This window comes from Anopheles cruzii, chromosome X (genome assembly GCF_943734635.1).
Source record: "Anopheles cruzii chromosome X, idAnoCruzAS_RS32_06, whole genome shotgun sequence".
NCBI classification, from domain to species: domain Eukaryota; kingdom Metazoa; phylum Arthropoda; class Insecta; order Diptera; family Culicidae; genus Anopheles; species Anopheles cruzii.
The window spans coordinates 5,116,500-5,185,205 of record NC_069143.1 but is presented as its reverse complement, the minus strand read 5'-3'; the positions used below and the strand labels follow the sequence as shown (position 1 = coordinate 5,185,205).

Genomic DNA, 68,706 nt, shown 5'->3' with positions numbered 1-68,706 from the left:
GAGAAATACATCCGGCAAACAAATGATACAACAGGGGAAAAACGAATCCTAAAAGGTAAAAATGCAAAAAAAAAAGTCGTCACAACAAAAAAAATAGTATCAACATAACACTGAAGTAAGAACGTAAATATAGCGGTATGGCTATTAAAAATCAAAATTCAAAAACGAAATTTAATTGGAGAGTCTAAAGCATCTAAGTCTAAAAACCACACAAAAAATAATTTATAAAACTAAAAAAAAAACTAAATCTAGAAAAGAGAAGATCTCATCCTGCAATCGCTTTCGTGAAAGGGTAGCGTTATTCGGAACAAAGGATACACAGTTTAGTATAATGAAATTAAGAGCTAGTAAAAGGATGAAACATTCAAATGAACAAACACGAAAAGAAAATGCCGTAAACGTTATTCTAAAATCCTTGTACATATTTATAATTAACAAAAGAGCGAAACGAAAACAAAAATTTACAGCTAAGCAAAAATATTGATAATATTGAGAAACCAAACGCAAAAAATGCCAAAAATAAGTGAGCGAAATACTGCTTAACACCGAGTGAATAACTGTAGAATATAGAAAGATGCGCGCGGAATTCTAGGCAGCTGGTGGGAGCGAAACACCTACACCCTAACTGATAGATCAAGGCACACACCGCGCTGCATTTTACCTAAGACGGCATCATTCAACCGTATCACTATTATAAACAGATCCAGATGAATAAGTTCACACCAGGAATTGTGTAGTTGTGGTGAGTTTAAAGGCACTTGTGTGCGTATGTAAAATGAGTATTTATAACTATCTTACTTATTTCATTGGTCTTTCTATTACGCATCACATAAAAGTTAACTTTATATTCAAACAATAATAATAATTTCTTAATCAAACGTATTTTTTATACATATACTATTATTATTTGTTTGATAGATAATTAAATTAAATTGGATAATTAAATGTAAATTGAAATAGTATGGTATTTATAAATCTTAATCTATGAGATCTACGTAAACGTTATTAGTCATCAATGTCATTTAAAATCGTGTTTTATTGAGTAATTTTCAAACACACATGTGCAAAACAACACTGACAAATTTTCGAGTTGCCCGTGAGCACCACATTCATTATAATCTTGAAACTACCAGACGAATTATAAACTAATAATGCATTATTATAAATCCATGAATATGCGCATTGCGTATACATGGCATATGGTAAGCATCCTTTAACGTGCATTTCAAAACTTCATTTTATAAAATTTGAATGGTCCGATTTACGTCAAATATCTAACCAGGTTTAACCCTATGAAAGGAGATTTTTTTTTCACTGAAACAAATTGCATTGAAATGAATCTTTCTTTTGGCGCTACAACCGCTGAGCAGTCTTGGCCTGCACCAGAGACAATGTTAATCTCTGATGCTCTTTTTCTGTAACATTTTAATTTTTACGGACGGGATTGTTAGCCCCGCGCCAACCCCCCTGTCACGCCGGTATTGGGAATCGAAACCATGGCCGGTTGAGTAACAACCGATTCGGGGATTCGAACCCAGGCGAGCTGCGCTGACAGCGAAGAGCGTTACCGACTGCTCTATCAACGGGGGTAGCATTGAAATGAATAACTCTATTTTATTCAAAGTATGTGCCATCGGTAGCTATACATTTCTCCCATCTCTCTGGTAATTCATGGATCCCATACCAAAAACATTGTTCGTTTTTTGAAGCAAACCAATTAGCCAACCAATATTCGACTTCCTCGTAGGAATCGAAGTGCTATTAAGTCAATGCCCATTGATGAAGTGGTAAAGTCTGGTGAACACAGCGGATGGGGTAGCAGCTCCCAGCCAAGTGCTTTGATTGTATTTTGAACCACTCTTGATTCGTGCCCAGACGCAATGTCATGGAGCCAAGTTATCGCACTGTGTCTTCTGGCACATTTTGGTCGTTTTTCGATCAATGTATGGTTCAAATTGATCGTTTGTTGTCAGAAGTGATCTAATCAAATCAATCAGGGTGGTCCACGAGATAGTTTTTTCTTTTGTTAGTGATAAAAACACGGCTTAATATTTTTCTATGGTTGAATATTTATTCGAAGGGTTCATTTACGACATTTTTGTATGAAATACAATTTTTGTTGCAAAAAATTGAGAAATATGAAAAACTTATTTCCAAAGATGTAGGTCTTCAACTCAAACGGTACGATATTTGAAAAGCTCATTTCATGTAAGCTCATTGCTTCCTCGGTGGTTATGTTAAGAAGCAGAGTTGTCATTTTTGGAGTTCGGAAAACCCACACGTCGTGCAAGAAAAGCCAATACACCCAAAACGACTGACTGTTTGGTGCGGATTTCTGTCTGGCGACATGAACGGCCGCCGTATGCATGAATGAAGAAGAAGCCGCCCTAACCGTCGATGGCGTACGCTACCGAGCAATGTTGGCTGATTGGTTCTTTGACGAAATTGAAGCTGAGAACTTGGATGACATGTGGTTTCAACAGGACTGCGCTATCTACCATACAGAGACAATCGATAGCCACATCTTCGGAAATCGAATAATCTGCAGAAATGGTTGTGTGAATTGGCCTCCAAGAAGCTGCAATTTGACACCATTGAACTGTTATCTTTGCGGATCAGTGAAAGACAATTGTTACGCGAACAAACCAGCAGCCATTCACGACCTCAAGGCCAGAAACAAAACTGCAAAACTGATGAAACCCTCTTCATCGAGTCACTCTCTTGAGAAGAATGAAGACCCAAGCTCAAAGTCTCTACAATAATAATGTTAACCTCTTAGTCGCGTAATAATTTTTGGCCACGTCTGTGCGGAGAGATAGTGGAAGAGCCGTTGCAACAGTCAAATGTATGCAATTTTTAACACCCTTACTGTCGTGCAGCGTGTACACCTCGCATTGCTCAGATGGTTTTGTTATGAGAATAGTAGACGACGAACCAACACGCAATGTTTTAAAAAGCCCTCCAGAAGATGGGGTGTGACTTTCCTTCTCGGACCACTGAGCGGATGTAGCAGATTTTTTTTTATCTTAGAAGAACGGACAGGCCGTATTTATGAATGCATCAATATACGTCGTTCGACTGCTGTTTTTATTTAAGATCGGAGGTGCGATATGTTAACGCGATGTCGATCGTAAGCGTGCGTTAGAAGTGCCCACGGCGGACACACGTCCGCACACGATGACTGGTCGCCGGAGAAGAGACAGAATAGGCTTCTGATCTCGGGCAGCTGCCAAATTCGCCATCGCTTGATTCACGCATACACAGACGGATCGAGTTGTTGTGTCACGTACGCATATACGGACGGATCGAGTGCTGGAATCATGTATACATTCTCAGCACATTTAGGTCGCTACGGATGTAATTATGAGAAACTATTTCCTGCATTTTTTTAGATTCATCGATATAATACATGGATGGAATGCATTAATGAACCGGTATAACAACGTTCTTTAGATTATATTTTCTAGAAAATTTCAGGCATTCCAGACATTCCTTTTTTTAATAAACATTCTACTGCTTCTTCTCCAACCAAGAGGTGGTAAAGAGGTCGAAATGGTGGTCTAGAATATCGCAAGCATGCACCACTTCAAGTACTGATGCTGTAATTTTATACTAGATGTGTGCATCACAGTAAGTATGAGCCTTTTTTTCATTACAATGTTCCAATACTACTTCAAAACTACTTACTTATTGCCGTCATTAATAAATTTATTTGCATTAAATCCTGTCATTGATAAAGATTTTAATCCTTTACATTAATTTCGAACCACAGACTAAAAGTCTATGCTGTGGTTGCTGCCACATACAACATTAGCACTTTTTTGTGATATTCTTTCTTATTCACTTTTCGAATTTTCTTCTTATTTTTCACAATTTTGAAAGTACTGCTGTGGCCAAAAACGAACGTGAATTTCCTAATACCCTAAATCTTTTTAGTTATTCTTCATGTGTAGCAACATCGAAAAAATCCAAACCCGAAAACCGGATATACGTAGCCCGTGGAAATTCCAATGTCGCCAAAATTTTTGAACAGTCCTCGTATATCTCTTCTATAGTTTCAAAAAGGTGTCCACGGAGCGGCTCTTTTAATTTAGCGAATAGTCAGAAGTCAAATGATGCAAGTCAGGTGAATACGATGGTTGCGAAAGGATCTGACTCGAATTTGCAGAATTTATCACGAAATTATCATGAAAATACAGGGTGGTCCACTTAAGATATTTTATTTTCAGTTGGTTATAAAACAAAAACGGCTTAATAGGGTTGAACATTTATTCGAAACACCTTGGTGTTTCGCTCCAACTCCAACACCTTGGTGCACTGGATTTCCATTGAATTATGTTCCATCGCGGTCGCAGACATACCTAAAACGTAATCTAAAAGTCGTATCGGAGGGTTACGTTCGACTCTCACCGGCCTTGTAGTTGTCCTTTGAAGTGATTGTATGTCGACTTGCTTCATTAGACGCCTCGTTTTTTATAACTTCGTCATCGTTGTAGCTTACTTCTGATTTCGCGTTCTCGAAAGTATCACTTAATTTCACTTCTTCGTTGGAATGCCGGAACGCATCTAACACATCCACCGACGTCCGTTTCCCCCTTGCGATTACCGAAGAAGCTGGGGACACTTGCTCGTCCCTCTGACCGGAGTCGTTCACCTGCTCCGTCTCGAGCGCACTACTCGCCTCATCCAGGTTGACGCTATTTGCATCCTTCAGCTCCGACTGGATCTTCTGGTCCTCATCCTGCTGCTCCATGAGCGCCTGCTTCTCGGACCCGATCTTACGCAGCTTCGAGCTGAGGGCCAGCCTCTGGAGCGTTTTCTCCTCCAGCAGCCACTGCAATTCAGTCAGTTGGCTCTCTAGATTGCTAGCACGCTTGATGGCCGCCGAAGCCTTCAGTTCGACATCATCCAAACGCTGCGTGACGTCCTGCATCATTGTCCTGCAGCTCCACGCGCACCCGTATGTCGTCTACCATCACCCTATTGTTCGCTTCGAGTGTTACCTCCTTATCCTTGAGGTCATCCTCGAGCTTCTGCTTTGCGGCCACTGCCGCCACCCGCTGTTTACGCTCTTCGTCCAGCACGGCTTCCGGATTGCGCAGTTCGTTCACCAAATGTCCACGCCGTTTCTGTTCCGTCTGTTCCATCGCTAACAGCGCTGTCGACGCTCGAAGCTTCTCACTCGACTCGGCGTTTCCAGATGAATAGTTTTCTGCGACTCACGTCCTAGTTGACGGGTCGTTCCCAACCAAGCTCCCGGACTTTCTGACGAGTCACTAAAGACGTGTGTGACATTTCGTTGTCCTCATGGAACACAACGCCTTTTCTTCTGGTCGATACTGGCCGTTTCTGATCAATCACTAGATTCATACAGTGCAGTTTCTGATAGTGGAGATCCGAATTTAATGTTTGTCCACACGGTAACAATCTACATATATAAAAATGATTGTTTGTCTGTCTGTACAGCATTTTCTCCAAAACTACCAACCAATCCAAACTACTGAACCAAAATTTTGCACAGCGTAGTTTTGTGACCCCGGATTGTGAATAGGAAAGTTTGACGGAATAGGAAAGTAGTAACGTACCGTAACGTCCTATACGTAACGTCCCATACGTAACGCCATATACGTAACGTCCCATAAAAACGTTTTCGAGCAAATCGAACCAAATTCGGCAGATGGGAGTTTTGGGGAAAGGGAAATGTTCTGGTGAATGTTTGAAACCCCTCCACTCTTCACAAAGGGGGTTCCAATACAAAATATGGGTTAAAGTCCGCAAAACTCTGATAATTTTCAAGCGATTTGAGCCAAATTCAGCTGGTGCGAGTTTTAACATGTATCCAACGGGAAGCGGGAAGCGGGAAGGAAACCCGATCGCATACATCACCGGGAAATGGAGGAGTAACGTAAGGTGGGAAGGGAAACTGAACGAATACGTCACCGGGAAGTCCGATCGTCTGAAAAGTAGGAGTAACGGGACGTGAAAAGGGAAGCTGATCGGACACGTCACCAAGAAGTCCTCTGAAACGCCTCCCAATCGAAAAAAAAGAATTAAATGAGGCGCAGCGACGCGCGCCGGGAACAGCTAGTTCATAATAAAGTATTTCGTTCAAGTCCCACCCAGTAGAACCTTCCTGGCCGTTAGTTCTGGTTCTGCCACCCGTTTAGTTGCTTCACCACGCTTAGACCATGATCGTTTTCTCACAGCATTGTCGTACGTATCCCATTTCACATTCCCAGTACGTATCCATTTAACAAATGGGACTATTCCATTTCGGTTCGCCAAAACTTCACACACGGAAGTTCGATTCATCACGTTTTTTGTGTTAATTGGTGTGGCACCCAAACATCGAGCTTCTTTTTTAATCCAGCTTTGCGCAAATGGCTTAAAACTGTGTGATGGTTAATCTTTAGCTCCTGGCCGATGCTTCGATTACTAAAATGCTGGTCAACTTTAATTATTTCTGTGATTATCGACATTTTTGACGGCGGGTCTGCCTGTGCTAAGTGCAACTTAAACATAAAAAAAACCTTTCTTTCATGTAATGTAATTGGCAACCACTTAAAACTTCAAATTTTTAACGGTTTCAATGATCATTTTGTTTTACATAGTTTCTTGTTCTCAAATTTTATCACCTTTTTATGCGATACAAGATGAGGTACGTTAGCATCATAATAACTATAATAATTACCTAGATTGATAATATTTCAAGAATTATTTTTTTGTTTATTCTTTTTATTGAGTTGAATTTGTTTAATTCAATGTCTTTTAACCTTTGTTTACATACAAATCGTAAATAACTTATGATCATATAACGACGCATTGACGCCGAGATGATGCATGAAACGGCATTTCAATATGATTCTGTTCTGTTTATAGCCATACTATATGATAATAGTAAAGATCATGAAGAAACACTCGAATCGTTAATCTTTTTACATTTCAATATTTTCAAATCCCCTATTTTTTTATTTTATTCCATGTTCCATATCGTCCAAATTTTCTTTCTATCTTCCATGTTGAGTAGCCTTCTATATTTTTTCGACCATATTCAATCATTCATCTTACCATCTATTTGTTTTGAAATCTACCACTCATTGTAGTTCTTTATGATGTTCTACACTGAAATCTGAGCTAGTTGTTCTAGTAACAAACGTTTGCAAATAAATACCAGTTCAAATGTAAACACGCAATGCAATCTAACACTTTCAAGATAATTTTATAAATTCTGTACTCCTTACTTGTGCTCTGAAATTCAGTACCCAAAACATACGTCCAGTAAACAGCATACACAAAGTATGTAAAAATCCATCTCGAAGAACAAAATCACTAATTTAAGTTTTAATCGCCTTTAAATACCCTAAATTCATTTCGATGTACAATCGTATTTTGTATTCCTGCAATATATCATGGTTTGTTCAGGATGCATTCAAAGACGATACTTTTCCCAATTAAATCTGTACCACTCATTATTGTTAATGAATTAAACAAAAAAAAACTTCACGTTACTTTCTTTCTATAACATCTATGATTAAATATTATATTGAAGCAAACAGTAAAACTCTTTCGCATTATCATCAACGTTCACAATAGCCATAACAAAAATGCAAGGGCCGATCAAACATTTTCGCGACATTTGAATTTCCGAGGGGTACGTATATCCGATTTTCGATTTTTTTTTGTGACGTTATGTTTGTGTGAAAAACGAAATTAAGAACGAGCACGCAACGAAATGTTGACAACGAACGCGATTCGAAATGTTGACTTTGGCATTAGCTATTAAGACCAAAAGCAACGCTTGTCGGTGGTTCCCTTTTTTTTCAGAGGGCCGAGAAAATGTGAACGTCGAAAAGCCAAGTTTGGTCGAATCTGAACAGTTTTGCTTACAGTTTTGCTTACAGTTTTCTTCGATTGCAGGGTCGTGATGCATCATGAGTTGCTGCCAAAAGATACAACGGTCAATAACGAATGTTACCTGCAAGTTCTGCGCAATTCGCCGGCAGCAATCCGTCACAAACGTACGGATTTGTGGGAAAACCAAAATTGGTTGTCGCGACCCTGGTCGTGGCCCACACATCGTGGTTTCTGCGCGATTTTTTTACCAAAACACCACACTAATGATGCCAAAGGCACCGTGTTCTCCAGATCTGGCCCCATGTGACTTTTTCTTTTTCCGGAAATTGAAGGGGAGCATGAAAGAACGACGATACGCAACGATGAACCAAGGCACGACCAAGCTAAACAGCTATCAAAAATTGTCTGATCACTCAAAATGGTCGAACTTTTCACCATAAGCCACTGACATGTGTAGCAACATCGAGAAAATCGGATATACGTAGCCCGCAGAAATTCAAATGTCGCGAAAAATTTTGATCAGACCTCGCATAGCACCGCTTGTGTGATCGACTAAATGAAAATAAGTGTTGTCGGTTCAGGTCAAATCATCTGGCTACGCTCTGCCGATTTATCGACGCTTTACATAGGTGCCGAAAGCTACAGTTCGAACTCTGAAAGTGCATCAAATTAAATGCAAAAGTTGCTGAATACGGCTCTGTCGGTTCTAACAGTTGAAAATAAAAATGCGAATTAGAAAATAAGTACTTTCCATGTATTTTATTTTTGAAATATAAATTCAATTATGTGCGATCAACGCAAATGCAGCATACAAAATTAAAACAATAAAAAATGTAATACAAAGAAACAGAAATAAAAAAAATAAGAATCCTTTCATCGAAGGGGTTACTATTTCTGGTGACGGTTTGATTTGTTAGCCCTCGACACTATTTCCTCCTGTTTTAGCTTAGCCTCGAATTCAGACATTAGATTTTTCATCATTATAATTTCCATATTTTCCGCAAGCAAGGTAAAAAGTTCCTTCCCACGTTTTCCATAAGCTGCAGCATTGCATAAAGAGAAGATTTGAATTATTAGAACTGCATTGTGCAAAAGAAACCGAAATGTGTAACTATATGCTTACCATGTTGATCATAGTCTACAGTATTAGTTAGATTTAGGAGTTCCCTGGATTCGTTGAAGCATTTCTCAAGCAACTCGTGTATCCGCTGATGACTGTCCACAACCTCCTCTTCCTTTTGCTGTAACTCCGATATGGCCGTATGGTGGTTATACATTTCCACTGACATTTCATGTTCCTTCAAATCGAAATAAATATCTGTGTTTGTATAGTGGCGAAAAGCGAGTATATAAGCCGAAAAATCACCGCCGCTATACTCACGTTCAGCGCCCGTACTAGTGCTAGATCATTCCGGTTCGTCAAACCACCACCATTCATATGTTCGTCGTTCTCGCTTAATTCGACACCCTCTGGACAGTTGGACGGATCGAGTGCCACAAGTTCCTTGGCACGGTGTGCATACCGAAGCGTATTTAGCGTATGTTCGCAGGAAGTCATCCCAGGCGCGATCATCGCTATCATGCATGTTTTAGTGTTCTCACCGACAAATGAATCACGCAGTACAAGCGTTAGGGTGCTACCACGGAATGGTAAGTGACTCTGACGACCTAGCGCCCGGATACACTCCTTTAGAGCGAGCAGAGATTTGTTAATGTCGGAACTCTCCGAGCGGGTCCGCGGGTCCTCGGACGAGGTGTCTGCGCCCCGCTCGTTGCCCGCCAGATCGATGAAAGAAAACTTGCCGTCGGTCTTAGTAGAACCGCGGGCACGTAACGTCAGCGAGAAAATGGCATGCGAACGGGAAGAATTCGCATTGGCCGCCGTTTGGCCAGACGTTCGTACACTGTTCCCTGCGCTAATAACAGCGAGAACATCGTCCACCGAATGTACTTCCTTTTCCATTAAACCGATTAGTTGAACTTGCCGTTTGCCATCTTCCAGAACACGAATTTTGCGTTTGTTCGACAGTAAATCAAAAACCTTTTTCAATGAAGAAGTGAAACGCAAAACAAAATGAAATCAAATGTACCTAAACATAAGCCCACTGTCCAGAGAAAAATACTTACCTTCCCACTGTAAATCTCGAAAAAGCTAGCCGAAACTGCTAAATTTTTGTGACTATACTGTGGGCTGTGCAAATATTCAAAAACGTCCTTCGCTGCCAGAGCATAGATGCCACTCTTGCTATCCTGCGTCTTGCCAGTGAAATTTCCACCCATGGTGTGCGTCTTTCCGGAACCTGTCTGACCATAAGCGAAACAGGTGGCCATACCCCCTTCAAACACGGACTGCACCAAAGGCTTGGCCGTGTAGCTGGCAATCAAGACAGGCGAGAAGAAAAAGAGAGAACGAGACAGAGATCGAAAGAGAATAGTTTACATAAAACACGTTTTACAATTCACAATTAATTATTAAATAATTGTTTAATACTGCTATCAAACTGTGAACTTTTGAACGAATGAGCTGAACGAATGAGTCATCGCTCACTTATCACTTACTTGTAAACCATTTCGTTGGCGCATGTTTCATCAAAAATGTAATCGAATCGGTACTTCTGATTATCGAGATACTTAGTCAAATCGACTTTTGTTTTGGGTTCGTGTACAATTAATGTGTTTTGGTTCGGCACGCAAATCACGTCGATTTCTTTGCGCGCCAGCTCCTTCTGACTTAGCGGACGCTTTCGGACGCACACCGTAATCTGATGATTCTCTACCGGTTGTCCGTCCGTTAGAGGTCGAAAGTCAAGCGTGTTTTGGTACTCGCGAATCATGTTCGCAAATTCCCAATTAGGATTACCACCGTCCTGGTTCATCAAAGCATTTTTCTTCTCACGCAACACCTTGAATTTGTCACGCTGTTTGATACGATTCTCCTCCATCAAGCCGACAGTCACTACGCACGATGATCGTCTAGGAATTGATCCGGCAACAGTCGTATTCAAGGCAACATTATTTTGCGCAGGAGCCTGTTGCTGTTGTTGCACCGCCACCTGCATGACACGTGCGTTAGTCTACAGAAAGAATTGACAAGAAACGGTCGAATTAAATAAACACTCATCTTATTGCTATCGCATTAAAAGGAACACACTAGTGTGTTTCCATTACCTTTACGCCTACCTTTGATTGTGTCTTACTCTCAATAGGCGGTTCTGTTTCTTTTTTACCATGTACAATCGTCAGTCGATCATTTCGATGAATATCTACGAAAAGGGTTAAACATCACACAGAAATCAGAATTCTGGAAGTAGTTGTTACAAAAATTGTTCCCAAAGCAATCATTTTTTTAACTAACTGATCAATTTTAGTACCGTTTAACAAAGTATTTCATAAACCCAGCAACAAGCTGCTATTTTTCTGGTTTAGAAAACATCTAACGAAATCAAAATTATGATGAATCAATCTTGTGATGAATCTGTCTTCTTCTTCTTCTTCTTCTTCTTCTTCTTCTTCTTCTTCTTATCCGGCTACAACCGCCGAGCGATCTTGGCCTGCGTCATGGAATACCTCCACGGCCCAATCTTTAGATGTCAACACAGTCAACCAACCCAACTTTACAGAAGTAGTAGAAAAAGTCGAATATTTTCAATATCTTGGAAGTCAAATAGCGTCGGCCGACAGAACTAAGATCGACTTAGGTGCACGGAACAAGAAGGCGAGGGCTGCCTATGCTAGTTTAAGAAATATCTGGCAATCAAAGCGCATCATCGGCCGTAGCAAGATCAGAGTTTTCAATACCAACGTGAAGTGTGTACTGTTATACGCCAGAGGAACATAATGCGTATCGGCGTAGAATGAAGCTGCAGGTATTGCTCAAACTATCTCTACGATACATAATCCGCACCTGATGATCCCATAGCTGGGTCTCGAACGCCGAACTCCACCGATGATGCCTTCAGAAATACAACCAAACCAAAGCACCAAACTGGACGTGCGGTAATGCCCGTAAATGATTTCAACTGCCTTCATGAATCGAGAAAATTACGAGAGAGTTCAACAACGTAAAGCAAACATGTCTACCCCCCTTGCCACTTTCGCTCTGTAGTACATACATCTGTTATCATTCGGGAGGCGTGTCTCTTCGTATGTGATGCCACAATCATTGAACAATGATCGCCAAGGGATCGTTTCTTGCGCGTCCGGAACCAATAACTGATTTAGTGGATATTTTCATTACATGAAATTACACTTTCGCGGCAGAGCAAAGACGAATTTTATAAAGCTTAAACGAAACTTACGCATGGCAATGTAAAACCTTAATTATCTTATCATCTTTACATCGATCGATACATCGATACAAAGACATGATACATATTTTTTGAATATTTGCTATCAACAATCAAAGTCGCTTAAACTCTATTTTAAGTTAAGTCTACTTCGTGAACACAGTTCCAAGAACTACTTCGCGATATAAACAAATGCTTCTGCCATCATTAACATTACTGTATGACCGTTGCTGATAGCCATCACCATCATATCAACTCCATAAAAAATAAATTGAACCGCATACCCATACTGGGTGGCCACACGATCCGTAAAATATAAAACGTAAAAAATTTTGTGACGTGAAATCGATCAGCTTGTGCCAAAACCTTTGTGCCTCAGCGGACTCTGTGAGACATAAAACGTAAAACGTAAAACCACCAGCGTTTGTAAACAAACACTCGGTTTTACGTTTTACGTTCAATGTTTCACAGAGTCCGCTGAAGCACAAAGGTTTGTACACAAGCTGATCGATTTCACGTCACAATTTTTTTACGTTTTATATTTTACGGATCGTGTAGCCCCACAGATATATGCATGTAAAATTTGTTTTTTTTATTTGGTTATTTAAAAAACGGGCTAAACGGCCATTGACACTTGAACTTTTATTTGAAAGGTTCATTCAACACATTTTTTACGAAATGTGAAATGTGTCAAATGTGCACCACAATTGGCTTGGCAGTAGCCCATTCGGTCGCCCTAATTTTGAATACATTTTCGATTGTATCTGGTCGGTAATAGCAATTTGCCTAACTCGGCAATCCTTCCTCGGCGACTCCTTCTTTACTTTCAAAAAACAAATGGACCGATGGTAGACCGTCGGCCAAAATTGTCACTCGTTGTGGGTACATTTGCTTCTTGCGTTGTGGGTACATTGGCTTACATGACATATGGGTTTTCCGAAACCCAAACACGACAATTCTGCTTATTAACAAACTCACCGAGGTAGAAATGAGCTCAAATGAAAAAAGGTTTTCAAATTTCGTACAGTTTGAGTTGACGACTCACCATTTGAAAATAAGTTTTTCATATTTCCCCATTTTCTGCACCCAAAACTGTATTTTATACGTAAATGTCTTGTTTAACCATCGAAAAATATTCATCTGTTTTTTTATAACCAAATGAAAACAAGAAACCTTAGATGGCCCACCCATTGATGGTTTAGATGTTTGCTAGCAGCCTTCTATGCACTTCTCCAATTTGATATATACGTATATAATATTTTATATATTACGTATATAATTTGATACATTCGTTCCGAACAAAGTGCATTCGCGGAATTCGTCACTTTTACTTTTGCATTTGAAGGAAAAGCGGTCCAAGCACATCGTTTGCTTGTGTAAGCTTGATGCACCGCACCGATGTAACCACGAACGATAGATGTAAGAGATGGTTTCTGCAATTCAAAAGAGATGATTTTGATCTGAAGGACGATCTTGGTGTAGTGAAAAGGTTTGAAAACGGGAAATTGCAAGACACAAAACAATATTATTGAGTACAACAAATATTGAGCAACAAAGAATGTATCCCAAATAGCAATTTATCATCATTTGGAAACCACGGGAAAGATCCAGAAGCTCGGAAAATCTCGGTGCAAAATAAATTTAGCGAAAGGCAAAAAAACCATTTATGAAACCTTTCTTCAATAGCACCAAAAGAAGCCGGTTTTGCCACGGATTAACACTGGGGATGAAAAATGAGTGTATAGGGTGGGATGAGAAGGGGATGATGTACCATGAACTACTATTAATAAAAACCGGGTCAAACGCCAAATACAGATTGTTACCGATAAGAAATGATAAATTTAAATTTGACATTGGTGGAAAAAACTGGAATGGTTCCGAAGACGCAGTAAAGTGATTTTACAGCAAGACAGCGCTCCGGCGCACATGTCCTCAGCACATTTACTTCCAGCCTCCTCCGAACTTTTTAAATTATTATATAATTTATTTACCGTTGCGGCTAGCGACAGGACCTACTCCTTGTACGTCCGCTCGACTGCTGATGTGACTAATCGTTGCTCGGTTTGTGTTATGCTGCTGCACGTTGTTCGATGCCATGCTAGCCTTTAGGTTCTGAAAACGGATCACAGCTTGCGTAGAGTTCTAATGGAGTGGTGAGAAACAGATCCAGAGTTGAACGCAGCAGTTTTCGGGGTTCGCAAATAATCGATGTGTGGTTGATTGTGAGGAAACGTATTGAACATCAAGATACAATAATTATTATTGCGGAACAGTTGAGGAAAAAAGCAAATAACTAAGCGAAAACGAAGTGAAATGTTTATTATAAAACAAAAAATAAAATAAAAATAATACATGTACCATAGGAATAGAAAAGTATATGAAAATATTCAATAAGTTTTCAAATATATGCGATTTCTGAAAAATTGTAGAATGTATAATCGTCTTAAATGATGAACTCGTCATACTGTTTTAGTTGGTTAATAATAGGCTCGGGTGTGCTTAAAAAGACACCCATGCAAGTAAACAATACACATGGTAAAATCTAGTAAACGTAGCTGTTGTACAAAACAAGTCTCCCAACTATTTTTTGTTCATTGTTAAGATGATTATTTCTTAAAGAAAGTCGATTAAATTACACAAACACCATAAATAAAACGAAATCAATCCGACAGAAAAATACCATTCTGATAGACAGTGCGCATGCATAGCTGTGAATGCGTAATAGTTTTGGTACAGGAAAATACTTTTCAATACTTCATAATACTTCAAAATACTTCATAACTAATAATAACGTAAAACAACACCTTTTTATCAGTCAACCTTTTAACCATTCATCCTAAATCAAACCAATCACCGATAAACTTTCAATCATGTATAATGCAACCAAGAAGTGTATTGGAAGGAAAATGACAGGGTGCATGCCATTGGCGAACAACGATGCAAATCATAGTCAAACATATTGTGTTAAAGCCTACCGTTTGCTCGGGCTGTATATCCTCTTCTTCTTCAAATGAACTTGATTGCTAGCAGGAGTTTAAATTACAAACGCGTTTTTATTTGCTCATTTTTTATGTTAGCGTTGAAATATTATATGAATGAAAAATTTAAAAAAAGAAGAGACGCAGGAAAAGATATGTTAATATTTGTAGCAAAAGATAAGATATGAGAATGTATTATTTTTTTAGAATAAGCCTAGGTTCTTTTTAGTATTTAGGTTTTTTTTGCATTACTGAAAGTACTATTCTTTTTTAATCCTTTTTCGCTTGTATCCCTAAACAAATAAGGTGCTGTTGCCAATAGTAAACATAAACATGTTATTTCTAGTAACGTTGGCCTACTCCGTATTGCACAATTCTTGTTTGCAAGTCTCAAGTGCAAGTCTAAGGATGTCTTTAAGGATGCCCTTTCCGACGCAACGAGTGAAAGCTGCTTTGGTCACCGTCATCTCTTCATCAATCATTATTTTAAATGACATTGTGCTTGGAATACGGTCAACATATTGATGGGCCAGACTTCTTAACGAAATTGATTTGAAAATACATAGGAAACTTATGTGTTCAACAATGCCACCGTGCCCCTGCTGAAAACAACGGATTAGAGACAATATAAATAAATTTAAGCTTTTCTCAGCAAGATATGCAAAAAATTGCACGGATACCAAAGGCTCAGTGATTCCAAATCAATATAACGATACTGATTAAAGACTTAAAGACGTTACCGCCTAGCAACAACCTTTCCATGTTTATCCGAAGGAACAACAGTGTAGTTGTTCCTTCATGTCAGTCCGCCATCAAATAGAACGAACTTAACTGTCACAGGCATAGTTTTTCAGCAGTTACCCACATAACTGCACGCGTTTCCGCAATGCCAGACAAAAAAAATGCATGCCAGTTGCTTTGGATTTTATTATAGTTTGTTATCTAATTAGCAGAACACGCTTACATACAGACATACATACATACATGAATGCATAGATCGAAAATAACAAAGACATAATACTAATTAAACGCAAAGAAAGTACTCTTTCGTCTTCCATCAAACTTTAGAAGAAAGAGGATACAAGGACTACGAATAAGTGGAAGAACTACCAACAAAACCACATTTCAACCACGGAAAGCCCATGCCCTTCTGTGTATTGAAGGAAATAACACGAAATGAATTGGCAATTGCAAAACAAAACGCTGTTAATTTTTGGCACATATGGACGAACTTCAATCATTCCTTCTACAGCGCGTTTTCCAGGTCTAGTGTTTCATTTTTAAAATCAACGAATGCGTTTCATGTTTGATGATTACTCCTGTCAAATCATCTTCCTTTAATGGGGTGTGTTCTGTCAACCTATTAACTATTATCTTCAGCTCTACCCGCCACTAATGGTTAAGCACTGGACCTGGACGACAGATAATCCATCGCCTGAAAAAAATACACTTTGATTCGGTGGTTCGCCCTTTCATCAATCAATCAGGTCCGGTCAAATCAACAGGATCGGAATGCAAATCAACTAAATTATGATGCAATAATTAATTAGCCGACGCTTCCGACTGGTGACGTTTGTCAATTGCCCTTCCATGAAGATATTTAGTATGATCTTTCTTGTGTCTTCACGACTTTCATGCTTTTCAATCTACGTTTACAGACTTAAATTCGATTTTCCTATTAGATGACAACCAGAAACAGGATTTTTAGCACCTTTCTCCAATTGATGCACATGTTTGCCCTTCTGAATATTGCCGTGCAACAAGAATTTTCTCTAACTATTCCAGATTTCAGTATCTGTTATAGCCATAATCGGAGTCGAGTATTCTGTTGCAAATGGCGAGTTATTCTAATGCAAACCGAAAAGTGAGTACTAGCATCACCACAATCACCTCCAAGGATCAACCCAAACGCCTCAACTTGCCATTTTAAATACTTACACGTGCTACCGGACCGGGCGTAGGCTGCTCTTTTGGCATTACCTTCTTGCCATCAATTGGTGCTGCTGATGGTGCTGCAGATACATCTGACTGGGTTGAGTGCATGGTCTGGTTTAGTTCCAGCAACGTCTCGAAATCGATTTCTTTGCCCTTGGTTTCGCCGCGCTCGTACCATTCAACAGTGACGGAACGAGTGCTCTCATGCACTCGGGAAACCATCGCTGAATGAACCCGCCCTGTTGTGAAAAAAATAACAATTACAAACTAACTTCAGAAGCAATCAATAATTTTGATTATGAAAGGATCACAGGAAAATTAAATCTATTTGGGGGGCCAGACGAAGTTTAAAAAAACGATATGACATTATTCTTTAACGTCAAATCGTTTATGAATCCGCGAATTCATACTGGAGGGCCAGACGAAGCGTAAAAAAACTATTTGACATTAATCAAATCGTTTATGAATGTGCGGATTCATATACGATTTGACATATGCGGGATCGATTTGACATTTTTACGCTCAGATTTACGGTTCGTCTGGCCCCCCAGTATGTTGAAAATAGAATAATAGGAGACAAAATCACGAATGGTAAGTTACAAAATTATTGTCAATGAATTTGACTTTGAATTAGCTTACCATTCGTGACAAGCATCACAACCACCGCAAATTTCTCGCATGCACTTTCTCTCATCGACCTAGTCAAACCAAATGCACACATGCTAGGCTGTTCAAAAAGGCTGTCTGAAATACACTTTATTATTCAGTATGGCGTTCCTGAACATCAATACACTTGTTCCTACGAGATTCCAATTTAGAAAATCCATCCCTCAAACGAGAATCTGGAAGGGGTGCAAAATACGCTTCCACAGCTGTTATGACGTCATCATTTGATGAAAAACGCTTTTCACGCATGATATTTTTAGGAAAGGAAACAGATGGAAGTCACCAAGGGCCAAATCTAGTGAATACGGCGGATGCACCAACAATTCGAACTTTAGTTCATGGATTTTTGCCATTTCCAAAATACTCTTGTAACCGATATAATGACCTAGAGAATGATACCATCTCCTGCTCAGTCAATCTTCGAAATCAATCAATCAAAGCATATTCTGCAGAATGCAAGTACATAATCATCCCAATTATAGAAAAAATCACAACCATCGACATCCATCATATCCTTTTGAACACTATTGGCAACTTTGAACTATCATCCAGCTGTGGAATTCCTAATAAGAACTTTCCAGGACTATTTCCCCTAACGTATGTAAATCGTCAGTTACAGGGTGTTCCATTACGATCCAATGGTTGAAATGTCAAATAACTCCGCCATTTTTAGTCGACTTTGACAAATCAGTCAAATTTTGAAACGTCAAAATATGCCATTTTATTCATAGATCAATATAAGGTAAAACAGCGGACTGAAATTGTAGCGCTCCGCATTGAAAATAATCATTTTATTGGGACAACTGTGATAACTGTGGGTGCTTTTTGTTGCCGAATTTCTTCTGACTTCTTTCAGTAGGGCTATTTGAAGGGTAAGGTTTATGCCAGCCAACCGAAGTCCATTGAAGAACTGAAAGCTAGCACCACAGCGGAAATTGCTGCTATTACGTTGTCTATTACCGAAATGTTGTCAAAAACAATGAAAAATGCCCAAAAAGATTGCTTTTTGTGTGTCTGATAGAGGCTGTCATTTGATCGATATTGTATTTTGGGGGAATTGCTAATAAACGGCATTCTAAACAAGTCTTGTTTATTTGTCAAAATCGATTTACAAATAGCGGAGTTATTCAACATTTAAATAACTGGATCGTGATGGAACACCATGTATATGTGAGCAAACCGCTAATATCAGACGAAATACAACATTTTCCAGTAAATCTAATTTCCCTACAATTGGATGGAGTACTGAATAACAATATCAAATGGGCACAATTGTTAATATTCGGAGAAATGACGAATATCTCCGTGAATGGTGTTATCCTCGCCCTATTGGTCATGTGCCGTCAAAGGAAGATCACCATCGACGTCCATGCTGAGCCACAACTTCCAATGTGAACAATAGTACCGAAGCCTGCACTCTTGACGACCAGCACACCCAGTGAACCAACACTTCGTGACATCTTTCGGAAGGAACCTCAGTTTTAAGAAGACGAGTTAGCAACGTCCACCGCGAACCTGCTGGGTTGCCATAATCTTCCCCGCGAGTTAGCGACGCTCCAACATAAACATTCTGGCGCAGCAACGATCCGATTGCAGCGATTTATTTGCACACCGACGAGCCTCGCAAGAACGACCTGCATAAGCCCGACACACTACTAACTCTTAAAATTACTATAAAAAAGGGTACGTCAAGAGATTTTTGACGTTGACCAAATTCGTTAGCGAAATTTCAAGAACTGTTCCGTCCTCACCAACATAACTGTGTGGTGTATTTTAAATATGTGGTGTATACCAGCAGTTCGTGAAAAAGGCTTGGAACTGCGTGAACGAAGGTAGCCTTAAAAAAAACTATCGACAGGACTTGTATACCGCGAGTTTGATTTAAAGCAATCAATTTGTGCATCACTCTATTCTAATCCTCTATCAAACTGCTGTTCGTGGGAAAATATTGAATAGCCGAAAAGGGAATGTATGACTAAATAGTTAAACATTTTTTTTAAGATTTTTTTTTTCAATTAACTCACCATCGCTGCGCATTATATTGACGATGCTTCCAGATTCGAAACCCTCCATTCTGATAGTTACTTGCAAGGAATGTTACCTGTACGTTGACTTCGTTGGTTTTCAATAGAATCAGGTGTTTAAATTGTTCGCTGCACGCATAAATTATAACACAAAAAAATAAATAATACACACGTAATTCACACACACAGCCGTAACTCACATCCACAGAAATAATTCTCACACAATCCACGAGGCAATGCCTATCACAATCAGAAACGTGAAATATAGGATACGTCGTGTATCGGATATTGCTCAATTCGCTCACAGCTGTTCACATTTAAATTTGGCTAGCTAAGGGTCGTGACGATGGCCCTCTTCGAGTGTTTTGTTCAAGACACACCGTATGAGATTGTCGTGCTGTTATTCTTAATTGCTATTTGAACACGAAGGCATTAGTTTCGTGTTCTAATCCTCACAACCTTCTACTCGACAAGTCTTAATTCACAGAACCGCACAAGACCACACACGCCTATAATTGTTAGATGTTTACTTTTTCGATTTGTTATTGAACATACATACACACATCCACACACACATAGGCACGCGATGTGGCAGAAATAATAATCAAACGAAAGCGCACCGTCTTCGTCCCCTTGCAAAGCTTGAAAAACTTTGCTCGTATCGTCGCTATGGTGCTACAAGAGCGTGGTGGTGGTAATAACGAAAAAAAACTAAAGCTTGGATAACTTTCATGTACCCTAAGTTGATAGAGAATAGCCGTCAGAAGGTTCACTTTAAATTGAATTGAAGGTTGCGGACTGCGCTGGAGAACAGTTTCTGAAATGTAAAACATAGAACATATGCTTAGAAAGAGATCACTCGCTGTTGTGGATCATATCGTGCGAGTAAGCAAAGATATTTGCACAAATGGCTGCGATTCTAGAGCGACGCTACATCTGTCCACCATTTTCAAATGTTCCTAATATGGCGTGTGTATTTTAGTCAAATTGATTTCAAAGTGACTCAACGCCAGATGGTGCTGGTATCCAACGAAATGGTGCTCTAAATTCATCGTTTGGATGAGGACGTTGAAATGTGTAATTAATATAACGGTACAGTGCTAACGGCTCAGGAGAAACAGAGAAGCGTCTACTCATAATTGAAATAATTCAATTAGAAATGAAGATACGGTTGCACAATACCATATTCCATATTCTGTGTATTCTGCATGAGTTGAAATGCCAGTAAGTATTGTATGATACAATGCAGATTACAAACTCCAACCTGGGCTTGATATGTTTATACAAACGAATGAAATTTTTAAGTATTTTACAGCTTGTTGCAATATCTGATGAAAAATACACATTGTTTATGTATTGACATAACTATTTCCACTGGATCAGCACAACTACTTTATGTTTTCTTCCTAAATTGTACATTCATACAAGTACATTTGCGCTGTAAACATGATATCGAGAACTGTGACAGCTTCTTGCAGCCGTCAAGGTACACGCGGGTTCATGAAAACGGAATATAGAACAAGCCAAGATACGATGGAAATGCACAAAATTGGGTTTAATATACGCTTCTCTGGTTTTACTCTTCTGATTTATGAATACAGCACTGCGTATCCGGTGTTTAATGCTGAATGCAGCTGCAGCTGCAGCTGCAGCTTTGCAAGCAAGCAACAAAACGCAATGTATGCTTATGAGCAGCGGATTATCCGGATGCTTCCAAGAATTCGAAGAGGCAGCAACAACTGCACCATATGCCTATATTGTACCATATAAACGATGACGAATGCTTTACAACGCTCTACAACACGAACAAAATACCGGCATATTATGCAATTTAATTGGTCATGTATAAATATTTTAATCATTTTACAACCTTATTTCACAAAAACGTTTTTTGTATCTCTGAAATTCACATAACATCCAGGATATTGAATAATTTGACGTACAGCGCGTTGAAATATGTTCTTTTTTCAACAAACGAAAGCGTAGCCAAAGCGCAGCCCCACCAAAGAATCGCATCACTTTCAACACACAATAAGGATTTTAACTTTTCTATCACTCTGAGGAAAGTGTAAATGATACACTTACCTGGTCGCGACCACGAAGTCAGCAGTGTGCCTTCGAAGAAAGCGTTTTTGTGCGAAATAATATCTGCACAAAATCTTTTCCAAACATGTGCCAAAGCAGCTCTTACCAGTTGGAGGTTTAGAGAGAGACTGCAGCTGCCCGCGTACACTCATAACCTTCAATTACATCGTTCGAAAACACAAAACCCTGATTGGATAAAAAAACAACAAGCGCTGGTCTTGACGCGCTGATTGGTTGAAAACTCTATACAAAACATAAGGGCAAATGTCACAAATACGCTACACCCTGATTTGTTGAATCATTGTGATGCTATAACGAGGGATGTTCGAAAACTTACCGGTGAGAACTTTTCTTTGACAGCTGCGATCTCATCGTTGTTTTGTATGGCACGATCGCTCCCGCTTTTGTGTTTTGCACTGCTCGCCATGAGCTTCCATGGAAACATGCTCTCTTGCTTCTATGTTTGTTCCCGATGACTCGCTATTCGCTCTCGCACGAGCGCTCTCCACGTATGCCGCACATACAAACTCAGATGGTACGTTTTTCAATGGCGCATTCAACTTTGCCTCCAATGAGGGTACCGATCGCTTTGAAATTTCGAGCAGGACACGGGCACATGTTCGTTTGCTGCTAGTCCTGCTGATTTTTGTAACCGTTGGGACCAACGGTTGCTGAGGCCTTGAGCGCTCTGCAGACAGCGAACGGAAATTTGGGAGCGACACGAAGCTTCTTCGACGCGTTCACACCAATGTGCTGAATTTGGGAACGTCAAGAGAAAAGTATTTCGCCCTGTCGTTCGGGGGAAAACATTGAGACACCTTGTGTATTTTTAAACTAATCGAAGACTACTCAATTGAGATTTTTTGTATCACAAGCAATTTTAACTTAATTATTACTTGTAATTCAAACACAAATTCATCATAAAACTGTTTTAATTCTCGCATCAAAACTAAATGGATCTTGAACTTGCAAATATAAACACAAATAATCTGTCAAAAAACAAAACAGCTCGAAATATTTCGCCCCGTCCACCACACCTCTAACTACTCTACTCTAACCTGACAAATATGCGAACGCAAGGCTGTCTATTTTATCAATTTTGCTTTCGACGGAGTAACTTGACGCCGTTGCCGGTGTGAAGTGTCCCATACAATCCAATGCAAGACAACGCGTGTTGACGTTCCGAAATTTCATTTCCGAAACGAACTTCGGATGAGTGCTGAGACCTTTAACGTGTAGAGCGGGCTTAACAACCTTGGCATCTGTCAAATGTGATGATATAAATAAAGACGCACCGACTGTTTGAATTAGTCGGCTAACACCACCCGTTCAGTTTTAACCATTCAACAATTTTCGCCTTTAACAAAGAAAAACTGTACAATGTGCCAAATTTTCTTTTTGTTTACTACTATTGTTAACACCCTGTAACTCACAAAAGAATGGAACAAACAAAAAACAGTGGGAGTGTGGTTTAAGTGTGAAGTGTCAGCTTTAAAACGAGCATACATTTGAAACTGTACGATACTTCACGAGATATCGATCACAGAAGGCATCTACCAAAGAAATAATGGGTTACTTTTTAGCCAGCCTTGTATTAAATACGTATGGCTAAAATTTTCTCTGATCCCTGAATGAACGATCCCCAAAAATAAGCACAAAACATATTTACACGGTTTAATCGATGTTTCACACTTTATTTTGAATGACTAAAATAATCAAACGGGGGGGGGCAGACGAACCGTAAATCCGAGTGTAAAAATGTCAAATCGATCCCGCATATGTCAAATCGTATATGAATCCGCACATTCATAAACGTTTTGATTAATGTCAAATCGTTTTTTTACGCTTCGTTTGGCCCCCCAGTAAGATTTATGCCAGCCAACCGAAGACCATTGAAGAACTGAAAGCTAACATCATAGTGAAAATTGCTGCTATTATGCCCGAAATGTTGTTTAATACAATGAAAACTGCCCAAAAACAACGAAAAATGCCCGCTATTTGTGTGTCTAATGAAGGAGGTCATTTAACCGATATTGTATTCTAAGTATATTTTTAATTCACTTCATTGTATACCCTAAATAAATCTTGTTCATTTGTCGAAATTGTCCGAAAAATGGAAGAGTTATTGAACATTTAAATAGGTACCATAACTATGGCGCACCGTGTATTTAAGCCATGATATCCGAAATAATTTTTTGGAACTATTTTTTTAACGAATTTAACTTTTTCCACCATAGTAGCGATTATGATTAATAATAGAAACCTGTTTAATACTTATCTTCAAAACTGGGGAGTACCAGTTTGATAAGAGAAATAAAATGAATGAAATGCTGTAAATGAAGAACATTGTACAGACTCGTAGCAGATGACCAACAGTAGGTTGAGGCGATAGAGGATACATAATAAGTACAGAGCGCCAATCAGACCATGATGCTGGGACCGAGGTTATCTTTTCGACGCTTCCTTGATTTATGGGCTGAAAGCGATTCCTGACCGCTGTCCGTGTTCGAATCACTATCACTTCCATCACTGCTTGAACTAGAAGATGAAGAGCTAGAGTTGCTTGAGCTATCGGACGCCACACCTGTACCCTGATGAAGATCTGTTTCTGATGCTATCATCGCCAGTTCCGGTTCAAACGATTGCAGTACCTTGTACCATTTGTTTGACAACTTGGGCCTACCACGCACCGTTTTATGCCAAACTATGGGAAAGTTGGTACGACTGCAAAAATTTTGTGTCACCGCAACGGTATCGTCTAGGTTGAGGACGACATGCCACCAACCACCAGGCACGAACACTGTTTCACCCGGTTTTTGAAGAATCTCTAACTAAAAGGCACAACAAACACAGCAGAATGTTAGATAAGGCAATTTTGCCAATATGATGGAGAGCAGCTACCAACCGGTTTGCAGTCACTTGGCCAGTCGATTTGCTTCGTGCGGGGATATATCATGCTGAACCAGGTGATAGCTTCATCACGTTGCTTTCCTCCTATGTTACCAGTAACCTTGAGCAGCTCTTTCGGTGTGTGTGTAGGAAACAGACACCAACGCTTGTGGCCTCGTACGAGCGCGTTCCAGGCACTGGTGCCTAGAGGATCGATATGAATCCCAGTACCGGAGCGTGCCGGTCCCATCACAAACCACCGATAAGGTGGGCGGCGTTCTTCGCCAGCATGCTTGAACAGATCGTCCCTAAAATAAACTGGCACGTCGTAATCTTCAAGCAGTTTGCAGCGCCTGTGATGCTGCGAAAAAAAAACAACGATTAGCATAATGATGTCGCCATACTTTAAAAATCTCGATAGTGTTTCATTTTCTTACATCACCGAAACTGCTGTCGAATATGTACAACGGACTGTCATCCGTCGTCGTGCGCATGTACTCAACATAGTATTTAATTTTCATTTTCACGCTGTAACCGTCGTTATCTTCGCCGCACTTGAACTTTTGATTGCGATACTTTTTGGTTAGTCGTTCCAGTGTCCACTTTTGTTCAGCCTTCCATCCCTTCTGCATGCCTTCTATTACAACAGGTTTATACGTACGCTCGTAGCGCTCGATGAACTGTTCCGGGCTCACCTTGGCAACATCAATGCGCTCGACATTATCGTCGAAGTTACGATACAATTCAAACTTCTGATGGTATTCTAATTGTACCCACGCCGATTTTGCATAAAGTTCTGGATCGAAGCACCACACCCCAAAAGAAATAAAAGAAAGCGATTAACTTATATTTGTTGGCACTGTGCGAGGTAGTACAAAGAATCGCAAAACATATTTAAATTTCCACAGGAAAAACAAAAAATACTGTATCAAACACACGAAAGTTTTTTCTCATCAACATTTACTTCAAAACATTAGCAACATGTTAGGTCTGGGCTTTGTGATGGATGGTCGAGAACTTCAAAATCGTCATTTTCGAGACAATGCATGAGTACTTGTGCCTTTTATCATGAAGATTTGGTTTTCAAGAGTACACTGAAGGGTTGCGTCTTTGTTATTTGCTTCTTAGCGTTAGTTTTGCACATTTATCGAATCTTACAAACGACTCATTAGAAGAGCGCTTTTTGCCCAGCAAATTGGGTGTGTTGAAACATGTGTATGATAAAATAGTTCTTGAATCTCAAACTAACTTGCCACATTTAAACAAAAGTGGTAAGAACTGAAAATGCATGATTTGTTTTGGAATTTATGTAAATGCTTTGATGAGATAAACTTTGTTTTGTGGCCCACTGTACTATGGTGTTCATTGAGTTTAGTGTGTCGATAAGAAAAACACACTTTTATGGTTTGGAATACACTTTATTATTCAGTATGGCCTTTCTGAACATCAACACTTGTCCCAAAGAAACTCCAATTTATAAATTCCATCCCTGAGCTCAGAATCTGGAAGGGCTTCAAAATACGCTTCTGTAACTGTTATGGCGTCATCATTTGATGAAAAACACTTTCCACGCATCATTTTTTTTGGGTCTGAAAACATATGAAAGTCGCTAGGGGCCAAATCTGGTAAATACGGTGGATACTCGAACAATTCCAACGTTTGTTAAATTCATGGATTTTTGCCGTTTTCAAAATGGACTTGTGACAAGGTGCATTGCCCTGACGAAACAGGATGTTTTTCTTCTGCAAACCGGGTCTTTTTTCACGAATTTTCTCTTTCAGTTGGTCTAAAAAGCTACAATAATGGAAATTTATTGTTTTACCCGTTTGCAAGTAATCCGCTAACAAAATTTCATTCGCATCGCGAAAAACTGATGCTAACGCTAACCCTAACCCCGTTTGAGATTTCTGGACACGAACTCGTTTGTCGAGCCGAGGAACCAGGTTCACACCACTCCTTAACCTCTTGTTTTGATTCAGGATCATGGTGATAAATCCAAGTCTCATCCATAGTGATGATTCAATGCACAAAACCCACTTTGTCCTTTCGAAAAAACTCCAAATGTTGTCAAGAAACTTGCATTCGAATGCGTTTTTGTTTCATTTTTAGCGAATGCGCCAAATGGTGCACACAGCTTTCTGAAATCCAATACTTCAGTCAAAATATTGGTTGTACTGCTCAATGAGATGCCTAGGCCTTATACTTAATCTCTTTCAGTGATTCGACGATTTTCCCTGTTTGCTTTAGATTTCAGAAATTGTGTTAGCTTTTGACGTTTTTGACGTGGATCGTCTTAAAGGATAGTACGACCACGTTTAAACTCAGAAACCCCTTTTTAATGTACTAATTAAAGGCGAAGATTCCTTATACACTACTTCTTCAACATTCGTCCATAAATTTCCTTTTACTTTTAAACCTTCCCAAAATAAAAATACAATCACTGCACGATTGTTTTTATTGCTTATGCAATTTGAACGAACTAAAATGGCACGACTATGTAACGCTCCAACTTTATGCATGCAAAGTGCGGCAGTGCTTTAAGACAACTGACTTTAAGACAACTTATGCTGAAACAATTTCTACACAGCTGTATTGACTTACCTGGTCTAGCTTTACGTTTTACTTCACGGACACGCTTCCGTGTTCGATGAGATAATTTTACAGGTTCAGCCATTTAACCACTATCAGCCGTAATGACAGGATTACTGAACGATTCAGAACAGACGCATCAACAAAGACGAACTAAAATGAACTAGAAAAAAACTTTTCTTAATTTTAGAGGAACGGACTGGGCCATATTTATTTCTACAACTGTTAAGGTTAATATTAAGGGTAAGCACTTTTATTCTTGCTACCCTTCTAACGCACCAACCGCAGTAATACACATTCCATTTTTCTAGCGTTCATCAGGCATGAACATAACCCGAAATTTGTATTCGTTCTTTCTTGATTTGGTTAAACACGCGGCTTGTTAGTGATAAAGATTAACATATAAAGCAAATAAAAGTGTGACGTACAAGGAAATCCAAAATGGTCGAAGGAAATGAAAATAAGAAACCAATGCTACGTAAAAGAGAGCCTAGCCGTTCTGGTTCACGTACGAGCACCAAAGAAGCGAGCTCGCACGAATACACGAAATTACTCTATGCTTCGCTGCAATGTAACATTTTCAGACAAGTGTCGAAAATTTTATACTGTCGTCAATTCGCTCGCTACCTTGTTCAATTGTTCTTCAATCACTGTGAAAAATAGCTAAGAAATTACCGAATGTTGTGAAAGTGGTGTTGTTGTTTGTTGTCGTTAAAAATATTCCAAATGTTGACTATTATGGAGACGTTTCGGGATCAATTGAACACTTCCGTACCGGGTAGTTAAATGTGTCTCGATTTAGCAAAAGTCCGAATGATTAGATATCACTACGAAAAGATTGACAAATGGTAAAAACTGTTTACAACACCCTAAAACAAAAAAGGAAATATTGGCTTCAACAACTAGAACACACGCTATGGCGGAGCATACTGCTGGGAAAGGCTCTTTTAAGGATGGACAGTCTATATCAACAGAATATTCTCAACCAATCAGAGGGCGGCATTCATCGCGCTTGACATTAACCTGACGTGCTACATCAAAACTTCATTTCGGAGTTTTGATCGAAAATGATTTCGCAGAGATTTTTTGAAAATGCACTATGGCAGTGATGTTTTGTTGTTGTTTCGGTAGCGATGGCGATCTTGAGAAAAAGATCCAAAACATAATTTCCTTGCAAATTCTAATATACTAAAATTTTGGATATGATTTGTTGATTTTTTCAAACGTGCTAGACTAAATTGGCGACCGCATGAATGCAATAAAAAATAATTCATACCGAGTCCAGTTGGTGCTTAATACGATTCAGTCTGTTCTAATAATAATAATGAATAATAAGTGAAATCAATCATTCTCGTCGAAGATTGCCACTAGAAACTCACTCGCAAGAGATAATCTGTTTGACAGTTTGAGCGAATATCAACATTATATCGGTGTGATTTTTGACAGAACTATATGTACGAGCGGCGATACTTTTGTTTTACATTTTCTCGATGCGGGAAACATCCTGTTTCTCCCCCCAGCCAGGGGCCTATCTGGCATTGCAGGGGGGCAGGAGCGCGATGAATCATCGCCCTTTATTTGGTATTTACATAGTACATATTTACATACAGTTCTATACTAATACCAGGCACGTTCGAAAGCCGCGGATATAGGCGTGTAAACAGCCTCACTCCGCTACATGGAGCTGTCAGTCGCTATTCCGCTCTTGCTCTGCACAGCCGGTTGACAAGGAACAAACGGTTATCGAAGGTAAACAGAAAGGTTAACAACAAACGGTTAACCAAGTGTTCGCCAAGTAAGTTGTGCAAACGTGGCCAACTTATCCTGTCGCAGTTGCAGCAGCAGCAGCAGCTTCGGCTTCAGCTTCCAGTCGTTGCTCTACGCGCCACGCCTGTTGAAGTTTCTGCGTTACGGCTCGGCAAGCCCGGGCAAAGCGCTGCCAGCACTCCGGGCTCCGCAGCATCTCGCTCGCCAGGTTGTCCGGCGTGAGGGGGGTGTGGCCGTCATCCGCCAGCAGCTCCGCTCTCTCTCGCTGCAACCGCGGGCAGTGGAACACCCAAAGGGACAATAATATGCTAGAGACAAGGACATGATAATTTTAAGAAAAAACACTACATAAGGGTTGATTTTTATGTGAATTAAGGGGTCATCGTTAATCATCATTAGCGACGGAAACCCTCAATTTCGACAGAGAGCAATCTCTTGACATAGTACAACCCGTGCACCAAGTGAAGAAAAATGTTAGACAGTTAAACGACGAGCCATGAAGTGTTGTGAACGCAGCAACATAACTTTATTTCGAAATTCGTTGGTAGCTTAGCTTTCTAGGTGTGATTCGTAATTTTAGTCGCGTTTTTAAATCTCCAGAAAATCATTATCATGATTATCGAAAAGTTGATCTAGTTTACACATTAATTCGTCAACAGCTTTCTTAAGCATCGATTCATTTTCATTGTTCTTTATCATATCCGCGTTTATCAGGTCCATTTGTAAAATATACGTCATTGAGCGAATTATGTCTGGACTCTTTTCCGCTAATCTTAGTAAGAAAGAAGAGCATGCTTTTGACGCTTGGAGCATAAACTCCCGTGTGAATTTAAGTAACACCTCACGCATTGCCATATACATCGTATCACATTGGTCTGCATAAGTTATCATATGAAACACCAGCTTGGTAGCTATTTCTCGCGTCTGTTGCGGTTCGCGTGGGTCGCACTTAAATGAGTGCTCCAATAATGGGTAACCAAGCAGACCAATGAATAGTACCACTTTATCTTGTTTCTCATTAACCATCAAAGCCTCCAATAACCACTGAACCATTAGTAGACCTTGCCGTGTATTTGGTCTGGGGCGACATCTCACTAGTTCGATGAATTCGCTAGCGATGCACGGCATCCCATGTCGAACTATCGTTTCATTGGTACCACAGAAAAATTGCATCAATGGGTCCACGGCGTCGTTGGATTTGGGTAGTTTCGCAAACTGTGGCAGCCACTTTATGAGCATATTGGTGATGTACTTGTTGATCACGAGATCGGTGTTATATGACATCTTGGCTAGAATGTCCAATACCCGATTCCAGATACCTGCGATGGCAACAACATAATCGAGCGATACTTCGAGCGTTGAAAATACATCGAAAGGCAGAAAGTAGCAAGTAAAAGCTTTTTGAAATACGCACTGGCTACAGGAAGGATTGTAAAATGCTTCAGGACACTCGTTCAATGCCGAAACCAACACCGTAAGAAACCGTTTTCGTAAGATACCATCGGATTTTGGCATCCACTCGGACAAATCCTCAAACAATAAAACCAATCGCTCCTTCAGCTGAAGCCGCTTTCTACCTGATGTCTCGTGATATCGTTCGCCCACGTAACGAAAGAACAGAGTGATCGGTTCTTCGCTAGTTTCAAGTAGATCATATTCGGGTATATCGCAGAGCATCTTAAATTCTCTCGTTTTTCGAATGACTTGGGAAAATTTTCTCATTTTCTCGTTGTTGTGAATGAAACACAGCTGCAGCCACTGTTGGATTAAAAGCCTAATACTTAGATCCCCCACTCGACCGATTGTCACAACAAGAGTAATATAATCGAGCCGCTGATCCCAATGGGCTGTTCGACATTTCGCGAAAGTGATAAACATCCTGAGGATTGGTGAATCTGACATACCATACACACACCTTGATGACTCCTCGTTGATGGTCAAGTAGGCGGCGATCTGAGCGATACACGGCGGGACTGAACGTGGTTCCGAGAATTTCTGATGCACAAATTGAAACACGTGCCGATTAATTGCCTCAATGAATTGTTTACTGGTTGCCGCCTCCTGCATACCGGTAGCAATGACTAGGAAGCGATAAAAGAAGCATTAATATGCAAACACCATGAGTTTTATGAATACCTTATTACCATGTAAAAGCTGATAACGGTTGGTGCCAGACCACTCCAAATATTTTGTAATCCAAGTGTCGATTAAATACACTTCACCTAGTGCATAAGATCCTCTCGTTTGAGCTTGTTTATACAGCTGTAACATTCCTTCTGAAATCACAACCATTGCCGGCAGCAGGTCCTTAGCGTATTCGCTTAGCGCCTTGTGAAAGCATCTTAAGAATCGCTGCACATGCATCGTTTTGTTGTAGTTTGTACTACCTAAGTGCACCAACACAGCCATGTGCACCTGCGTCGCCATAACGACGCGCCCTATGATGGTAGCAACGGGTGTGTTGATTTGACCACACGTTATCGGGATCATGTTTATGTGTTGGAACACTCGTGGGAAAATCTTATAGCCACTGATCGCATTGAGAATTGCCGTTATTAGTAAGCAGATATTATAAATGGCTTGCTCCGTCGTATTGGAGTATTTGTTGAAGCTCAGCCCAACGAAAATGCGACTGAATATGATATGAACCATCCGTTCGTCAGCTTTTTTCGTGAAATAGTCGATTGTAAATGTGAGCAGATTAATGAATATACTCAGGCTGGTGGTTTCCAAATCTAGCCGGGAGAGTTCTGATACGACTAGAGCCTGGCTCTGCTGGATAAAGTCAGTTAATGACGGGCTACGTGCTGACGACGCGGTTGTGTTCAAACATAGGGTATCGAAACGCGAGGCGAAGTAGTCCCACAGACGAGTCACTACATCAGGCCGTTCCGCCCAAAACCCGGTGGTAAATGGTTTAATGAGCAGCAAAAATACACGCAACTGTTGTTCGCTGAGGTTGACCAAAGGAAACTCTGCCAACAATTTGGCAATAATGCAAGGGATTTGGGCTAAGGCTGCCAAAGATATCCCAGTAGCTTTCATGTCGCGGAATAATGCTTCATCACAAAGCTCTGCTAAAGTGTGAATCAGCCAAACCTTTAATAAGCATCTTTGCTTTGGATCGTTTACCACCAGTTGGATACTCTCGTCAAAGCAACACCAGAAGTTCAGCCGCTCTTCCGATTGCTCTGCTAAGGCCATCATGCCGAACCACATGAGACTAACACAGTCACAGTTAAACTGACAGTTGTCGACGATTTCTTCCAGACGGTGGTTTTCGAAAAACTGGACCACCAGTCCCAGCAAATCAATCATCATCTCGCGGTACAGTTGCGCGAATAGCTTTGTCAGTTCTATAATTTTTCTCCAATTTCTTCCAGATTCTTCTTGTTTTTTCTTCACTTCATTTGTCAGGAGCACTAGCAACCAGCGCCATTCCAACGCCCCATGGAACAGTTCGTAGCTCGTGATCTCTTTTGTGCTGTTGCTAATCAAATCATACTTGAGCATAGGATCATTCAGTCTCGGCAGAATATCATTCAGCAGCATCAATGTTTCACCCGGTTTTTCATCCTCAATTATTTGCCAAGAGCACACTGCTTGTTGCAACGAACGCGTTATCACCAACCTTTCGGTTCGCACTTCAGAGGTTGTTGGCTTTTTTCCGACTATTTTCAATTTTTGGATGCTATCGACCACAGTAGAAAAGATACGATTGTACACCGAAGGGAACAACTGGTCCACCTGCTCACATAGCATGACATTCCCTTCGTGTGATATGGTGCACATTGAGCACCCTGCATCTTTTGCGAACCGCAACAAATCTGCCGAGTCCATCGGTCCCGCCGTACAATCAAACATGTTTAGTCTGCAACAATTGAAACTCGCAAAATAATATGCACCAACAACTCTCTATTAAAAACCGTACCTACAGTGAACTGATTCATCTATAAGAAATTCGTTCGATCGAATGTTTTAGAAGACATCTTGCGTTGAACGACTTCGAAGAACGGCTTCCTTTATTCACTACATAACTGCAAGATGATGTTTTGTTCTTATGCTGTCATGAAGTGAAGCTCCGATCAAGAAAATTGTATCTGCTGAGCCACACGGAGCAAAACTGTAATCTAACGTATCACAATTTGACACTTAATCGGTAAGCAGTTGTCAAAAGCTTTGTGGCTCATCAGACCCTCTAAAATATGATATAACACGTAATAACGAGGGTTTGTTTACAAACAGACGAAAACAGAGGTTTGTTAACAAACAAAGATTCTTATTTGTGATGTTTTTTTTTAATTTTAACTAAAAGTTTATCACCATTTCAGCAATAAAAGTGCCGGACGATTGGCCTTTTGTCACTTTGTTCAATCCCATCTTGCTGGTACAGAAACAATATCTAAAAACACAGAAAAAACTATTCAGAAATCAACTTACCTCTTCGATTTCTATTTTCTCGGGCCAAAAACACGAATGTAAACACGTTTGACGTTTCGGTGAGATTTGACGCTCGATGTGAGAAACGCACCATCTGGTCGGCGATTAAAGCGGTGCTTCGGAAACAATTGCAAAACGAAGCTGCTGTGCGTGTTCGGCAGTTATTGTTCCGAACGTCGGTTGCTGTACGAGACAGATCGAGGGCTTGAGGACCATGACGTCACTGCAAGCGTTTTGCAAGGCTTTATCATTAGTCAAACCCTCTGGAACGTGATGTATGCTTATACTTCCAGATATTTGTCGTTAATTGATTTTTATTAAGACTGGAATCTCCAAAAACGGGTTTTTTTTGTTCTTAGAAGACCGTCCGGGCCGTATTTATCTCTAAAAGGGTTATCCGTTCGCATTTCTATAGAGCAGTTGCAGTTCTACTGTATTTAGTAGTTCTTAAGTAGAGGCGTCGCAAAGAAAAGGGAAAGTTTGTTCAAGCTGTGTGCGCGTGTTACAAGCTGCTACTTCAGGTAGTATGGACACAAAAAGACTATTCAGGTAAACTTGCAATCGCTGTCGGCGTTGTTCAACAAAATCGGCGTTCTGGAATATAAAAAAATATATGAAAGTTCTCGCCAAAGCTTCTCGTCGTATCCTTACCATGTAACCAATTTTCTTTTTCGGAGGAAAATCGAGACTCTTTACCGTGGGATACTCTTTTAGGAGGCGTTTATGAAGTCTATAAAACTCATTGTAACGCCGATATATGCTCCAGCTCTCGTAGCCCACTGTTACCGTGGTTCCACGTGTATGTGGAGATTGTGTTATGCGTATTTCGTACACATGATAGGGACGGCGCGAACGACCTTCGCTTACTTGCTGGATGGCCTTCGGAATGGCAAAGTTAAAAAAAGTCACCGAGAGACAATTCGACTGCATTAACATTCTTAGACGTTGATTTTCACTGTTATTTGTTTGGTGATAGATTTTTGTGAAAAAGAAAGAAAAAGAAAAAAATCTCATAATTTACGGATAAAAATGAACTTTACCTTTACTGGTAAAGATATTGATGACGACGTACAGACTCAGCTCGGCCACCCGGGATTCCAGTAGATGGCATCGTTCTTCGAGCTCGTAAAACTTCCGTTTCAGCTTTTCGTTGCGTTCTGATTCATGTTGTCGGGCGACAGCGAGTGATGTTAGTGATCCCGTTATTTCGTCTTCAGTTGTGTCGTCCGGATCGCACATCATTCTTGTCGTAATGTTGTCAGTACTAGACGTCGAGCAGATAGTCGTCGATGTTGCGGCCGTAATCTGGTGATCGGCGGCACAAGTCGAAATCCCACTCTCGGTTGCGGGATTAACTTGTTGGCAACCGTACGATCTAGTTTGGCAGAGTAAGTGCTTACTGGTACAGGAATGACAGCACAGCTGCACATGGGTGTTTGAAGTTGCATCGGGCAGACAAAATCTATCTACGTCCGAAGGCAATAGTTTAACCAGTGTCAACGCTTCGTCGTCCGCATAGTCATCATGTGAATCGTCCGAATCGGCGAAATTTGGCGTTTCCGTGTCGCTATTTTTAGTAAAATCTCCGGTCGAAACATCTTCCGCGATTGTGGTCTTTCCGGTTAGCGTGATATTTACGATTCGCGACGGAGAAGCATTCTCAAGGATTTTTCTCTCGACTGCGTTAATTTTACGCACTGGACCGGCCGGGGGGTGGGTGACAATGATTGGTTCACGTCGTAGCTCTACTCTATGACCATACAACGATCTTGTGTTCAACTCAGGTACGTCAATTGCAATCGCAAATAGGATCGAGTCAAGGCCTGTGGCAACATTTGGCAATAAGCTCTGCACTTCAACGTCTCTCATCAGTGCCCACGGTTCATAACATTGTTCGAGCAGTTTTTCATCACTCAACCACATCAGCACATACCGCTCGAGGGCCCTTTCATTCAGAATGGTCCGCAACAAAGCACGCCCTTTACCACACCGCGACCACACGTGTCTCAGTTTGTTGAAACGCTCCTTCTCGTGGTTCGTTAAGTGTCGGTTAGCAAAATCCCATAAGAGTGGTGCGCCCTCGCCACCGCCATCCGAATTATATGTGACGAGCTCGACCACATTCTGCATCATAGTACTATTCGTTCGAAGCCCGTGGGACAGAACGCGCTCCCACGCCTCACACAACAACAGTACACGGGGATCGTCTTCTGTGGCGAGTTCGGTTTTGTTGCCATAGTGCTGTTGACAGCCGCGAACCGCAGACAACAGCTCGTTCACTAAAGCATTTTGCCACTGTTCTGCCTGATCGACCGCGATGCCACTGTACGCACAACCACTAACTATTTCATCAATAATTCCTAAATTTATTCCTAACACTGACTTTATCGACAATGGACTGAAGGTGAAGTTGGTCATATCATAAAACAAAATACAACCGTGTTCTTTCAGTGGTTGAAATTATTTCAGCTAAATTTGGTATTATGTTATCACGACACCTTATACTACATCTGCGTTGTACAATCGAAGTTTGTAATACACCAAAGTACGCACTATAATGTAGCCTATCCTAAAGAAGTTCTATCTGAGAATGGCAGATTGAACTTTATCTCCCTATTAGCTTTCGAGCTTCGGTTTTCTGTGGGATTTACTTACACTGGCGCTTCGATCGAAGGCCAGGGCTCGTGAGGACATGAATCACAAATTACCGTCGGAGGAGCGTTACGCGGTGATTTTGTATGGGATTTACTAACACAACTGTCTGAACCTTCAGCCGGAGGCCTGTGCTCGCGTGGATTGGAATGGCTACGCGATAGAAAGTAAAAGAGAAGCAAATACGCAAAGGTGTACAGTGTACATCTGTCACACTTAAGATAGGATGTGTGTGTAGACGCAGAAATCGGAGTCGAAAACGCACACACAAAAAGCGTAGGGTACCTCCCTCACGGTAGTGTGCGTGCGTAAGCCCGTTCTCGCCATATGAGTCGCTTTGTGGGGCTCGGTTTGTTTACAAAAATAAAGTGTGATTCATTCCATCATGACCATCGACAGCGTGTCATTTTACCTCGCAAAATGTTGTAATTTGGCCGTTTTCTGCCAGCACAACTGCCTGAAGAATTTGCAGAAAGCATTATTGAAATACGGTTAGCTCTAAATGCCGAAGTGTGGCGCAAGTTCGCATCCGTATCCGTATGTTTGATGACAGTCGTATTTGCAGCAAGCACTGAAATAGCCTAAGGAATGGCACCATCAATTAGCGGTGTAACGGTTGGGGCTTGGTTCTGCCGGAGCAGAACCAAAGAAAGTAATAACACTCGCACTATTCATTTCCGTGTCTCCACCTGGAGAACTCGCCTTTATTCCGCCACGTTGATTCTAACAATTCCTTACAAGTTTGGTTACGAACACACCGATTCTGAACCTGTCTTGCGCAGTGTTTGCCTTCGAATGGTTTGAGCCCTATTCTATTCTATTCTTTTGTATTATAGAGACTTTGAGCTGCAATAGCCTAACTTACTTAATTTTAAGACTTAAACCTATTGCTAGTTGCCTTTTGGAGTGCCAGAGCAATGCAAACCCCGGCTTTTCCGCAAGGCTTTCACCAGCGGGAAAGGTTTGAAGTACTAAGAAACCCCGACTCTAAAGGAGTCGGCAACTATTGGTCGTTGGCAAGGGCTTCCAAAGAAAAGTGAACTCTGTTTAGAAGTAACGGAAATACTCGATCCTGTCAATTATGTCCACGTAGAGCAAGTCAAAACGGCAGCAGTGGTGTGGAAGAAACTATGTGACACCTTCGAAGACACCGGCTTAACGCGTCAGTGGTCGCTGCTGCACAGGTTAATTAACACTAACCTGGTCCAGTGCGGATCAATGGATGCCTACGTTAATAGGGTCATCACTACCGCGCACCAACTTAGTAGCATCGGTTTCCCGCTAAGTGAGAAATGGACGGGGATGCTATTGTTAGCAGGTTTGCCTGAGGAGTACCGACTCATGGTGATGGGAGTAGAAAATTCTGGTCTTGAAATCACAGGCGACCTGATAAAGACAAAACTGCTCCAAGAAACGGAGGTAAATATAGTGAAGCTAGAACCGGCACTTGTATCCACCCAGAAATGGTCGAACAAGCGTGATAAAAACGCGAATGTACCGAAAGGGAAAGGACCGAAATGTCACCGATGTGGAAAATTAGGCCACATAGCGAAATACTGCCGATCGCAAGAACCAATGCAACAAAGTGCTCCGGAAAAAGGAAAGGACGCTTTGTGCACAGTGCTGTCGATACCAGATACAACAAACGACAAAGATTGGTTCTTCGATTCAGGATGTGTAAAACACCTAACCAATAACAAAACGATGCTCAGTAAGTTCAGAGAATCAAAAGGTACTATATATGCAGCTAACAAAGAATGCATGAGTACAGTCGGGGAAGGATCTGCAGTGCTTAGACCAACCTGTAATACAAATACAGTCGAAGTTAAAAACGTCGATTTCGTACCAGGTTTGGCTGTTAACTTGCTATCAGTGAGCAAGATTACCGATCAAGGCAACACAGTAGTATTTAAACAAAAAGGATGCACAGTCATCAACCCCGACGGCAAGGTGATCGTCACCGGAGGCCGCGAGAATGGTTTATACAAACGAAATCAGAAACATACATCTGTGTTGGCGTGCACTGGAACCACCACCAAAAGGCACGAGGCCGTGATGATCGGAAATCACCACAATGTAGATCGTGAATACGTCTGGCAGAGACGGCGGGGACATCGCGATAAGAAGGCGATCCGTCAACTAGGACGTGAGTCTAAGTTTTCAGCAGGAGAAAACTATTCAGGTGGAAACGCCGAGTCGAGTGAGGAGTTTCGAGCGTCGACAGCACTGTTAGCGATGGAACAGACGGAACAGAAACGACGTGGACATTTGGTGAACGAACTGCGCAATCCGGAAGCCGTGCTGGACGAAGAGCGTAAACAGCGGGGGGCGGCAGTGGCCGCAAAGCAGAAGCTCGAGGATGACCTCAAGGATAAGGAGGTAACACTCGAAGCGAACAATAGGGTGATGGTAGACGACATACGGGTGCGCGTGGAGTTGCAGGACAATGATGCAGGACGTCACGCAGCGTTTGGATGATGTCGAACTGAAGGCTTCGGCGGCCATCAAGCGTGCTAGCAATCTAGAGAGCCAACTGACTGAATTGCAGTGGCTGCTGGAGGAGAAAACGCTCCAGAGGCTGGCCCTCAGCTCGAAGCTGCGTAAGATCGGGTCCGAGAAGCAGGCGCTCATGGAGCAGCAGGATGAGGACCAGAAGATCCAGTCGGAGCTGAAGGATGCAAATAGCGTCAACCTGGATGAGGCGAGTAGTGCGCTCGAGACGGAGCAGGTGAACGACTCCGGTCAGAGGGACGAGCAAGTGTCCCCAGCTTCTTCGGTAATCGCAAGCGGGAAACGGACGTCGGTGGATGTGTTACGTGCGTTCCGAAGTGAAATTAAGTGATACTTTTGAGAACGCGAAATCAGAAGTAAGCTACAGCGATGACGAAGATAACTTATAGGTATAAGGTATAAGGTATAAGATAGGTATAAACAAAACGAGGCGTCTAATGAAGCAAGTGGAGTCGACATACAATCACTTCAAGGGACAACTACAAGGCCGGTGAGAGTCGAACGTAACCCCCCGAAACGTCTTTTAGATTACGTTTTAGATATGTCTGCGACCACGATGGATCCTAATTCAACGGAAATCCAGCGCACCAAGGTGTTGGAGCTGGAGGAGAAGCAGAAAAACTTCGACAAGGTATTGGCCGAGCAGAAGGTCATCAGCGAGCATCACGGCCGGGAGCGAGACGCGGCCGAGCGGGAGGTACGCGAATCGATAGCGTGGAAGGCGCGCTGGGAATCGAGCAACGACACCGTGCAGAAGATGCTGGATGACCAGATCGATCGTGAAAAACAGTTCACGAAAACGGCACGTCAGCTGGCGCAAATGCAGAAACTGTGCCGCACCCTACTGACTGAGAGGGCCACCTACCTGGGAGGCATCGAAGGAAGCGAACGTAGCCCTACCACTAGCGGTAGCCAAGGGAGCGGAAAATTCGGACAAAATAGCTCGTGGCAAGAAGGTCGGTTCCGACCATTCGCAGCAGTGCAAGGAGGAGGGCACTATCTAAATCGAGATCAGACAGAGATGGGAGAGCGGATATATTAACCAAAGCTCTAGGGGCAATTAATCCATTAAAAGCCGCGTATTATGGCGCGTTTGTGCCACGTAGTGTTGCGTTTATCAGACGATAAGGACGCACCGTTTGAGGAGGAGTGTTGGAATACAGCAACCGTTAGCGTCCGTAATAACGTTAGTTTATAGCACATTGATATGTCATCTGTAAATAAAGTGTTTGTCATTTTCTCTTTTGACCATCACGAAGCACACACGTTGTATCCAGATTACTGCGCAAAACCACTCTCTCGTAATAGATTCACCAATTTGTTTTTATGAAAAACAATTTTGGTCAAATGTCCACCACGGCTCGCTTAGCAGTATTCGATCGGCTTATTTTGCGTACATTTTCGACTGTTTGTGGTCCTATCTCGGCAATGGCATTTTGAATTTCGGTCTAGAGGTCGTCAGTTGCTGGTTTGTTCGCTTAACATTTACTTTTAACCGCAGCCCAAAGATAACAGTCCAATGGTGTCAAATCGCCGTTTCTTGGAGGTCAATTCACAACACCATTTCTGCTGATTATTCGCTGTTCGAAGATGCGGCGCAAACAATCGATTGTGGCTGTCGCTGTATAGCAGGTAGCGCCGTCCTGTTGAAACCGCATGTCGTTCAAGTTCTAAGCTGCAATTTCGCAGAAGAACCAATCAGCCAACATTACTCGGTAGCGTACTTCGGCGGTTCCGGGGGCTGCATCTTCATTCATTCGTACGGCGGCCGATGATGCTACCAGACCAAAATTCGCACCAAACAGTCCTTTGATTTAGGTGCATTGGCTTCTCTTACACGACGTGTGGGTTTTCCGAATCCCAAAAACCACAATTCTGCTAATGAACATAACCACCGAGGAGGAAATATGCTTTTTAAATATCGTATCTTTTGAGTTGAAGACCTACCTGGGGCGCAACACGGTGCGTAACAATAACATAACATAACAAAATTTGACACTTAATCGATCAGCTTGTGTCAATATAATAGAAATTTTAAGTTAAAATTTAAAAAAACTTCACAAATAAGAACATACATAAATCCTTTCTGGGGAGCCACACGGTCCGTAACAAAAACATAACATAACAAAATTTGACACTTAATCGGTAAGCATGTGTCAAAAGCTTTGTGGCTCAGCGGACCCTGTAAAACATAACACATAACACGTAACAACGAGCGTTTGTTTATAAACGTAAGGATAATGTAAGTTCTTATTTGTGAAGTTTTTTTTATTTTAACTATAAATTTTTATTATATTGACACATGCTTACCGATAAGGCTTCAAATTTTGTTATGTTATGTTATATGTTATGCATCGTTTGGCCCCCCAGAATGAACCTTTCGAATAAAAGTTCAAGCATGGAAAAATATTAAGCCGTTCTTTTAACTATATCAAGAAAAGAATCTTATATGGCTCATTCTGTACAAATATAAATATACTAAAAAATTACTAAAGTAAAGTAGTAAATATACGTTGTTACACTATTGGTACCGACAAAGGGCGATGAACAAATGCTCTCTTGCCAATACGGCTACACCATCGTCGGGGCGGGGGGTCATCAAGAGGTTCTTCCGGATTCGTGAATAACATTGAAAAGGAGGCAAAGGTGAGAGGAGGGGAGAGGAGAAAGGAAGCAAAGGAGAGAGCGATAGAAACATCCACTCAATTTTGTGGTCAATCGCTGGTCGAGTTCAAGTTCGAGATACGTGGCGGCTGCTTAAGATATGTCGGTGATTCGACCCACAATTTGGTCCATCGCGCCAATATTATGCGCTATCGATCCGAGTTGTTGATAAAACCGTCGTTACAACGTTGTTTTTCGCTCAAGCCGAAAAACAGATTTTCGCATTCGTGCGGGTTGGTGATGGCGGAAGCGTTTGTTTGCATCGACAAAAACGTTAAATTGCGAACATTTTTGGATGTGCTCTGTGTAGCAAATTCGGCTGACTGTACTACACACCACTCATCCAGCGAGAACAAACCCACACACGCACACTACAGTAAGGGAAATTACTGCACCATTGTGTGTGTGGTTTTTCATAGCTGCATCCTGCGTCGGCACACACATATTACCACAAAGTTTCCTAGTGTGTCCGTGCTCACCTTCTCTTCTGCTTCTTTGCTTCTCTTTTACTCTATATTGAGCATTCATTCTCGTCCTAACGAGCCTCTACTTTCGGCCGAAGTGCCTGATGGTAGTGTAGGTAAATCACCAAGAAACCCGTAGTTTGCAGCATATTGAGAATGGACTGCCTGGAACCGGTATGTCAGTATTTTAGCTACTGTCGCCAACGAAGGATCAGTTGTGCAATGTTGTGTTAAAGTGGTCGCTCCCCGCTCTTAAGAAGACATAAAACAAATATTGATCGCAGAAAAAAAACTCTGTTTAAACAGTGACGGAAGAAGCGTTCACCTTATCAATTTTAGGACTTTCGGTTCGTTCGAGTTCGAGAATTATTTATATTGACATAATGTGTAAAGATGGTGTGACTAACACTTTCTGTATAACAAATCGCAGCGAAAGCCGATCCATTGCCGCCAAACTCGTTAGAAAGCAGTTAGCATAAAGTACATCGCAACGCAACGTATCGCAGGGGTTTTTTGCGAAGATTTTGTTTAAACATAGAGTTGATGCAGTTGTGCTTCTGATGGCAAATGCTGTCAAATTTACTTTTTAACGAGTTTAGCTGCAATGACTCGACTATCGTTCTATTTTGTTACAGAGAAAGTGCTGGTTTTAATAGCGTCATCTTTAATAAGTCGTAACTCATGGATCGCATTCTGCTTTCTTTATTAGCGAACTAAGTCAGGAGATACGCAATGACAGTCAAGTAAACAGTTACGATCCCTTAACTCTTTATTTAAGGTTTTGAAAATAATTTAGGGATTTTAAAAGTGTTGCAGCAGTCACATAATTGAATGTTGCATTCATTCACTGTCCGGTGGACTTCTCTATTATTGTTTATTATTGTTATTGAGGTATTTTGTTAATATGGTTAGGTTGATTGCAAAGACCAAAAAAGCAGTTATTTTTTCCCTTGAGTAACTTGCGTGCACGCACACGTGCGCGCATCAAGTTACATGTGGCACGAATACAGAAGAATCGAGTACGTGTATTTAAAAACAATTTTGGAGACAAAATACCAAAAAGCAGAGCTATTTTGTCCCGAGAGCTCCAGTTTTGTTAAATAACAACTAATGACATGAGCAACAGCCTTCACAACCATGAACAAGACTGCATGTTTTTTTTATCGTAAAGAAACGGACTGGACCGTATTTATGGCTGCATGTTTATGGTAGTGAATATCAAAATCTGTATAAAAAAGATGCTTCGCGAAACAACAGCACGTGTACAATACACGCTGTGAGGTTGCGTTGTTTTGTTTATGTCGCTAATTGTTATTAATGAATCTGGAATCCATCGGTTAGAATCGCTCCGTTTTCTAAAAGGGTAGTTTTTCATACCCTCTCCGTCGTCTTTTCGTGACATGAACCGGGTTATAGCGAGCAGGCAAAGGTGAAAGTGAGATCGCATTTCGTATTTGATGTATAGTTGCGCTACTACGCAGTTGATGTGTTCGGCAGTTCATGCTCTTCCGGACTCTATGTATATGATACGAATGAAGCTTTCGGTCAGTTTTTAACACTATCAAACACCTACTTTATAGCGTATACATGATTCAACCAATTGGACGAGGCATTTTTGACATTTTTTGAGTGGTATCGGCATCGGTTCGTGCCATTCAGCCAATAAAGACGTAGAAAACTATTGGTGTAATGATTCAATTGAACAGGTCACAACTTTTTCGATTTTTTTCGCGTATTATGGTATGTTTTTCCCCTTAGATGTTGCGTATGTCAGTGTACGCTAGTGTGTGTGTGCGTTCTATGGATGACCTAGTGTCTGAATATTCTCACTTTCATCGGTTGGGTGTGCTTGTAATTTTTTTGTAGTTCCGGTTTTACTGCGTAGCCCAATTCGTTCTCTGGTTCGCTAGTCTAAAGAAGTGATTCGTTTCTTAGTTAAACTAATAAACAGTTTTCGGGTTTCGTTTCTGTATAGTTCACACGTTCAGCATTGTATCTTTGAGCTGGTGTTACTATTCTTCAAACAATCAATCTATCGCCGAACAGAAATTCATTTTTCACTGTGAAGGGTATGGCCACGAAAAACACAAATTAAATATCCGAAAGCCTTCGATCAACTTATTTTATAATCTGTAAACGACAATAAGGTAGGAAAAGGTTTGTGCTTTGTATTCACTCCCATACCCTTGCGTTGAGCGTGTTCTGCAATTACTGAGCGAATAACATCGGAACGATAGTGGTGTGGTTCCTAGACTTCTTTGAGCATTGTTTTTTAATTAAATATCCTGTGCGCCAGGTGCGTAGAAAGCAAGTGAAAAAGGTAAACATTTGAAGAAAAAAAAATGCGATTTATTTAAATAAATAAATATCTATGAGGCTAAATATCAATATTTAAATATTTTCCAAAAATTTCTTGTAAGTAAAATTTGACGAAAAGAAAAAGTAAAACGTAAATATGTAAAGATTTTTCTTACAATGATTCTATTCATTCGATTTTATTTATTCGTACAAAGCAGGTGTCCATGCGATGAACGCGGAAAAGGTGGCAACGCAGGTCAATGGTAGCGAATCGATGGTGAAGAATGGCAATCCTACGACAAGGAAAATCCTTCACGCTAATGACGAAGTTACTCCGGACTGTGACGCTGTAAGTGATGTAATCGGAAATGGATCACCCGATGGGACCAGCGGTGAGGCTGACAACCGTGATGTCGCTAGCGGCGTGGGAGAATCTATGCGCAAGCCCGCTAGCATGCTAGACGACAAGCTACGGAAGCGCGTCCGGAAGCTCTCGCGTTCGAACAGCAAAGATGGTCTACTTGGGGTAGCTGGTACGCCGAATTTCGTAGCTCCGCATCGCAAGTGGAAAAACAGTCGTCGCTCGCGTAATATATATGGACGTGGGCTGCCAAAGAAAGGCGGTGCTGGGGGCAAGGGTGTGTGGGGTAAGCCGGGCACCGAAGAGGTGTACGACGAGCTAGACGAAGACCCCAACGATCCCAATTTCGACATCGATGCGTATAACAGCATGCACAATGTTGAATTGAAGGAGATTGTACCTCAGTTGACTGAACAAGAAATTGTGAAAAAAATGGAATCCATCATCCTTGAGTATTACGAGCATGGGGATACACACGAAGTGGCCGACGCGTTTGAGGACCTGTTGACGCTGGAAATGAAGCCGCTGGTGACGAAAACGGTCGTTGGGATTGCGTTCGATCATAAACAGTCGCAGCGTGAGCTGACCTCCGTTCTCATCTCAGACCTGTACGGGCGTATCGTTACCCGGGAAGATATTTGCGCTGGTAAGTGCGAAACAAGTAGTGTAAGTTCAAGGCACAGAAGATGGAGCAACATCGTTCTGAATGCCATAATTTAATCCTGAGCCATTGTCTTACTGTGTGGTTGGTTATTTGTTTTACGCACAGGTTTCGACTTACTGTTGGCTAATCTACCGGACATCATGCTTGATACACCGGACGCACCGCATCTGCTCGGTAACTTTATTGCACGAGCTGTTGCGGACGACTGCATTCCGCCAAAGTACGCCTACGAGTCAGAGCGCGAGGATCTTGATGTGCATGCGCGCGGAGCGCTTGTTCGCGCCACCACGTTACTGTCAATGCACGACAGTTGGGGCCACTTGGATAACGTGTGGGGAGTCGGAGGGGCTCTACGTCCTGTCCAGACAATTACAAGTCAGATGTCGATGCTGTTGCAGGAGTACTTGCTGTCACGAGATGTCGACGAAGCTCAGCGCTCAATCAAGGAGCTGGAGGTGCCACATTTCCACCATGAACTTATTTATGAGGTATGTGCATTAAGTTGATCATTAAATACATGGAACATACTACCTCTAACACTTTGCACTTTGCGCTTTTGCATCATTTTTTCGTTGGTTTCCAATGGTTTGTTTTCGAAAGGCAATCATTATGACGCTGGAAGCGCTTAACGAGTCAACCGAGGCTGCCATTTGCGATCTATTTCGAACGCTCGACAGTACCTGCATCGTAACACCAGAACAGACAGAGCAGGGCTTTCGACGTGTATACGACGACATGGCTGACATCGTGCTCGATATCCCACTAGCCTATTCTATACTCGATCGCTTCATACAGCGCTGTGAGAGGGCCGGATCGTTTCTAAGTGAAACCCTAATCAAAGATATACCTATGCGGTAAGTACATGGTGAACATGCTGAGTTTCGAATCAATGCTGTTTCTTTTAAAGGCATTTCCGAAACAAATATCTTTTATAACCACAGTGGGTTGATTTGCGTTGCCGTTGCTAGAGTAGTCGATAACGCTCGTTGTTGTCACGTAGTTGGCCATGGGTTCGATTGCCGAGAGGTCCCTAACAAAAAATTCGAATTGGTTGGTGACCGGCGTGGATTGGGACGAGGCTAACAACCCCGCTCGGAAAAGCCACATTGTTATAGAAAGCAACAGCAGATTAACATTGTTTCTGTTGCAGCCCAATTTGTCTTGGCGGTTGTTGCCGGATAAGCAGAAGAGATTTGCAGATTTGCATAAGTTTTAACGAAACTGGTTGTCACCATTTACGATTTGTGTTTCGGTATGATAAAATGATGAAATATGCGTCGGACCACTATAAGAATAAGCTCATAAGGGACTACCATGACCCTTCTGTCGTTCAGGATGACCTGTAAAGATTTTGCCGGCGGGTAACATGACGTCGATGATCAACTTTCGTCAGTTCTTGCAAAAACTCCTGGTGTTGGCTTGATTTGTGGGTATCAGATCCAGCCGAGCGATGACCCCAAACAGAAAGATCACAAACGCACCATGCACTGTAGTCCCCGCCACCGAGAAGAGGATCTTAACGATGCACTGCATTGATCACATCATCCAGCATGCGCTCGAACTGGCGAGGGATCAACTCGCAATGGCAGTTGTATATTTAGACTCTGCCTATCTTGGCGACGACGACGCCAATTTTATGCTTGCATATGTACATAATAGAATGGGAAGAAGAAAAGTGAAACAAATTATTAGCAAATTAGTAAGGGAGGTCTGCTGGATCTGGATCTGTATTTGATTTTGTTGAATTTCTACCATTTACGATTATTAGAAATGCAAGAAAATGGTTGTTGTGATCTCTTCTTCAAGGTCGTCATTATGCATTTGAAAAATTGAAAACATTTCTCTCATTGTAAATTTTTCTATTTACAAAAAAACCTGTTCGTATACAATAATGAAATCAGGATTTGCTAATCTCTAGACTAAAGACTCTAGCTAACTCTAACTCTAGACTAACTCTAAAGGCTAAAGGCTCTAGCTGTCAATTTTACCCTGATCATAAAACTGTATTGGCAACATTGCCTTGTTTTGAAATCTAACAAAGATTTCAACTTGATACAAAACAGTTTTAGTCTTTTTGTTCGGTGTTTCATTTTAATGCAATAAACGTGTGTTTTCTTTGAGAACATCCCGGTTACGTATTTATGCACTTGTAAATGGAGTACGTAAAGAAACACCTGTACCAAACACGAATTCGAAAGCAGTTGGAAGAACACAATGTCGCAATAAAGTAGACGAACGTCGAGCGCGACGAAAGCCGCTCTCTGGTTGAAATCATACCGATATTATAGATGATCCGATAAAATATGGAACTTAGCATATTCTTTCATCCGTCCTTTTTGTCACTTCTCTTTTTCTTTTGTTTCATTTCGCAGAGGACGCAAGCGCTTTGTTTCTGAAGGTGACGGCGGCTTGATCAAGCAAGGTTATTTCCATCGTGACTTCTAAGGCCGGAAGAAATTTGAAGCCACAAATGGCTGTCGATCGACAGGTGCAGTAAACTATGTCTTGATACATCAACGAACGGGAAAACAACATGTTGTATGTTCTAGCAGGTGTATAAGTTGAAATTACATGTTCTTTCGATGAAGAAAAGATTCACAAGAACCTCCAATTTTTTTTCGAAGTAATTACCGTTTGATGCTACACATTTCGCTTATCTCTCAGGTATATTCTGGATTCCTTTCCAATAAAACTTTTGTTATTTCGTCGAAAACCATTCATCGATCCATTTTTCGACTTCTTTATATTCGGCGAACTGTTGCTCTGCACGTCTGCATGTCCCATTGAAGCAAAAAGGTGAGATAATCTGACAGGACCTGGTCTAGACAATACGGCGGGTGCGATAACGTTTCTGAACGAAAAGTTTTCATTGCGTCGATCACGGCTTTGGCGGTGTCGGTTCGTTGTCATACTGCAATATTACTTCACTGTGTCTTCGGGGTTATTCCAGCTTTTTTTCATTAATACAAAGTTGTAAATTATCATTTGTTTTTGGTAAATTATCATTTGTTTTTTGTTGTTCTCGTGGTACACCATACTCTTCTGGTCCCACAACAAACAGAATCGGAACTTTCGGTTGCAACCAATTTTTCATTGCCAGTGGTAATCCGATGAAAAACAAATTTCTTTTGGGGTTGTTAAAGAAACAGTTGTTTTGCGATGCTGCATTTTGCGTTTTGCATTTTGCTCAGTTTATGGGGCACCCATTTTCCGAGCTACTGGATCTTTTCCATGGTTTTTTAACGATGATAAATTTCTGATTGAGACGTTTAGTTTTTTTGCCCATTTTGTTGTGTACGGGTAGCATCTGCATCCAAAAAACTCGAGTAATTACTCATTTTCAAACTTTTTTCATTGCACCCAGATGGTTATTGCCCTTCAGATTGAAATCACCACTTTTGAATTGCCGCAACCATCTTTCACATGTTTCACTTCTGGAACATGTTCACCATATTGTTCCACAAGCAAACGATGTGCTTTCAACGCTTTTTTTTATGAAAAAATTAAAGTAGTGATTTCTGCGAGTGCCCTTCATTCGGAACGAAACTCGGCATTTTTAATACTCTGAACAATCAAGATACTGTGTTGTTTTGCAGAATGACAGTAACATATTTTTAAAGTTGAAAGTTATAATGCAAAAATAACGCATACTATATCAATCGATGAAATGCACATGAAATACAAATGAAATTAAATTAGCAACATCTGGAACATCAATCAAATAAATTCAACTAATACACCTGGTACATATTCCAAATTTACACGTAGCCGCATTCGAATGCTACTCTATTATCTTGTGGATTAATATTGACGATAACTGGCTTTTGGCTTTTGGAAGTCGTTAAGTTGGATGCGTTATTTGCGTTTTTCGTTTCTTTTATGAAAATTGACAATGGCAAATATGATGAAAGAGGCGATTAATAAAGGAAAATAGTAACTCTTTCACATTTAGGAAGGTACAAAGGTACTGTCACAAACAACAGTTTGATCGCCATTAAATGTTTATAACTTTTTCCACACGGAGGAACAAGATACATTGTAAGAGTTCATTTCTTAAAAATATTAATCATTTGGTTTAAAATCACTTATACACTTTAACTCTGAGTATTAATCCCCATAGTGCCATTAAGTGTCGCGAAAAATTGATGCAAAATCCATCAAGAAAAAAATGTGTCATCAAAGTTTAGTTTTGGTCTAAAGAAGTTGACATTTTGCAAAGATTTAAATTTATGACCTTTTTTTGTAAACTGCCTACAATTTTGGTATGAGAATATTTAGGTATTATTCTTATAAACAGAAAAAAATATGTTTGCTTTACAATTTTCATTATATTAAAACATGTTTCCACGTTTTCAATTTGAAATAAACATTATACATAAAAAAAATTAAAATTGTTCGTTTTTTCGATATCCACATTTGTGTAGTATAAGGTTGGGGAAGAAGTAATCCATTACTTTTGGGTGAAACTCAAAAGTTTATTTAAGATACTTCCGATTGTCCGATTTACGTTGTTGTACGTTGTTGCCTTTTTAAAACTACCTTCATAATGCCTTTTTTGTAGAAGGCTTAGTCGTTGTAAAACTTCCCAACCAAGCTCCCGGACTTTCTGGCGAGTCACTAAAGACGAGTGTGACATTTCGTTGTCCTGATGGAACAAAATTTTCCTTCTGTTGGCCGATTCTGATCGTTTCTGGTCAATTGCTAGCTTCGAACGGTGCAGTTATTGACAGTAGAGGTCTGAATTTAGTGTTTAGCCACACGGCAGCAACTCATAATAAACGATTCCTTTCATTTCTCACCGCATACCCAGTAGAACCTTCCTAGCCGTTATTCCTGGTTTGGCCACCGGCTAAGCTGCTTCACCACGCTTAGACCCCGACCGTTTTCTCACAATATTGTCGCAAGTGACCCATTTCTCGTCCCCAGTACCCTTCCGTTTAAGAAGTGAGTCGATTTCGTTCCGTTTGGCCAAAATTGTGCAGATGGAAATTCGAGCCATCCTGGTTTTTGGTGTAAATAGGGTGGCTCCCAAACATCGAGCTTCTTTGTGAATCCAGCTTTACGCACATGATTTAAAACTATTTGATAGTTAATCTTCAGCTCCTGACCGATGATCGATGCAGCTCCTGACATGCCGATCAACTTTGATTATTTCTATGATTTTATCGACATTTTCGATGACGTGTCTGCCTAGGCTTTAACATAAAAAATAACTGAAACGGGTCAACGAAGCCAAAATTTCATGTAGCTAGCTGTTAGAGCATCGGCACCATAAGAACCCAGCAAAATTTCAACGCTCTAACTTGAATTTTCCCCTTAAAAAAAGTTCAATATCAAATATAAAATATACCCAATTTTCTCTTTGGTGACTTCCATTGATTACACCCTGTAACTCAAAAATGAATGGAACAAACAATAAACAGTGACAGCATCTTTTTAAGTGTAAGGCATCAGCTTTAAAACAAGCCTAAACATAAAACTGTTCGGTCGGTACTTCACGAGATATCGATCACTAATAATGGAGACCGAGAAAATAATGGATTACTTTTTCCCCAACCGTATATTTGTCTTGCAGCAGGTATAGCCGGCTTAATTGTATTTGTTGTTTGGCTTACGGGTCTAACAACTTGTACATTAAAGTGAACTTTGGTGCGTTCAAAGTTGATTTGTTGCGGATATTGCGGATGAAATACGGATGTTCTCAAACTTCGCCAAAAAATATATTAAACAAAAATAGTATTTGAGTATATTTGTCCAACAATGCTTTGAGTCACCTGATACTAAGTGGAACAGAATGCACTACAATTTTAATTAACAAACCAGGCAACAAGGGTGAGCCACGTAAGCTGCAATTTTTCATTTGGCTATAAAACAAAAACGGCTCAATATTTTTCGATGCTTGAACATTTGTTTGAAAGGATGATTCTTTTTATTTTATGAAAAACAATTTTGGTAAAACATCCACCACGGCTGACTTAGCAATAGCCCATTAGATCGACGTATTTTTGGGTATATTTTCGACTGTCTGTTGTCCTACTTCGGCAATGCCAATTTGAATTTCGGTGTTGAGGTCGTCCATAGTTACTTGTTTGTTCGAGTAACATTTATCTTTCACCGCACCTCAAAGATAATAGTCAAATGGTGTCAAATTACCGTTTCTTAGAGGCCTATACACAACACCATTTCTGCTGATTATTCGGTACAGGAACCGTTGAAATCATCAAAAGCGACTTCTTGGAAACCAGCAATGGAGGACGAATGGAGGCCACATATGGAAATAGACGATGTGAGCAAACCGGACATGGATCTGTCCAACGGGAAACCGCGCAGTAACGCCGAAGCCAAAAAGCCACTGCGCGAGGACAAACAGCGGGAAGAAGCCTTCAGTGGGATGACGCTGGACGAAAAGCACGAGATCGTCTTCAAGCGGCTAATTGAGCTGGAAAAGGAAACGTGACGTGGAAGGCACGCTGGGAATCGAGCAACGACACCGTGCAGATGCTGGATGATCAGATCGATCGCGAAAAACAGTTCACGAAAACGGCACGTCAGCTGGCGCAGTTGCAGAAACTGTGCCGCACCCTGCTGACTGAGCGGGTCACCTACCTGGAGGCATCGAAGGAAGCGAACATTGCCCTACCATTAGCGGTAGCCGGAAGGGAGCGGAAAATTCGGACAAAATAGCTCGTGGCAAGGAGGGCGTTTCCGACCATTCGCAGTAGTGCAAGGAGGAGGGCATTACCTAGATCGTGATCAGAAAGTTATATGAGCAGCTTAAGAAATACTTTACAATCAATTGGCTAGGAGACGCCAAGTATTTTCAGGGTTTAGATGAAACAGAACGAAAGACAGCAAGAAAATCAAAAACCGCATGTAAAATTCTGCCCGATTCGTACAAAAAGAAGGAATTTCTCCATCAGATTGTTACTGACGATGAAAAATGGATTTATTTTCAGACTCTTAAGCAGAAAAAAATCATGGGCCAGACCGCGAAATCATTAACTTTGACTGCAAAGTCAGATCGATTCGGCAAAAACACAATGCTGTGTATCTGAAGGATCAAAAAGGTGTGATGTATCACAAGCTACTAAGACTTGGTGAAACCGTTGATTCAGATCTCTATCGACAACAAATGATCAATTTGAACCATTCATTGATCGAAAAACGACCAGAATGGGCTAGAAGACACGGTGCAGTAACTTGGCTCCACGACAATGCGCCTGCTTTGTGTCCAAGCAAAACTGGTCCAAGACACAATCAAAGCACTTGGCTGAGAGCTGCTAGCTCACTCACCGTATTCATCAGAGTTGGCGCCTTTTGATTATCATTCATTTTCATCGATGGGACACGCATTTACTTCGTCTATGCAGCGAAAACCGGACTGTTTTTAACGGACTGTGGTTAAACACACAAAAAAATTTTATAATTTTATTTTTGTAATTTTCTATTTTATTCGAAGTATGTGCCATTGCTAGCTATACATTTTTCCCATCTGTCAGGTAATTTCTTGATGCCGCGCCTATAGAATTCTTCGTTTGTTTCACAAAACCACCTAGACAGCCAATTTTGGACTTCCGCGTACGTATTCATGTGCTTCTTAGCCAATGCGTTTGCCGTCTATGTGAACAAGTGGAAGTCGGAAGGGGCCAAGTCTGGAGAATACGGCGGGTGGGGTAGCTACTCCCAGCCAAATGCTTGGATCGTATCCTGGACCGGTTTCGCTTTGTGTGCTGGTACACTGTCGTGGAGCAAAATGACTTTCAACCCTTTCGACCAATTCAACGGTCGGTCGCAAACTAATTAAATTTTTTGCGACCTGTACTCATTTACCTGATGTCAAAACAAGGTAATGATGAATGAACCGCTAAACTGGGAAGTCCCAATCGACAGGTAGCCATCTTTTTAACAGTCCGGCTTTCGCTGCATAGACCTAGTATTAAGCAGAACTTCAATTACTACGAGCATGTCGACAATTGCATTTATTTGGTTTGCTTCAAAAAACGAAGAATTCTTTACGCTTGGTATCCACGATTTAGCAGAGAGATGGGAGAAATGTGTAGCTAGTGGTGGCACATACTTTGTTTTAAATAAAAATTTTCATTTCAATATAACAAACAGTTCTAGACCAGTACACCTACCTACAGCTGTTGGTAGCGATAGTTTTGTAGCGATATTGCCGTTATATATTGTGGTAACGGCCTGTGGTGTTTTATCATTTTCGGATCCGTAAACACCCGATTTCACGTAAGTATACTGGTGTATGTTTGACTTTCTTTCTTGTTTCTTGGCGGTTTCGCAATTCGATTCCATCGTCTACTCTGTATGGCTCTGTAGGCACTGAAGTGACTCACACGCAATGCTTCCTAATGTGACACTTGACCATCCGCTTCTGCGAATCTCCTGCCGCTGAATGGAAAACCGAAGGAAAACTGATGGAAGACAAGGGAAAAGTACGCTGTTGGTCAGCGAAGAAGAAGCCGGTCCAGAATTTAGTAGTGTACCTGAGTAACGGTCAAAAACGAAGACCGCTGGAGACCGAAGGCAAACGGAGAGAGCGATAATGAAAAATCTAGTCAGTGTTCCGGCTAATCGCGGCTCGAGCTCGAGTACTCATGGATACGAACATATCCCAGGGGGGGATTTCTTTGTTCCTACCGATCCAAAGAAATTAGGGAACAAATCCACGTCACGGACCTAAAGGCTCGAGCAATATCTAATATAACTGGGGGCCAGACGAAGCGCAAAAACTCGATTTGGGATTTCAGATTAGTGTCAAATCGTTTATGACTCAGCGGATTCATATACGATTTGACATAAGCGGGATCGATTTGACATTTTTACGCTCCGATTTGCGCTTCGTCTGGCCCCTCGGTAACGCGTTGCTTTACCACCCCACAGCAAGAATGAGCTGAGAAGGCCTTGCCGAAAAAATCGGCTGAGCTTGTGTGTGCAGCGTACGCTCAGAGCTCGCGAGCGAGAGCTCAAAACGGGCATTCGGGAAAGAAAATAGAGGTAAAAAAGAATTTTGAAGTGAGGTTTTTGTCAGCTGTGAAAAACACATTCCGTCATGCAAAACGACGAGGCAACCGAAGCTTCCATACAAAATTTCCAAACGGGTCGCTTCGCTGATTTAATCCTTTTCCTTTCGCACTAAAGAACACTGGAGTGAACTTGATATAAAGAAATAAGCAATTGTTGGAATATAGCAACCGTTAGCGTCCATAATAACGTTTCTTTATAGCAACATCAATATGTCATCTGTGAAATAAAGTATTTGTCACTTCGCGTTTGACCATCACGAAGCACGCACGGGTATCCAGATTACTGCGCAAAACCACGCTCTTTTAATAGCAATGAACAAGTGTTAAACAGCACTGGCGCGTTTTCGTGCCATATACGAGAACTGATCAAAATTTTTGCGACTTTTGAATTGCCGCGTACTACGTATGTCCGATTTTCGTGGCGTTAGGTTTCTACACATTTCAGTGATTTATGGTGAGAATATCGGCCATTTTGAGTGATCAGGCAATTTTTAACAGCTGTTTTGCTTGGACAAGATTTGGCTCACCTTCGATTGATGTCTATTCCAAAAAAATGAATGGCAAAGAATCTTTATCAAATTTTGTGTGGAAAATGAAATTAAGAGCTCAGACGTAATCGAAGTGTTGACTGTGGCTTATGGTGAAGCTATCAAGACCAAAAGCAGCGCTTATCGGTTGTTGCTAAAAGATACAATGGTAAATAACGAATATTACCTGCAAGTTATGCGCAATTTGCCCGAAGCAATCCGTCACAAACGCTCGGCTTTGTGGGAAATTGGCTGTCGCGCCCCTGCTCACACCTCGTGGTTTCTGCGCGAATTTTTGCCCAAAATAACACACTAATGATGCCAAAGCTATCGTATTCTCCAGATCTGGCCTCCTGCGACTTTTTCTTGTTCGGGAAACTGAGGGGATGCATGAAAGGATGACGCTACGCTACGATTTAGGAGATAAAGACTGCATCGAAGACGAGCCAAATCTTGTCCAATCAGAACAGCTGTAAAAAATTGACCGATTACTTAAAATGGCCGAACTTTTCACCATAACTCAATGACATGTGTAGCAACCTAACGCAACAAAAAAAAACGGATATACGTATCCCGCGGAAATTCAAATGTCGCAAAAATTTTTGATCAGACCTCGTATGCATCGAATTTAATTTGCTAGTGTGCTGCTTTTACGTTTGAGCAATAGTATTTACAAATCACGTAAGTATTTATTGCATATTTTTATTCAGATTAGTTAAAATAACACAAAAAATTTCTGAAGATAATAAATTACGCATTACAAGCTAGAAAATTTGTGAGAATCATTCATTGCTCATCTTAGACTTAATGAAGTTAGTTTTCGACTCACATGTCTTCGTAGTTAAAATAAGCAAAAAGATAAACTTGTTTTAATTCTCATGATACATGTGCTTTTGCCACTAATACCTTGTTCTCTTCCTTGTTTTGGCACATCTCATTTCTAAGTGTTCAACAAACAAATCAGGCCTCCATGTAGCCGCTCAACCATTTAGGGCTAGTATGTTCAAGGAGGAATTAGCAAGACAAATTGCGCTCATAATTTTTGGTGCATATTATTTTTTGACTGGTTAAAACAAATTAACACGAGCATGCAGCCTACAAAATATACGCAAAAAGTTTACTACGCCACCATGATACGCTACACAACTAAGCTTACTAACAGGAGCACAGCTAGCAAACGCTGGAAGAGAATTGAGTCAATATCTTTGCTATTCGATTTGTTGCCTTCTTTAATAGTTTTGATTACCAACACACAATCAATTCCAAACATAGAAGAACCCACAGTGAGCACATCTACACATCATATGCACTTTCCTGACATCTATAAGACCTTGTTTAAAAAAAGTTTACTTTCTTTGTTCATTAATTAATTAAAATACTTCGTATTTGCTCTACATCTAGCTTTCCATCGCAAACAATAATGTCAAAATAAAACATTGTTTTTTCATGCTTGAAAAAACGGAAGGCACTCGGGGAGATGGCACTGCTGGTTATTGTTTATTAGTTGTCGATTGATTGTATAATCTACTCCGTTGATGCGTTTCATAGTAGCTCTTACGTTTGTCATATCCTCACTTGCCAGCATAAGTTGGGTTTTTGAATGTTGTTGTTGCCTGTTTGTAAATAGGATTCTCGCCCTAGAAAATGTGGAAAATTGTTCGTTAAGTTTATTACGTATGGTGTGTAGATTTTTTAGTCTACTGCTCTACATACCGTGTCCCATTTAGCCATCATGCGTTCCTTTTCGAACCGGGCAAATTCGCGACGATCGTGAATGGAAGTGAGCACTTTCCAAAGCAACAGCACTGCCATACCAATTAGCACAACTGCTGCAATAACCGCCAACGCGATGCCAAGCATGAATACCTTGGGCGGGCACTCACGATTTTCTTGTGCCATAACCGTCACCTTATCCTGGTCACTGTCGTTGTATGCGAACTCGAACCGACAGTCGTCCTCGTCGTAGAACGTACATTTGTTGTCATTGCGTTTCTCGTCTATTATAACCTTCTCGACCGGGATAGGAACAAACAGCGTGCAGTTAGTGGCACAGTCCTCTGGTTCAGCGAGTGGCCCCGTCTTATACTGCTGGCACTGAACACAGTGCTTGAACTCGTTGCATCGGCCAGAGCAGGTTGGACATTTTTCACAGTAGCGTCCGGTGTAACGGCCCTCGTCTGTCACCATGCATCGGCAAATACCGCATTCGCAAGTTCCGTGCCCAGAGCAAAGCTCACCACCATCGGGAGGCATACAAGTGTCATTACTTGCACGACAGTCACAGGCTGGCCCGGTCCATCCGTCTCGGCACTCACACTGTCCGCATACGCATCGTCCATGGTCTGGTCCCGAGCACAACAGGCCTCCTGGACGATCGCAGGAGAAATTGTCGCATTCACAATAACGGCCTTCGATCACTTCGTCCGGGTTCGGGCGCCTCTCACAAACACACACACCGCACACGCATTGTCCGCGATTGCTGCACTCGTCAGATGAGTTGGACATGCGGCACGCATCTACCATACCCGGCTCTAGGGCACTATCGAGTGCCGAACACTCGCATCGTTGCCCGTGGTTCTGGCCATCGCACTCACAGATACCACACTTGTACGTACCGGCGTTACTACACTCGTCTGCTTGCGTTCGGTATTCCGAATCGGAAGGATGTTCACACGAGCAGCTGCATAGCATCTCTATATCGATTGTTAGACTTTCGTTGATACCAACAGGGTAGATCTGCAACACTTGGTGCCAATCACGAGGATCGTTTGGACACTGCATCAGTGTAATCTGCGCCTCGAACGTCACCATGTCACCCACCTTAAGACCTTCACAGCGATTAGTCGCCACTAGCTGTCCACCAGCGTTACGACAGCGAGAATAATACTTCACGTCAATCACGTTATCCGTCCGATTGTCTTTCATCTCGACGGAGGAAGAAATTTTCTGAAGTGATGGAAGAAAAGAAAATGATAAATAGGAATCTAGTCATGTGCAGCAGCGAAGTCCATTTCCCAATTCAGTCCGTTACCAAAAGATTGCGCAATGTAGTGACGGTCCACCAGAGTAAACATATGGCATGATTCAATAACTGAGTAGCGCCTACAATAAATATCCGACGACATCATCAGTGCTGTCTCGGCCACCTTCATCCGGAGACGGCTTCTGCAAATGCCGTCTCCAATAATCTATCTTCCAGTGCTCTTCGGTGCCAACAATTTCATTTGAAGCCGTCAAGAGACAATTTTATCCAATCACCGTCAGCAGAAAATTTCTACGCATCGTTTAGCTATGGGAACACCCTCGACGCCGCAGCATACCCATATCAAAACTAGTGGATAGCATCGTAGCATCAGCCTTTACCTGTCTTCGGAATCGTTTGGACGTTTCTATTCGAGATCTTCTCGGATAATAACAACCTAACGATTTATAACAAATTCACCTTTGGCCAATTCACTATTGTTTTGTAAAAAGACTTTAACAACATTATTATACTTTAAGTTTTTTTTGAAGAGCGAAAGTTCGACCGAGAATTCTACCATTAGGAAAATGTCTACTTTCCCAACAACTCTGTCTTTAATAGTGGCAGAGGTTATGGGATGAATAAGAGGTTGGGAGATTCCTGTATTCTGTCTCCCCGCAAGTGGTGTGCTCTGATGTGCTCCTTGCGTTTCTGATGTGCTGCCCTCGGTGCAGGCGCTGTCGTTTGGCGGAACGTCATATTGCATGCCAGCCATCGCCAAACAGTTATGTTCGAGATAGCGAAGTCCCGTTTTTGCGTTTTGCTACCAGTGTTGTGAGACGTTATCAGATACAGTTTGAACGATATCACGCCCGAACGTATGCCACCAAGTTACATGATTAGTGTAACTTATGTGTAAACAGAAAAAAAGCAACAGGAGATGACACTCTTAGGTAACGTATACGTACATTATATTGCTCGCGTACCAGCGATACGATGTTGGACGAGTCATTGGACAGCTTGGCAGCCGAAGAACCCTCTACCAAGCGGGACAATTTCTCATATACCGACAGCTCTTCTGCAGTTACGGCGAAAATAACGTTGATTGCGTTCTGCTTCACTTTCACATTTATCTGCGAGATGCTCGGATAATCCTGCACAGTTGAGTGCGTGTAGCGGCCGTCCTTGTCCAAGTGGCACTCGCCGTCGTTCGGGGTAATAACACCTCCCAGCTTGCCATCGCCCGCATAGTGAAAACCGGCGTCAGTTGAAAAAAGTAGTAGTCGACGGGCTTTCTCGCGCCAACCAATCTGCTCCCGACACACTATAGCCTGCATGATTGCGTCAAACCCGCCTTCAGGTGCGTCTAGATTACCTGAAACATGTGCCCCGCGTACCTCTTGCTGTAAGCCGTGCCAAAAACGAGAAAAGATAAAGGTAAAAATGTTTATGCTTTCCTAACACAATTTCGTTTTCGAATCTTTGTTGATTTCTGTAACGTGTTTTGTTTTTTTTACGGGTGGACTTGTTAGCCACGAGACAACCACCATGTAAATTTGAACAGCATTGCACTGACTATCTTGCTTACTATTTACTATTATGATTGCCATAGTTAGTTCTTGGCAGCCTGAAATTTTTTTTTATATTAGTTTACTGAATTCGTCGATGGATTCAGTGAATTTGGAATTGTTTTCAGAAGCCAAAAGCGAAATTTTTTTTTCATGATTTTTAATAGTTCTCAGTTAGTTTAATAGTTAATTTTTTAATCTTTCATGTTTTTGTTTACTATGTCGATTGAACATTGTGACGTCGACGACAAAAATCGAATATACGCAGCCCGCGTAAATACAAAATTATCAGCTCGTATTGCAATCCAAAACCACGTGGTTGTTATAACGTTCTTCTTTCGGAAGCAAAGCTTAACAGTGCAGTAAGTATGGGCACTAGACAGTATACGCGTCAGTACGCTGACTGAAACTGCCGAAGTTAAAAAAGAAATAAATAACAAGGTGTTTAGGATCAATGCTTGAATTTATGTATAACGTAACTAGAAAGATTAGACTTTTACGGATACCTGAACAAAACAGTAGGAAAATAACAGAGTAAGAAGTGTAAACAAATTAAATCTGAAGAGCTGGTGATTTTCGTCAACCTCGAAGCTACATATGTGTGCATATAATATACGTCTTTGTATGTAGGTAATTTACGAGGGCTGATCAAAAATTTTTGCAACCTTTGAATTTCCGCGGGCTACGTATATCCGGTTTTCGGTGTTTTTGTGGCGTTAGTTTGCTACACATGTCAGTGACTCATGGTGAAAAGTTCGGCCAGTTTGGCTCATCGTCGATTTTTATCTTCGTTATTAAAGTTTTCTTCGATTGCAAGGTCGTATCATGAGTTGTTGTCAAAAGATAGGACAGTCAATAACGAATATTTCCTGCAAGTTATGCCCGAAGCAATCCGTCACAAACGCCCGGATTTGTGGGAAACCCAAAATTGGCTGCCGCGCTACTGGTAACACAACGTGGTTTCTGCGCGAATTTTTGACCAAAACAACACACTAATGATGCCAAAGCTACCTTATTCTCTAAATCCTGTTTTTTTTTCTTTTTCGCAAACTCAAATTACAGCTTCGTGGTCAATTACTTTTGGAGTACACAAAAACAGACGATGAACCAAATCTTGTCCAAGTAGAACAGCTGTCAAAAATTACTCGAGTGATTACTCAAAATGGCCGAACTTTTCACCATGAGTCACTGACATGTGTAAATTCAAAAGTTGCAAAAATTTTTGATCAGGCCTCGTATGTTCAAAAAGGTGTGCAGGGTAATTTTTTTAAATCATGTGCGTTTGAGATTCCTGTTTATTATTCTACCATTTAGCTTGACATTTGCTCCTGTTTTATTGGACTATTGTTCTTTTACGTTTGTTCTTAGAACCATTAAATGACTTAGAAACTTACAGTGAAACGATTGGCATCAGTGCTCAGTTGCATTAGATTATGGTATCCATAGGGAGCAACACAACCGGAGCATGGTTCCAGCAAGCTGAGAAAAAAAAATTGAATATCTAGTTTAGAAAACGAACTTTCATAATGAATCCCATATTTCCGTAAGCGATAGGAATAAATCATTTACTATAAACATTTAAAACATTAATAAGGGCTGCTACATTACAGATCCGCCGGGCTACATACTCTCTATTTTAAGTAGTGTGACAGATGTCTAGCAGATAACAGACAGATGTAATTTTTTTTAAGGTGGCCTTTCAAATCATGTTTTAAGCTACCTGACTTGTGCCAACGATTTTCCAGCTTTCAAAACATGCCGCAAAATCTTCTTTCAGTGTAATCTTCATTTGTTTTTTGTTAATCATAGAAGAACGGACCGGCCGTATTTATGCCTTCAATTCCTTGTTTGTTTTGGTTTTTATCCCTTCTATAGATTCAAAATGGCATACACGGAGGGACCTCTTAACGAACGAACGAAATCGAAACGAAACGCGGGGCAACGGTGGTCCTGCGACTGTTGGTGGCCAACCACTTCGTTAGCGTCGAGCGACAGAGGACGGCCTCCACGTGAAGAGCAACCAACGACACATAGACGATGGTCATCGTCGACTAGCGCAGGGTGTAGCAAGCAGGTTCTGCATTGTCTTCTACAATGTGCCTATAGATCCCCTCGGCGTCTGCCGGGCGTCTTTCCCACTGCTAGAGTGTTTCCAGCAGGCGTGGAGAGAAGAGCAGAGACGGATGACGGAAGCCGTCGCCGGAGCACCTGCGGTGGAACAGCGAATGGTGCTACGCAGGTAACAAAACATTATCCGAGCACAGTTCTTTACCAGGAATCAATTTCTTGCACATACTCGCTTATTAAAAATGTCCTAAAATTCCCAGATCAAACAGCCTAACAGACCCTATCAGAAATTTTTTTGTTTTCTGAGATTTTTTCAAGTATCAAAGAGCACGGTGCAGAAATATTGAAAATCGATTTGAAACTGATGAGATTTTTGTCTGATCATACAAATAAGGATGACTGAAAAACTTACTTCTTAGGCACAGTCGAAACGTACGGCATAAGCACCTTATCGACAAAGGAGCCGAAACCGAGTTTGAAGTTACTGGTGATTTTACGCATCTCGGATGCAAGATCGGCACCTAACGTTGACAAGATAGCTTTGTCATCTTCCATCGACTTTGACAGATCCATGAGATAGTAAAGATCGACCGGATAGTCCTCCGCCTGGGCGTAGTTCACGCTAAGTCGATATACTTCATCTGCAAGGTAAGATTAAAAAAAGGGTAACTGTTACCGATCAGAAAAAAGGAAGAGAGTAAAAGAAAAACCTTCTAGGCGACCACTCACTTAACCGCAGTTTTAGGCCAACACGTTGTGGTGATATTTGTACGATACTTCCGGCAGATAAATCTTCCTGGTATGACGAGCTTTGAGACGACTGATGGTAGGAATAAGAAGACGACGACGACGACACGTGATGACTTTCAGAGTAGTATGGTTCACGGTCACTGTAACCGACATCATCCAGTCGACTAGAAGCTTTGGTTAATTGTCGTCCCTGGATCAGCTTGAACGAGTTGCTTGGATCGACGGTGAACTCCTCCGGGCAGTAGTTCCCGATCTGGCCATGGCATCGTGGTTGCGTGAAGTTGGGAAGCTTGCACCATCGACAGTTGGTCGTTTGGATGCACTGACTGCAGGTTGTCTTGCCCGGACAGGTGTTTTGCTGGTAGGCCGCCAAGTCACCAACAGCATAACCAACGAAAAGTAATTCGAACTTCAGAGCCACTAACAGTAGTACGGAATAGCGTATAGTAGGTCGATGTTGCAACATTTCTATGGTTTGATGATGGGAGGTTTTATCGAGGGGCGATGGATAATTTGACGTTGATGTTGAATTTAATAACTAAAGTAACGGGGTGCTGAAAACGCGCACTGCAAAAATATAATAAGAATTAGAACAATCGTTATTTTGTCTAATTTCTTGATTGAAGATTGATTTATTGATAAGCATTTATAAATTGTACCTTTCTTTTGAATACAACATGAATACAGATATCCTTCGAAATGCTAAACAAATATATGTACAGAGTGAGTTTAAAAAACTGCAACCAACTTCAGACAGCTGTCATTTCTAAACTTCTCGTCCGACAGCTGCCAGATTTATTCCAGTGACAGCTCATTATATTGTTTACAAGCGTTCAAGAGTAACTGGAGGGCCACACGAAGCGAAAAACGGAGCGTAAAAATGTCAAATCGATCCCGCTTATGTCAAATTGTATATGAATCCGCGTACTTATAAACGATCTAACGTTCCAGAGTAATGTCAAATCGTTTATTTTCGCTTTGTGGCCCCTCAGTAACAGTGTGATTTCATTATACTTCCTGGAAAACCACAAGTGGCTATCGTTAGAGCCCTCCAGCATTTAAATGTTAATAAATCTTTTGTGTCTCGTACTATCGCTCGTTACCGTGATACTGGTAGCGTAGCCCGACGTCAAGAAAGTGTACGGAAAAAATAGCAACATCACCAGAAATGGTTCGAAAAGTGAAGAAGCGACTTGATCGAAATCTGTGTCGCAGTGGCCGAAAAATGGCTCGTGAGCTGAACATATAGCAATATGCCCTTCGACCAATATTGAAAGTGAGCTTGGACTAAAGTTCCAGTTCTAAAGTTGGACTAAAGATTGAAGTTCCAAAAAGTGCAAGATCTTACCGATGCACAAAAAAAGTTAGACACGAAAGAGCCAAAGGCTTCGCATGACCGAAAGTGGTGAACTGCCGAATTTGGTTTTTTCCGATGAGAAACCATTCGTTATCCAGCAGTTTGTAAACAAACAAAATGATCGTATTTACTTGCTAGAGAGGTCAGCTTAAAATTTACACCATCGGTTGGCCACCAGAACTCAAGCGGCGGCCATGGTGGGGGTGTGGGCCGCCATAACAGCCAATGGTCGCTCTCCGCTCGTATTCATCGACCGTGGCGTCAAAGCAAATGCCGAATATTATCGCGAAAATATTCTGGAGTGTGCATTGAAGCCTTGGACACACAAACATTTCGACCGCAGATCTTGGACATTCCAACACCATCGCACTCAGCACGCACCACTCAAGAATGGTTAAAAAATGAGGTTCCTGGCTTCATTTCCACAGCACAATGGCCACCAAAATCTTCGGATGCCAATCCGTTGGACTATTGTGCCTGGGGTATTTTGGAAAGCAAGGTTGGAACTAAGAAATACCAAACCATCGATCACCTCAAACAAGGGCTTCGCCGAGAATGGGACGAAATACCGCAGAGCCATTTTCGGGCAGCATGTGACGGTTTCATTGGCCGTTTGAAGCCCGTAATTCGTACCAAAGGTGGCCAATTCGATCAAATCTAAAAAAAAATCTAAAACTTTATGTTATTTCCGACATTTTTTGCTTTCATTCAATAAAATTTAAACAAAAATGAAAAAAAATATGTCGTTTTACTTTGTTGCAGTTTTTCATCTCACCCTGTATATCTACATTATATTGTTGCATTACATTATACTGTATCTTATAACATTGAGCATTCTAATTATTGATGTTTTGTGCATGAAAGCGAACGAAACAGTGAAAGAAAAACAACCATAGAAAAAGCTTCTTCCTTTTACTTTGAATTACCTTCATTAGTCTACATAAATAACAAAAACAAAATTACATAATATCATTATTATTAATATTCGCGAAAATCATGCGTGCGAAGATGTTTGCAAAAACTCTGTACAACTGCAAGAACTAAGAGTACCCATATATTTTCACATTAGCACATTTGGTCCATATCATTTTCGTATAGGGCCCTTTTCATCCCATTCATAGAAGCCACAATAGTAGGTGTAAAAAAATTTTCACACAAACCTATACATATATGTATGAGTCACTGAGCGAACTTAACGAACGGCCATTATTTTGATCACACGAATTAGTCACCAACGTGTGAAGCTGATACTCTATCTGTCAATGTAAAATTAACGTAGACTTTTATGCTTATATTTTTTATAGTTAGAACGCATCCCATCCACACGATGGCACACCCACCGTTTCTATTCCGTGTTTTTTTTGTAATTGGTTGGCTAAAACTTCCTAGGGTAGTACCGTGAAAATTAGCTAGTAAAAAGATAAATATAAATCACTTTACATGTTTGTGATGTGAAAGTACCACATATGCAGCTGCATGCATGAATACGAACGTACGTTCTGCAAATGGGCTTGTTCTCCCACTTGTAGTTCGTAAGCACTTTAAAAATATACTCTGTTGAACACAAATTCACTGACAAACTTCTGAAATTTAAACACACGCCAGCAGTAACCATCCGCGGTTCGGCATATATGTCCGAAATTGGACAGTCGCTGTTGCGTGGGTCGCTAACCCGATTATGCGTCAGTTTTGAGCGGGTTACCACAATGCTAGAACATAACAACAGATGTTTTATCCAGACATCCTTCTCCGGGCTTAACTTAAATATACATAGCCACACACAGCAACTAACTTTCGAAATTAATGGAAAATTTACACTAAAACTACACCTTCTACGTTTGATGTTCGATGAACAAAAGACTTTGATCGTTCGATGCGACTACAACCCGACTCCGACTGCCTAAGAGGCAAATGAAATCCTTCACGCCCTTTAATTCAATATGTGTGACAAGGTAAGATGAACATCGAAACAAGAGGTCCAACTTTACACTAAGCGACATTTGATCCCTGCGTACGGTGGAGCTCGGCAATAGTGCCATCCATCTCTACAATAAAGGAGTCGAGCTAGATGAAGTCGAAGCAATACTGGAGGGCCAGACGAAGCGTAAATCCGAGCGTAAAAATGTCAAATCGATCCCGCTTATGTCAAATCGTATATGAATTCGAAGACTCATAAACGATTTGACGTTAAAGATTAATGTCAAATCTTTTTTTTCGCTTCATGTGGCCCTCCAGAAATCGAAGGGGTAAGTAGATATCTGAATATTTTTTTCTGTTTTTTTAGATTTTGTTGCTGTTCCAGCAAATAAGAACATACATTATCCTCTGTTCGTGAACAAAGCGTTTGACATCAGTGTTTACACTCGGTTTTACGCTTGTTTTTACGTCTCCGCGGAGGCATAAACTTTTTGACATAAGCGAAAACGATCTGGCATTACAAATTAATTTTACGCTCGGTTTTACGCTTCGTGTGGCCCCAGCTTAATATTACAATGAGTTCACGCACTGTCATTTTGCAGCAACGAAGGTCCAATGCTGGTGCACCAGGTCCATCACAACTAAAACGAAAAATTCACTGCGCAAATGTTATGCTGTGCATATGGTAGGATATGAAAGGTGTGGAGTACTTTGAGCTTTTAAAACCTCATGAAATTATTGATGGAGACCGCGATCGACATCAAATAATGCGTTTGAAGCACGCTTTGGTAAAAAGGGACCAGAATGGGATAAAAGACATGTGTTTTTTTTTATCGACTCGCAAAACCGACTGAACACCCTACTATGTGCGGCATACGCGGAGAGTGCAAAATGAGTCATCCGGAACAAATATAGAATCACAAGAGCATGTTTCCATGAATCCTCTTAGCGAGAAGTGCGAAACTCTCACGCACGAGCAATCGCGTCGTACGATAATATTACTGTACCGCTCTCAAACAAATTTCTTGCACGGCCAGATGTTGAACTGATTTTATAGAGAACAGTTTTGAGTTTCCTTATTTCAAAATCATTACACTTGGTAAGATTTGTAGAATGTTTATAACTAGGTATGATAGTACCGAGAAAAGTTTTTTCGGATGTTCATCTAACGTTCTTTAGTTGATATGTCAAAAAGTTTCAGTCAGTGTAAAAGCTTAGGTGCGGTTAGATGGTGATAATTGAGCGTATTTTGTGTAGTACGACGTTGGATAAACTGATTTAAGATCAATCTTTTCTCAACCATGTACGTATTGGCAGGACACAGCTTATAACTACAAATTAATTAAGCTTAAAACGTATCCTAAAATATTAATATACGATCAGTCTGAGGCATGTATCACAGCAATGGATGCGATACCTTCGGATCTTTTAGTGTTATCTTTTAGTGTTTGGCTTTACTCGACATAGGGCAGCTGTAGTTTATAGATTCTAGCAACTTTCAAGCTACCAGTAATCTAATATGTAGCAGAAACTAGTGATCAAAACATGTTTTTGGATGTGGCTTCATTTGGCGATGTTCCTGCATCGGAATTACCTTAAAAAATGTGCTTGGATATCTGCCATCCTCTATATACTACGCTTGCATACGCCCTGAACTGTATGCGTGTATGAACCGCTCCTATTCTATAGAAAAACGAAATGATAGCCCATTGAACGAACGAAAACTGAATGAAAGTTGAATAGCAGCACCCCAAGCAGCAGTGCAGCAAGCAGCACCCCAAGTTGAATAGCAGTGTACCCCAAGTGGATTTGTTGTTCTGCCGTATTTCTTGCTAATTGTGTTTCAATTAAGCCGGGCAGCATGAATGTTCGGCTTTTGCCAGATTAGTTGAACTTCCACTCTCTTCACATCAGTCCTTTACCGACCGATTTGTCTGCCTGCACTGCCACATCTTAGCCATAGAAATTCTGGGTGATACCTAGTCGATGCGAACCAAGTTCGTTAAAATCAATCCCATGCTTTAATATATCAATTGTACTGAGTATTAAAATTACACTAAAATCGGTTGTTTCGAAATTCGCAAAAAATATTGCTATTGTGCATTCACATTTTTTTTTGTCTCAGCCTGGTTTTTAAAGCACTGCATTTTATGTCTGCTAGTTTTAGATAAGTGCAATACTTGTTGTTTTTATTTTTTTTAATCTTACTGGAGGGCCACACGAAGCGAAAAAAACGATTTGACATTAATCTTTAACGTTGATTTAAATTAGTTGATTAATCAACAGCTATGTCGCAATATGATCTTCATCACGCACACTGGCGGGCCACACGATGCATAACATATAACATAACATAACAAAATTTGACACCTAATCGGTAAGCATGTGTCAATATAATAAAAATTTATAGTTAAAATTAAAAATACTTCACAAATAAGAACTTACATTATCCTTACGTTTATAAACAAACGCTCGTTGTTACGTGTTATGTGTTATGTTTTAAAGGGTCCGCTGAGCCACAATGCTTTTGACACATGCTTACCGATTAAGTGTCAAATTTTGTTATGTTATGTTATATGTTATGCATCGTGTGGCCCGCCAGACAGAGGTCGTTTTTTTGTTCCGCCATTGTCATACTTATAATCTAAAAGCGACCGCAGTGCATTCTCAAAACCAAAATTATACGACAAACAAACAACAACTCGTGACATCTTTCATGTTTAATATGCGAAACTATGGTCTCGCATAAGCACATTACAACCAAACATGAATGCTTGGTTCTGCTTCTTTTCTATCATTTTTATTGAACACAACACTTACTAAATGTTTTCTACATTCGCGATGCGTTCCACACTAAGGTCTGTGGATTTGTCTCAGAACTGTTTCATTCGCCCATGTTTGCAGGTTTCCAATACCACCAACACTGCTACATAGCCGTCTATATTTTGGTCCCCGTTAAGGAGATTAATTTTTTTTTAAATAAATATACAGCCAGAGAAGGATATAAAAAGAAAAACACATTTGTTTTGGATTTAACGAAATATGAAAATAATGATTATGTTACATCTGAGCAATGAAAAATCCGTAATAGAATAGGGGCGTGTGTACGGGATAGAAATACCCATATAACCGTCTTTTTCGACCTAACGCTACATTGGCTCCACTAAATAACAGCGCGTATACAACACATCTTGCAGTGATGTTGGTGAAACGTAAGCATGCAAGCAAGGGCAATTGCAATTACTCTATGAAGCAAAATTAAACTGACTATCCCCCGTATTATGAAACTCGAACGTTCACTCGATCGTTCATTTGAGTTCATTTCATTTGGCTATAGCTTTCTCTTTCTTTCTTGCTGTATTCTGCTTTCTTTCTCACCGTGTCTCTCAC

The 68,706-nt window shown here is 41.0% G+C and overlaps 7 protein-coding genes and 1 long non-coding RNA gene across 18 annotated transcripts in view; 3 read left to right on the top strand and 5 right to left on the bottom strand.

Moving 5' to 3' along the window:
• Positions 1–8,167: 8,167 nt before the first annotated feature.
• Positions 8,168–20,410, bottom strand: LOC128274799 (kinesin-like protein KIF2A). Of its 2 annotated transcripts, none has more exons than XM_053013114.1 (11): positions 19,944–20,410; positions 19,744–19,872; positions 17,057–17,292; positions 15,116–15,163; positions 14,132–14,282; positions 11,023–11,117; positions 10,414–10,928; positions 9,982–10,228; positions 9,236–9,895; positions 8,978–9,152; positions 8,168–8,894 (listed from the first exon to the last, which is right to left on the bottom strand). In XM_053013114.1, the coding sequence occupies exons 2-11, from the start codon at positions 19,790–19,792 to the stop codon at positions 8,743–8,745; spliced, it is 2,328 nt and encodes a 775-aa protein (XP_052869074.1). In that variant the 5' UTR covers positions 19,793–19,872; positions 19,944–20,410; the 3' UTR covers positions 8,168–8,742. The 2 variants fall into 2 exon arrangements, with proteins under 2 accessions (XP_052869074.1, XP_052869081.1); XM_053013121.1 differs by having other exon boundaries at positions 11,035–11,117.
• Positions 20,411–23,524: 3,114 nt separating this feature from the next.
• On the bottom strand, positions 23,525–28,230 carry LOC128272140 (bifunctional arginine demethylase and lysyl-hydroxylase PSR). 4 transcript variants are annotated; one of them, XM_053009901.1, is made up of 5 exons: positions 27,982–28,230; positions 27,319–27,480; positions 25,155–25,513; positions 24,734–25,078; positions 23,525–24,659 (listed from the first exon to the last, which is right to left on the bottom strand). In XM_053009901.1, the coding sequence occupies exons 2-5, from the start codon at positions 27,389–27,391 to the stop codon at positions 24,249–24,251; spliced, it is 1,188 nt and encodes a 395-aa protein (XP_052865861.1). In that variant the 5' UTR covers positions 27,392–27,480; positions 27,982–28,230; the 3' UTR covers positions 23,525–24,248. The 4 variants fall into 4 exon arrangements, with proteins under 4 accessions (XP_052865861.1, XP_052865853.1, XP_052865877.1 ...); XM_053009893.1 differs by having other exon boundaries at positions 27,319–27,469; XM_053009917.1 differs by having other exon boundaries at positions 27,319–27,459.
• A 1,346-nt stretch (positions 28,231–29,576) lies between these two features.
• Positions 29,577–33,139, bottom strand: LOC128272008 (uncharacterized). Of its 3 annotated transcripts, XM_053009733.1 has the most exons (4): positions 33,009–33,139; positions 31,218–32,944; positions 30,978–31,154; positions 29,577–30,392 (listed from the first exon to the last, which is right to left on the bottom strand). In XM_053009733.1, exons 2-4 carry the CDS (start codon positions 32,935–32,937, stop codon positions 29,662–29,664), a joined length of 2,628 nt encoding a protein of 875 aa, XP_052865693.1. In that variant the 5' UTR covers positions 32,938–32,944; positions 33,009–33,139; the 3' UTR covers positions 29,577–29,661. The 3 variants fall into 3 exon arrangements, with proteins under 3 accessions (XP_052865693.1, XP_052865677.1, XP_052865685.1); XM_053009717.1 differs by having other exon boundaries at positions 29,577–31,154; XM_053009725.1 differs by having other exon boundaries at positions 29,577–31,154; positions 33,005–33,096.
• A 681-nt stretch (positions 33,140–33,820) lies between these two features.
• LOC128272083 (sorting nexin-29-like) lies at positions 33,821–36,140 on the bottom strand. The gene is made up of 3 exons (XM_053009818.1): positions 34,586–36,140; positions 34,165–34,468; positions 33,821–34,107 (listed from the first exon to the last, which is right to left on the bottom strand). Exons 1-3 carry the CDS (start codon positions 35,929–35,931, stop codon positions 33,961–33,963), a joined length of 1,797 nt encoding a protein of 598 aa, XP_052865778.1. The 5' UTR covers positions 35,932–36,140; the 3' UTR covers positions 33,821–33,960.
• Positions 34,866–49,470, top strand: LOC128272093 (programmed cell death protein 4). Its single transcript, XM_053009829.1, has 5 exons — positions 34,866–34,901; positions 44,321–45,109; positions 45,233–45,615; positions 45,728–45,981; positions 47,500–49,470. Exons 2-5 carry the CDS (start codon positions 44,332–44,334, stop codon positions 47,570–47,572), a joined length of 1,488 nt encoding a protein of 495 aa, XP_052865789.1. The 5' UTR covers positions 34,866–34,901; positions 44,321–44,331; the 3' UTR covers positions 47,573–49,470.
• Positions 49,471–55,370: 5,900 nt separating this feature from the next.
• LOC128272030 (integrin beta-PS) lies at positions 55,371–65,272 on the bottom strand. 5 transcript variants are annotated; one of them, XM_053009753.1, is made up of 8 exons: positions 64,892–65,251; positions 64,560–64,808; positions 62,022–62,609; positions 61,705–61,933; positions 60,620–60,704; positions 58,626–59,060; positions 56,409–57,641; positions 55,371–56,332 (listed from the first exon to the last, which is right to left on the bottom strand). In XM_053009753.1, the coding sequence occupies exons 3-8, from the start codon at positions 62,506–62,508 to the stop codon at positions 56,267–56,269; spliced, it is 2,535 nt and encodes an 844-aa protein (XP_052865713.1). In that variant the 5' UTR covers positions 62,509–62,609; positions 64,560–64,808; positions 64,892–65,251; the 3' UTR covers positions 55,371–56,266. The 5 variants fall into 5 exon arrangements, with proteins under 5 accessions (XP_052865713.1, XP_052865730.1, XP_052865722.1 ...); XM_053009770.1 differs by having other exon boundaries at positions 64,740–64,784; positions 64,977–65,251; XM_053009762.1 differs by lacking the exon at positions 64,560–64,808 and having other exon boundaries at positions 64,840–65,066; positions 65,192–65,223.
• Positions 58,806–62,620, top strand: LOC128272180 (uncharacterized). Its single transcript, XR_008269244.1, has 4 exons — positions 58,806–59,094; positions 61,101–61,464; positions 61,712–61,940; positions 62,079–62,620. It is a non-coding gene; the product is annotated as an uncharacterized LOC128272180 (long non-coding RNA).
• A 1,293-nt stretch (positions 65,273–66,565) lies between the features above and the next one.
• LOC128271997 (cytoplasmic FMR1-interacting protein) overlaps positions 66,566–68,706 on the top strand; it is a 10,120-nt gene continuing 7,979 nt past the window's right edge. Inside the window, exon 1 of the mRNA XM_053009706.1 lies at positions 66,566–66,619. The gene's annotated coding sequence lies outside the window, so the exon portion shown is untranslated. The remainder of the gene's footprint in view (positions 66,620–68,706) is intronic.

Excerpts from the sequence above, each read along its gene's own strand:
- LOC128272093 (XM_053009829.1), top strand. The coding sequence starts at position 44,332 with ATGAACGCGGAAAAGGTGGCAACGCAGGTCAATGGTAGCGAATCGATG. Across the intron at positions 45,110-45,232 it reads CCGGGAAGATATTTGCGCTG|GTTTCGACTTACTGTTGGCT; the intron begins GTAAGTGCGAAA and ends TTTTACGCACAG. Across the intron at positions 45,982-47,499 it reads ATCAAAGATATACCTATGCG|AGGACGCAAGCGCTTTGTTT; the intron begins GTAAGTACATGG and ends TTCATTTCGCAG.
- LOC128272140 (XM_053009901.1), bottom strand. The coding sequence starts at position 27,391 with ATGGCTGAACCTGTAAAATTATCTCATCGAACACGGAAGCGTGTCCGT. Across the intron at positions 25,514-27,318 it reads AAAACGTAAAGCTAGACCAG|AACTTTATGCAAAATCGGCG; the intron begins GTAAGTCAATAC and ends GCTTCGATCCAG. Across the intron at positions 24,660-24,733 it reads GGCCAAGTGACTGCAAACCG|TTAGAGATTCTTCAAAAACC; the intron begins GTTGGTAGCTGC and ends TGTGCCTTTTAG.
- LOC128274799 (XM_053013114.1), bottom strand. The coding sequence starts at position 19,792 with ATGGAGGGTTTCGAATCTGGAAGCATCGTCAATATAATGCGCAGCGAT. Across the intron at positions 10,229-10,413 it reads GCCAACGAAATGGTTTACAA|CTACACGGCCAAGCCTTTGG; the intron begins GTAAGTGATAAG and ends CTTGATTGCCAG. Across the intron at positions 9,896-9,981 it reads TCGAGATTTACAGTGGGAAG|GTTTTTGATTTACTGTCGAA; the intron begins GTAAGTATTTTT and ends TCATTGAAAAAG.
- LOC128272030 (XM_053009779.1), bottom strand. The coding sequence starts at position 62,508 with ATGTTGCAACATCGACCTACTATACGCTATTCCGTACTACTGTTAGTG. Across the intron at positions 59,061-60,619 it reads CTGATGCCAATCGTTTCACT|CAAGAGGTACGCGGGGCACA; the intron begins GTAAGTTTCTAA and ends CACGGCTTACAG. Across the intron at positions 56,333-56,408 it reads TGATGGCTAAATGGGACACG|GGCGAGAATCCTATTTACAA; the intron begins GTATGTAGAGCA and ends CACATTTTCTAG.
- LOC128272083 (XM_053009818.1), bottom strand. The coding sequence starts at position 35,931 with ATGACCAACTTCACCTTCAGTCCATTGTCGATAAAGTCAGTGTTAGGA. Across the intron at positions 34,469-34,585 it reads CGGGTGGCCGAGCTGAGTCT|TGAAAATCAACGTCTAAGAA; the intron begins GTACGTCGTCAT and ends AACAAATAACAG. Across the intron at positions 34,108-34,164 it reads AAAAGAAAATTGGTTACATG|AACGCCGATTTTGTTGAACA; the intron begins GTAAGGATACGA and ends TTTATATTCCAG.
- LOC128272008 (XM_053009717.1), bottom strand. The coding sequence starts at position 32,937 with ATGTTTGATTGTACGGCGGGACCGATGGACTCGGCAGATTTGTTGCGG. Across the intron at positions 31,155-31,217 it reads CCGTTATCAGCTTTTACATG|TCATTGCTACCGGTATGCAG; the intron begins GTAATAAGGTAT and ends ATCGCTTCCTAG.